The 70,657-nt window shown below is 48.4% G+C and overlaps 2 protein-coding genes across 2 annotated transcripts; both read right to left on the reverse strand.

The window, feature by feature from the left end:
* Positions 1–1,340: 1,340 nt before the first annotated feature.
* NSFL1C (NSFL1 cofactor) lies at positions 1,341–24,201 on the reverse strand. The gene is made up of 9 exons (XM_019458945.2): positions 24,066–24,201; positions 21,466–21,563; positions 15,341–15,415; positions 12,706–12,871; positions 11,993–12,085; positions 10,540–10,649; positions 9,547–9,684; positions 2,767–2,931; positions 1,341–1,741 (listed from the first exon to the last, which is right to left on the reverse strand). The coding sequence occupies exons 1-9, from the start codon at positions 24,168–24,170 to the stop codon at positions 1,579–1,581; spliced, it is 1,113 nt and encodes a 370-aa protein (XP_019314490.1). The 5' UTR covers positions 24,171–24,201; the 3' UTR covers positions 1,341–1,578.
* Positions 24,202–30,234: 6,033 nt separating this feature from the next.
* SIRPB2 (signal regulatory protein beta 2) lies at positions 30,235–42,152 on the reverse strand. Its single transcript, XM_019458946.2, has 5 exons — positions 41,868–42,152; positions 34,321–34,686; positions 32,761–33,102; positions 32,165–32,233; positions 30,235–30,889 (listed from the first exon to the last, which is right to left on the reverse strand). Exons 1-5 carry the CDS (start codon positions 42,061–42,063, stop codon positions 30,759–30,761), a joined length of 1,104 nt encoding a protein of 367 aa, XP_019314491.2. The 5' UTR covers positions 42,064–42,152; the 3' UTR covers positions 30,235–30,758.
* Positions 42,153–70,657: the final 28,505 nt, after the last annotated feature.

A 70,657-nucleotide genomic window follows, 5' to 3' on the forward strand; every position in this document is an offset into this window, starting at 1 on the left:
CAGAGCGACCCATTAGAAGCTACCAAACTCCACTATCCTCATTCTGGTCTTTAATGGGCAGGGGGACGACAATTTAGTTTTTCCAGACTCGCCCTTAGTTTCCACGGTCACCTCCGTCTGCCGGACACGCTATGGATGTTGCTGTCCCGGCAGGCCCCCCTCCGCCAGTGTGGGATGGGGAACACCAAGCCACGTCCCTTTCCCGGGATGGGCACGGCGTGGAACGCCAAGCCCTTCGCTAGCCCCGGCTGGGTGTCGTGTTCTTTGCTCGCCGCAGGCGTAAAGCAGGAAGAGAAAAGTGTGTGGTGATGAGTGCCTGGGAAGAGGGCTGAGGCACATTAGGTTTCAAGACCGGGGGACTTTGAGACAGTGGCGATCCTGTCTGTGGTTCCTCTGATAGGGAGGTGGAAGGACTTCCATCTAAAGACCCCGGCGACCTCCTCTCCCAGCTTCACACAGGAAGCACGCTTACGGGAGGGGGTCTTCACGGGGGAACTACTCCCTGAGTTGCTGCCCGTCGGAAGCCAGCAGGGCAGAGAACTGTGGACGGGACCTGCACACCAAGGCCACGGACACTGCTCTCCCCCTCAAAACGGACTCAGCGGGAGCCTCCTACAAAGGCTAACACCGTAAAAGGGGCTTGTAGCACGGGCAACTCGCCCTTTCTTCACCATCTGATTTGCCCCTTCACCACTAGTGGATAGATGGCTCGGTGACATTTTGATTGTTCCTCTTCTGTGCCAAGATGCCCTAACCCTGCACTCGTGTGGGCCAGTGTGAGCCGTTTCCCAGTGAGAGAACACCCGATCTCCCAGGTACAGATCTCTGCACGTGGAGCGACCAAGGCAATGGCAGTGCAGCCGAGAACATCAGGGCGACAGTCCAGACGAGGGAGAAGGGCTGGGACAGAGAGGCATCGCTAGAATCTCAACCAGCCAAGGCCCGGGGAGCTGGAATCTCCCAGCGTCTGAGTGAAAGGAGTGCAGGGAAGTATTTTCACCTGAAGGGCTCTGTGCATCCAGACCTGACCTCACACTCAGGCACCCCTGCTGCTGCCCAGTTGTATCTGGGCAAGAGGCCTGTTCTTGTGGGAGCAAGAGGCTGCAGAGCCTCTCTCTACAAGCGCTCGGCCCCCTTCCCAGTAACGGGGGAAGCCCACCGGTCCTCTCAGGGCTGGCGGGTGGATGCCAGCGGATGGGTGTCGTGTGCCACAAGCAATGTTTAAGCAGAGACGGTGGAAGGCAGGCTCCTCCCCGCACGCCCTGGAGAGTAGTGTGATTTTAAAGCAATGAAAGCTGGCTTCTGTGGGAGACGTTCCATACAACGTGCTGGTGATATCCTTCCTTTTTTTGGTCATTTTTATTTTTTTCTTTAAAGTCCATTGATCGTCACAAAAACCCAGGAAATGCAACTAAGGAGAAAACAAATGTCCAACCGAGATCTAAGAACCCAGAGCTACGGAGGAGACGTGGCACTGGCCTGCTGGGTGTGCGGGAGGGGGCGGGAGGGGCGGTCCCCGTGGGGCGGCCGGCCAAGGGGGACGCAGGAGGGAGAGGAGGCTGCCGGCCAGGCGGGCGGTTATGTTAACCGCTGCACGATGACGGCGTTGAGCAGGTTGGCTTCCTTCAGGGTCTGGCTCTCGTCAGCCAGCTCTTTGTTCGGGAAGGTAGTCATGAGGACAAAGCTGGTGGCAGCCATGGCCGGTCGGGCGTCCACGATGAAGAGTCGGATGTCGCTGATCCTGGTAGAGCAGGGGGGGTGAGTGGGGAGGGGGGTGAGCAGGGCCGGCCTCTGCCGTCCATAGCCCCCGGGCTTCCTTCTCCACAGGGCAGCCAAAGCACTCACTTGGAAGCACATCAGATCACGGCACTCCCTCGCCTAAAACCCTTCACGACTGCTCCCAGTTTCCGTGGGATAAACACCACCTCCTTACTGTGATCCCAAGCCCTACCTAATTTGACCCCCATGCTCCTTCCCCTTGCTATGTCCCGCCTTCTAGATTTTCCTCATGCTGTGCTTCCTGCCAACGTTGGGGTCCCTCGGGGCTCCTCTGCCTGATTCCTGTCCTGTAATCCTAATCAAACCTTTTCAGAACTTAGCCCACGTGACCCCCTTGTCAGCACTCAAGGATTGTCAAGCCGTTCCCTGGGCCCCACACGTGCTTCTGGTTTAGTTGGCCTATGCCTAATGAAATATGGATACTGCTATCCTAGAAAAAGGCGTTTGCCAAATACCTAGAATACTGGTTTAACAGTCCTCCCCTGCTAATCTCTGCATGCCTCAGTTTCCCCATCTTTCAAATGGGGTTGGCAGTTTGCTTTGATCCAGCCCAGATGATCTGAAATAGTAGAGCAGGTATTCTAGAATTTTCGAAGGGCAGATCTAGAAGAGACTTACACAGCCCAGTGGTTTTCAGAGATCCCCTGTGGGGAGGGACACCCAACTGGAGGAGAGGCTGGTGCTGTGTCCCCTCCTCCTCTCCATTAACCACAGCAGTTCAGATTTTATTGTTCTGCACTCAGGCTCTGCCATGAAATTTCCTGTGAACACACACTGTGGGGGCTAAAAAGACCCTGAGAAGTCCAGTCCCCTAACTTTATAGGCAGGAAGTGAGCAGTTGCTGGCCGCACTTAACAGAAGAGTGGGGACTAGAACCACAGGCTTCAGACCTTCCCGTCCCACTGACCCCTTCGGGGACCGCACGGAGCGCCCGCTGGCGTTTAGGGGGCCCTCCCCAAGCAAGCGAGGCCAGACGGCGCAAGGCACCTGTGGCTGTGGTTAAACTTCTGCACCAGCCTCCCGCCATCAGCGAGCCGTATCTGGATGTTTGTGGTGGGCTGGGACTCGTCGATTGAGACGGAAGAGCTGGCTTTGGCTTCATTCTCTGCCTGTTGGGCTGGAGAGCTGGTATTCAGCACCTGGGGGGCCGTGCTGAGGAGAGAGAAGCCTGTCAGGCCGCACATAGCAACAAGGCCCCTGCAGGAGGACAATCCCGCCTTGGAGTCAGCCTGAGCACGCGCTGTGTCCGGGACTCTGCTCGCTGCTGTGGCTACAAGGAGTGACTCAGACAAGCCCTGCCTTCGCGGAACCTACAGGCCCGGCAGAAGGCACTCAGGCCCCAAGCTGCGGCTAGCTTCCAAACTCCTGAGTAACCCGGGGCAAGTGACTCACCCCTTCTGCTTCGGTGCCCTCACCCGGACAAAGGCCCGAAGGGACGAAAGCAGTATGCATGACAGCCTGTGGCGGGACCAGATCAGGATGGGTTTTAGCCTCAACGAGAGAGGCCAAGGGTACTCCAGGTCTGTAGCGGAGGCAGGCCTGACAGCCGGGCAGGTGACTGCCGGGATGCAGGGACCAGTCCAGACTCCTTCCCGGTCACGGAATTGTCAGGCCTGTACCCCCCAGTGCAGCCTTATTCGTGTGCACATTCATCCTCCTGTGTCAACTACCAGAAGGGGACAGAGATTTCCCACAGGTCAACTCAAGCACCCCGCACCACAGGGATTATTTGCACAGTATCAACAGGACACGGCGTCTGCTACCGATCTTCGATCAAGCGGACCGGCGTCTGAATGCTCCCACTAGTCAGGTGGCGCTGGGCAAGTTACTCGAGCTCCCTTAGTTTCAACAAGGGTAGTAATGAAGCTCTTTAACAAAGGTTAAGGCTACCTGACCTGCCTTGCTCAGCTTTTGTGAGGGATGAAGGAGAGAAATACACACAGCGCTGACACACAAAATGTACACAGAACTCCCGATTCTCGACAACTTCTGGAGGCTTTGCCCCTCTCCTGTAAACACCTGTGAGTCCCCCTCCCAGCCTTTCCCTGAGCAGCCGCCCTCACCTAGACCCCTGCAGAGAAGAGAGGCCAGGAGGTGGCAGCTTGCCTGTCTCCCCCAAGCTTCGGATTACATCAGTTCCTACACCTCTCCCTCTCCCCTGGATCTTTACAAGCTAAAAATGGTACTCCTAATAAAGCCATCGGAAAGTGCTTTCCCAAGTGTGTTTCCTGAGACCCTAATCCCCTGAGAGATCCCCAGGAAGGCTGTGGAAATGCCACACATCAAACCGGCAGCACCAGAGGCCACTTGCATATCACAGGTCTTGAGAGGCTGTGCGGTTAAGGCAAACTCATTTGACCACCTTGTCCTTTTTTCAAGCTACACTTGTTAAACCTCCTGCATATAGAGTATGTCCTGGAACTCAGTTTGTGAAACACTGCCCTAGAGCATATAACTAGCAAAGAAGAACGGAAAAGTGAACTGTTTTCTGTGACTGTTAAAAAATGAGGGCTCAGAGAATCACAAAGCAGAGCTCAGGGGAGAACCCAGCTATGAGAGGAGTTTCTTTCTACGCATCAGCCTCTCAGTAGGTGGGACCCAAATGTGGGCCAACGCATGCAGACATCACACCATCACAGACTTCAAGAGATGTTCAGAGACAGTGGAGGGCTCAATACTACACCCGTAAATGCCTAAGACTGACTCTGTTCATTAGTTTTATGGGCATGAGGTCAACTCTCTAATTAGACTATAGACAGCCTGTCTCTCAACTGTTCAAGTAACAATTCCAAGGACGGAACAGGTACTCCGTGAAGCTACTGCCTGCCAGAAAGGGAACTCTCACATCGTCAGTCAGGCTTGCAATGAGAAAGAAGCGAGATGGCCCAGAGAACCAGTTTCACCTAGGGTGGGGGCGGAAGGGAACCAGGAATGACGTTGACTGCTCACACGATGTCTAGGGGAGGGGAGGGGGAAGGGGAATTGATGTCCACAGCCCCCTGGACTCGTCACAACTGTCCTTTGAGATGGGTGCTGTTTCCATCCTATAGACAGGAAAACAGAAGCACATGCTGTAGAGCAGTTTTTCAATTGTTAAAAATTCATGTAATGAACGAGCTTTTTCCCTGTACGTTCTGTGTGTTCCTCCAGCCAGGACTTTGTCAAGTGTCAAACTCTAGGGTTTATTTTAGGAAACTAATATATTAAAACTGCCTTCTCAAACTCCTCCCCGGCTCCCAGAGAGTCTGATACCCCCCTCTCCTACAAGTTGCCTGATGCTCAGCAAGTTAGTGAACATCTGGGCTTCTCAATTTCCTTTTCTGTAACAGGCAATACTATCCCTACACCTCCGCACCTTTTAGGGCAGGCAGTCCACTAAATGGCAGCCAGCACTACTAAGGAGAGTCACTGTGCTCCTGGAGCCATCGGGTCCCAGCTCTAGCACTGAACTAAACAACAGAGGCGGCTGTGGCCAAGTTACTCAACTTCCCAGGGCTTCACTGTGTGCACGTGCTACACGAGGAACTGTTCTGCCGTGGGGGTTAGCTGACATACCGTGTGCAGGCTGGACACAGACCAGACACTCAGCAAGTCCCCCACACAAGGAGGCAACTGAGGTTTTGGCTCTTTTCCCAGCACAGCCTCTCACACGGAGCTGGTGCTCATCACCTGAGGGTCAAGGAAAGCCCGATGTGCACACTTGGCCGTGTTGCTTCTGTTTCTCTTGCACACCCTGTGAATCCGGTGAGCTGGGGAAGTGTGAGGGACACGCTGTATGTTTATGATGCACTCATCACCGAGCTGGGCCCTGTGCTGAGTATTTCACATGTAGTAGTTCATTTAATTCTCACAATGGCGGGTGAGGAAGGGATTCATCATCCCCGCTTTATGGATGAGGGAACTGAGGCATAATGGAATTAAGCTACGTGCCCAAGATCCCGGTGTTGATTTGACGCGAAGCCAGGATACAATCCAAGCTGCCTGGCTCTTGTCATACTTTCCCTCCAGGCCTTGGAGTCAGGTAGACCTAGACCTGGATTTCAGGAACACTGTCCCAAGACACAGTTTGCACGTCAATAAAAAGGGAGTTAAATGAAATTTCCCTTGGTTGGGATAACAGCTAAAAATAATGCACCGTACCCAGCAGGTACTAGAGGCACAAATGCCTACGTGGCTATGTAAGAACATCCAGGATGCAATGCAGCGCGGTAGGGAAGAGCAGAGACTGGAGGGAACCATCTCTGCACTGACCAGTAGTGTGACCTGGATGTGATCTGACCTCTTCAAGGCTCAGAGTCCTTATTTCCTCCCCTTATTTGGGGGTGAAAACAGGATTAAAGGTGATAACACACATGAAATGCTTACTACAGTGCTTAGCTAACAGCAGAAAAAACACTCTGTAACTACTGTTTCCTATCATTTTTCAAGGTCCTGCCCTACTTCTATTTGTCTAAATTCTGGACCCGATGCTAGTGCCTGTCCAAGGGCTGTAACTGGAAATCCCCTACAGGCCCCTCCCAACCTACGCTGCCCTCAAGGACTGGAGCAGGAGGAACCGCAACACCGGATCTTACGGCTCTCACACTCGGACAGCAGTAGGTCCAAATTGCTCTCGTCACGTAGGACAGCCACGTGCAGTTGCCCAAAGGAGCTCAGCCCTGGGTCTGGCGCTTCCTGAGCACTGCTCACACTCGAACCACTCCTTTCCAGGGGCGGCCACGCCATCGGCAGCAGTGAAGGCACCTCCCCCGGGGAAGGAACGGTCCGATCAGACATCTACAGGAAGTTTCTTTACTGTCTCCCTGCAGACACCATACAACTCACAGGGAAACAGCCTCCCCCAGATGGAGAGCCTGGATCACCGACTGCTCATTTCCTTTGTGGCTGGGAATTAACTGGGCACGAAGGTACTTTGTTGTCACCATTACGTGCTGACACTTTGTCATCTCTTTACAAAAATGACCACTGCAGAAAGCACGGTGAGTAGCCGAGACTCAACATGGGTAGCAGCAACCGCACACCCCCGGGGCACTCTGGGCGTCTGCTACTCATAACTGAATAAACGCAGCCTTTCTGGACCTTCAAGATTAGGTCCCATCCAGACAAACAACTGTAAAACCTAAAACAACAAAGTTTAATACAACTGTAAGAGTTTTCTCAAATTTTTGAACTGAGAACAATTTATACATTCAGCTAATTAGAGGAAAAAAACCCAGGACTGACTAATTCTTGAGGCAAACCTGAGAACATTTTCTTAAACTTCTGGCTCTTGATCGTTTTAGTTGACAAGATGACAGTGGAAAACGTTGCAAAATTTATGGGAAAAACTAAAAAAGCTATCCATCTGGTTTAGATTGAAAAGCTAAAACCTCATCTCACTTAGCTATATGAAACTTGTCTTTTGCTCACTTTTCATAGAAAGCCAGCACTGAAATAAAATGAAAATGGAACTGGCAAAGAATATTTATTTAGCTGACAAAACCAAACTGTGTCAACCCTGATTATCAAGATCTGTTTCAACTTGTTGGGTGCATCCTCCACACTAATAAAGTTATTTATTTCCCATCCTGCTAAAATAGACCTCCTTAAATATATTTTAATTTTTTGAGATGTGGAGTCTTGCACAAATCCTATAGACTTCCCAGGAGTAGCATTTCCCATTAGTATCATGAAACCAACCAAGCCCAAGCTACACGGTATTCTGAGTTCTGAGCCAGGAGAGCAATTTGACACCATCTTAAAAATATGAAGACCTTTCAAGACAGCAATATTACTTCTAGCCCCAAATTAAGGGGTATACAAAGATTTAATTAGAGACACTCACTGCAGTGTTGTTCTTAAAACTGGCAGCTGTCTAAATGGTTAAAGCAGGGACTAATTAAACTATAGCACATAGGGGCGCCTGGGTGGCTCAGTCGGTTAAGCGTCTGACTTCGGCTCAGGTCATGATCTCACAGTCCGTGAGTTCGAGCCCCGCATTGGGCTCTGTGCTGACAGCTCAGAGCCTGGAGCCTGCTTCAGATTCTGTGTCTCCCTCTCTCTCTGACCCTCCCCCGTTCATGCTCTGTCTCTGTCTCAAAAATAAACAAACATTAAAAAAAAAAAACAAAACTATAGCACATACATAAGGTAGGAAATTATGTGAGTATGACAAATAATATTGCAGAAATACAATTACTGACATAGAATGACAGCCATGCTACTTTCATTAGGCAAAACAGCAAATGATAAAACAGCATGTTTATAAGACTAGAAGGATACTAACCGGATATGTCTGGGTATTAGGTTTAGGTTTTTTCTTAATCTGTACTTTCTATTATTTAAAAAAAAAAACAAACAAACACATTTTGTTTTAATAACAAAAAAAAAAAGAAAGAAAGAAAAAAGAAAAAAGAAATTACCTATTGCTCTACAAAGTTGAGCACAGATGGCAGGGAAGCCAGACAGGGCCAATCTGAGAACAGCTGTCCTGCACTAACCGACTGGCCCAATGTGGGGGATGAAATGAGAACAGGGTGAACTTACTATCCTGGTTATGGTAAATCAGTCTACTAGAGACCACTCTAATGTCCTGAGGCATTATCTTTGCTCTTGATAAGGCACGAATGGCCGACGGGGAGTCTCCTAGAGTCCCCACCCAAAGCTCAAAGGGCAGAGCTACCGGCAGACCACACTCTGATCTCTGCCGACAGGGATGAGGGGAGACGGGCAGTGCCTAGCTCAAGAGCTGCCAGATGGGGCTCAGAGAGGGTGCTTGCTGTGCAGGTGTGGGAAGGAATGCCAATCACAAGGCCTCGGTTCCAGTCCTGGCTCCACCACATACCAGCTATATACCCAAGGATAACCCTTAGGGTCCAAGAACCTCAGCTTTCCTTCTGTAAAGTAACGAATGTACTTGCAGGGAGGGTCACTATTCCCTGCATGCGTCTTCTGCACACAGTTCTCTCTGGAGAATACTGACCAAGTGACCCATCACACAGAGACGAGTGGGCTTCTGAGAGAAGGAAGCCTGCTTCTGCGTGGGCCAAGGTCTGGTGGGAGAACTCTGCCTATTAGAGGCAACAGTGACTTCAACCGATCAGATCCCATCAGGAGTCTAAATGGAAGATGGAGACAGTGGCAGAGGACACAGGGCAGAAAAAGGCACAGGAGGTGACAGTGAGTGTCATGCAGGGCCAAAGTAGTAGAGATAAGAGCTGCAGTAATGGTGGAGAGCAGCCGGCACAGGGCAACGATGTCCCTGAGCTTCTCTGGATCCTGAACAATGCTGCCGCAAGGCTCCAAGACTGGCTGGGCAGAAGAGTCAGAGATTTCTTGTCCCTCCGCATCCCCATTTCAGGTGACTCCTGAGAACACATGTGTCTGTCCTGGCCTTAAGCTACGAAGGAGATCACTGCTGCCATGAACGTGCTAGATTACGGAGTCAAAACAGCAATGTGTTACCCTTTGTGCTCACACTGACTGTGCACTGTGGGGCAGTGCTCTGCGCTCCTCACAATGATTAAGGAGTAAGAACCCTCAGTTCCATTTTACGCTTGAGCAAACTGAGGCTATGTAGTCCAAGGTCATATGGCTAGAAAATGAAGAGATTTTAAACTCAGGTCGTTTAACGCCAAAATCCACGTTCTCCACACTTTTCCGCCCCTAAAGATAAAATCCGCAGTGCTCGGAAACGGCAAAGAGCTACGTGCACGGTGATGGTACCCAGGGTCTGGGGGGCCTGGCGCAGTGACCGGCACGTGCCACTTCCACCTGTGCTGCTCTTACCTGCCCAGTTTCTGACCCTCGCCAGTGAAGGCTTTGAAGGCTCCCTTGGGCTTCACAAAGTCCTCATCCCGATGGTCCTCCATGTCCAAATTCACCTGCCCGCCATGAGCTAACCTCCGCAGCTCTGCTGGCACCTCCCTGCAAGAGAAAAGGCAACGCTGGGTCCACACGGAGCGGCACGGGAACAGCAGTGATGGGTGCGAGGGGAGGAGAAATGTTGTAGTTCCAAATGTGAAAATCACTGGGTCTCCCCAGGGCGCGGCTACTTTAGTGGCGATGGTCTGCCTCCTGCTGGTTTCTCACCTGCTCAAAGTCATGGCTGAGACCTCTATCTTATCTGGTCACTTGGTCCTGCCCCAGGCCCAAAAGGGAATAACAGACACACAAGGTTTTAGATCTGTGAATCTGTTAAATTCACTTAAAATTTTTACTTTTTAAAAATTTTTTAAATTTCTTAAATGTCTGTGTATTTTTGAGAGAGAGAGAGAGAGAGAGAGCGAGAGCGAGCGAGCGAGAGCATGAGCAGAGGAGGGGCAGAGAGAGAGGAGGAAAGAGGATCCAAAGTAGGCTCTGTGCTGACAGAAGCGAGCCTGATGTGGGACTCAAACTTACGAACCATAAGATCATGACCTGAGCCAAAGATGGATGCTTAACTGACTGATCCAACCAGTCACCCCCAAATTTACTTCTTTATAAAAAAAATTTTTTTTTAGGTTTTTATTTTTGATAGAGACAGAGCACAAGTGGCAGAGGGGCAGAGAGAGAGGGAGACGCAGAATCCAAAGCAGGCTCCAGGTTCTGAGCCGTCAATGCAGAGCCGGATGCAGGGCTCGAACTCACGAACTGTGATATCATGACCTGAACCGAAGTCAGATGCCCAACCAACTGAACCACCCAGGTGTCCCCCAAATTTACTTCTTAAATCAGCCTCTTCATTCTTATCTGCCATTCTACTCACTAACATGGAACCCAGAGGAGGGCTCTTCTGCTCACCCTCTGCGGATAGACTCCAGAAACTGGGCATTGGACGGGTCTTGGTAGCTTCTGAGTTCACCATTGTCCAGGCTGAACCCACTCTTCCAGAGCTTCAACACTACGTGAACCTGTGACAATAGGAGGTAAGCAGTCCATACATTATCAGGAAGCTGGCAAGCACATCAGTGTGTGCAGTAGTAACACCGATCTGTGTTAGCAGGTTTTTACCATTTTACTGTGTCATTATCCAAACACAGAAAGACAACATCACACACACACACACACGCACATACACACACACGCGTGCGCGCATGCACAAGGAAATCAATCAACAACCAAGTATTAACTTAAAGTAAGAAGGTGATATGGCAACAGGTTAAGAGCATGGGTTCTGATTTAAGCAGACCTGGGTGTGTATCTTGATTTTGCACTCACTACCTAAGTGGCTCTGAGCAAGTGACTAAATCAAATCTGTGGCTTATCTGTAGGGTTGCCAGTGTGCCTGGCATGTAGCTCGTGCTCAACTAAACTGCCATGGCAAATTTACTCATGGGATTACTTTGCAGTCATTAAAATGATTATCTACAATTTGCGTTAACTCCCTAGACATTTTCACAGAAAACGGTCTAGGTTACAAACCAAAATATTAGCAGCTGCCTCAGGTGGATACAATTTTAATTTTCTTGACTTCATTTTGGAATAAACCCAAAATGATTAAAAACAAATATATTATAAAAACTAATGGTCCCAAGGCCAAACATCTATTTATGGCATAATATTAAATTTAAAAACCTCACAATTATCTATATAGTCTGAGACACTGATTGGAGAGGGACCCTATGCACAGGAAAAAAAGGGTTGGACAATAGTAAATTTTTTCAAAGTTGTGCTTTGGGTGGACTGAAGCTCTTTTTTTTTTTGTTTATTAAGAACATTTTTTTTTTAATGTTCATTTATTTTTGGGAGAGAGAGAGAGACAGAGCATGAGCAGGGGAGAGGCAGAGAAAAAGGGAGACACAGAATCCGAAGCAGGCTCCAGGCTCTGAGCTGTCAGCACAGAGCCCGACGTGGGGCTCGAACTCACAAACAACGAGATCATGACCTGAGCCGAAGTCAGACGCTCAACCGACAGAGCCACCCAGGCGCCCCTGAAGACTAAGTTCTTTAGCCATGTCCGCACCACCAGAAAACCTCAGAATCATGATCCCTCCGCCCAACATTCATGGAATGCTCAGAAAACTCCTTCGTTTGCCCATCCCCTCTGCTCACTCCTTCTCTCGGGTGCCCCTGCACAGCCAGATGAGAGCTGACTTTTGTTGTCAAGTAAGCCTCTCCACTCCTGGCCCACAGTGATGGCACTGCCTCTTCCTTTCCAGAGGCTGCTGGTTCACACATAACATGTGACCAATCCCTTCTGAAAACTGGCAGAACAGGCTTTGAGCTCCCCTAAGGAAGGTAGATGCGCACTCACATCCTGGCCGGAATGCCGCCTCCTTTCTCCCGCCACATAGGCAGACTCTTCCTCTGGTGCTGCCCCAAGGCGGTAGCCACCCCCTGCAAAAGGCTGTAAAAGACACGTTCATAAACACTTGAGGTGTGGGGCCCTCAGATACAATGATCTTACCTACTAGGTGCACCTTCTCTGGTACTGAACTCACAGCTACAGGGCCAAGCAGTATGGTAGATGAATTAAGTGGCCAGGAATGGTGAGAACTGGAAGGGAGGGGGGAGGGGCTGCTTGGCTAAAGGCAACAGCTGCTACTAAGCTCTACTTAATCATGGCCAGGTAGGAATCTGGGTGCAAGATAATAGCAAAGACCTTCTGATGTTCCCAAAGACAGAAATCTAGAATTTATGTAACACATCAATTCAATTCAATACTAATTCAATTAAAACAAAATAAAGCAAAATACTAAATAAGTCAAGTTGGTTTAGGCCAAATAAAACATGTCTGCAGGACCTGTTCCAGCCCACAGGCCACAGGCTTGAAAGTTGCCCCAAATCTTGATCTCATGTTACAAGATGAGAGAAAGTGCACCGCTCTTCTGGACACCAGAGCAAATGAGCAATAAAAAAAAAAGACGAAACAAAAACAAATTCAGTCACTACTGGGGTGAGGAAGGGCTCCTCCCAGTCTCCAGAACCAGAGTCCTGTGGACACAGACAATGATCCCCTGTGCTCACTCTCGGTTTACTGGTTTCTCCGGGACTCTTGGTCACTCGTTCCACAGCCACAGCTCCATGCTCCTTGGCACCTTTAAAGAGATCATCCACCAGCTCGTTGGGACTTTTCTTCCTGGGAGGGCCAACAATCTGCTGTCCACTTCTTTCTGAGCCCCCAGCATAAAACCTGTGCAGAAAATATATGTCTAACACTAAACGCACTTGGAAAACATGAATAGAGCACATGCCAGGCTCCGGGCTGGGTGCTAGGCACACTGAGGCAATAATGGGTGCAACGCCCATCTTCAAGGAATTTACCGTCTAGTTGGGGAAACATGTAAGCAGGCAGGCAGGCATAATGCAGTGTGAACAGCAATGGAGGTCAGTAAGGGATGCTCTGGAGCACTGAGCTATGGAGGACAATCAAGGCTTCCTAGAAGAATGTCTTCTGGGCTGAATCTTGAGGATGAGGACGAGGACAAGTTTATCAGGTGAAGAAACCAGGGAAGGGCATTCCAGGCATGCACGACAGCATGCCAGCTCCAGAAAGAGCCCCAGCTGGGAATTATTCGTCCAGGGGCCGGCACCTTTCTAGGAGATAGCAACTGTGGTCACAGTCAGAAGCAGCTACCACTAACAGCTCTGGGTTAATAGTGGCAGTGGCGTCGTTAGTACAAGCAGCCAGGCTCCAGTGTCGGCCCTGCTGCTGAGTGACCCAGGGCAAGCCAGTGCATGGCCCTGCATGTCATTTTCCGTATCTTTGAAATAGGAGGGAAGGACCACATGCCCTACCTACCTGCTCCTTAAGTCAGGGCCATGAGGTTCAAATCAGCGGATGTATGCAAAAGAATAAGCAGAATAATGCACACATGTAAGGTGGTGTGATACAGCACCGAGAGCTCACCCGAGCCTCGCCTCACCTCGCTATTCTTGTGACGTACACCGGGGGCAATGAGAAGAGGGCACTGAAGAAGGTCAGGGAAAGCTAAATGCCAGCCCCAAGATACCCACACCAGGCTCTGCAATGGGCCAAGCACAGCTTGAGAAGGAGTTAGCAGTTTTTACGCCGGTTCTGAAAACCAGTACTCACGTAGCCTGGCTCATCACTCCTATTCACTGCCAGGTCAACAGCATGTCGCTAAGTGGGGACATTGAGAACCTACAAAATTAGTCTCAGCCTTCTATTTCCTGACATTCCCCACTGAATGCAAGGCAAGCCACAGGCCTTGACAAGGATGACATCACCAATGTCATCAGGTCTGAAATGCTGAGGGGCCGAGGAGGTAATCAGGATGTGAAATAAAGGAAGGTCATCACCTGGAGGATGTGACAGGACAGGAAAAGGAGGCAGCGGCCATTTAGGAGTTGGGCATTCACATACTTGATGGCATTGCCTTTCACTCAAGGAGTGTAAAACTCTGAACCTTGAATGTATCTAAAAAGAAGGCTGTGAGGCAGTGTAAAGGTCACTATATGGATGAAACAGAGAATAGAACACATGTAATTTCTCAGCCCACTTCCCAAAGAGTGACCATGATGAGATAATTACATTTCTATAATGGTTACTGTAATGTTCCTTAGGAATGTCTGACAGACCGAGGCAGGGCCCATGGGGAACTAAAACCTGTGAAATGAGGCTGCAGATGAAGTTCTGCTCGGTGGTCTTTATCATAGAATCTCAAAGCCTTGGCTTGTGAACTGAGAGCGTGTAATCAAGTGCTTAAAAATATTCACTCCCTTGTCCCTTTCATGTCTAGAAACTCCACTAAGAAAAATAATCTGAAATGCAGTCAAAGATTAATACACAGAGATGTTCAAAGCACTGATGTTTAGTGGTAAAAAAAACTGTAAACAACTTAAATATTGGACAACCCATTTGATGAGCTACTATAGTTGCTGAAAACACTAACGAAGAATCTTAATGGCACAGAGAAGTACTGAATATATAGCCTTAATCCAATAAAACCAAGACACAAAATTACCTGACTGACACCATGTAAAATACAAAACAAAGCACAGTTATATACAGAACACTGAACAGACCTATGCCAAAATGTTAACTCCAATTACCAAAAGGTGGATGAGTGTTATATTTTTTTCAGTACACTATTCTGTTTCTTCTACAATGGGCACTATTTTTACTATAACATTCATAATGGTTAAAAACAGACAGTGAGTGTGTGTGTGTGTGTGTGTGTGTGTGTGTGTGTGTGTGTGTGTTGGAGAAAAAACACATTGATAAGCTTTTACTCTGCTCATTATGCGATATACTGCCTTTTTAATCAAGAAAAAGCTAGAAAAATATACACCCAAAATGCTGATACCTGGTTAGCACTAGGTTGCAGTACAAAGAACAACTTTTTTCCTCTTTATCAGTTTGTTTCCCTTCCCTTAATACTCAACAAATATGTATTAATAATTAAAAATAGAAAAACAAACCCAAACATCCCAAAAGAAAAAAAATAGTGACAGGGGAAAGGGATCACTTCTAAGCTACAGGGAGTGGGAGACTGTTTCTAGGATATAACCCACCTAGACTAGCCCACAGTAGTAATGGCTAATGAGAACTGAGCACATTATCCTTTTGGGTCCTTCTAGATGATTTACACATTATCATGAACTTTCCTGTGGACTGTGCCCCCTAACAAAGACTCACCTCTGGCCCTCCTCTTCCTCCTCCTCTTCGTCTTGGTCATGAATGAGGTCTCTGAAGGATGTCACCCTATTATCGCTGGAGACACAGAAAGGAGCAAAATGACCTCAGGGAGAACTAAAAGTAACTCCCATTATCAGCTGCTAAGGAGTTGAAAACATAGGGATTAGATATTTTTGGTGGGGCAGAAGAGGATCTATGTGAAAGAGGGTTAGCCTTTCTAAGTCTAAATGCAAAATAACGTGGCGTTTACTTCTTCAAAGTCCACAGGACTACTAATAAATTAAAAAGGGCTATCATGAAATAAAATGGAGTCCCAATTTAAGCTCTCCTAGGGGGAGGAGAGGGCAACAGTTTGGGGTGTGTCCTAATTTAAAAACTTACTATTTTCATCATTTAATTTTTATTTATTTATTTTACAGATTTTTATTTTATTTTTTTCAATTTATTTTTTTAACGTTTATTTGAGACAGAAAGAGAGCATGAACAGGGGAGGGGCAGAGAGAGAGGGAGACACAGAATCCGAAACAGGCTCCAGGCTCTGAGCTGTCAGCACAGAGCCCGATGCGGGGCTTGAACCCACGGAGCATGAGATCATGACCTGAGCCGAAGTCGGACACTTAACTGACCAAGCCACCCAGGCGCCCCAGATTTTTATTTTTTTAAAAGTAATCTCATACCCAATGAGGGTCTTGAACCTACAATCCTGAGATCAAGAGTCACAGGCTCCACCAACTGAGCCAGCCAGGCAGCCCTCATCGTTTAATTTTTAAATACTGAGGGATGCTTATGTGTTAGGCACTGAACTGGATACTAGGTCTATAAAGATGATCAGACCTAGTTCTTTTTTTTTTTTTTTTTAACTTTATTTCTTTATTTTGAGAGAGAGTGTATATACACCCCAGGGAGGGACAGAGAGGGGGAGAGAGGCTTGGGAGAGAGCCTCCCAAGCAGGCTCTGTGCTGTCAGTGCACAGCCTGATGTGGGTCTCAAACTCCTGAACCGTGAGGTCATGACCTGAGCCGAAATGAACAAACGCTCAACCACTGAGCCACCCAGGCGCCCCAAAAGTTCTTATTTTTGAGTTGCTTATAGGCTCATTGTGGCCCCTGGGCCAGGAAACCCTCTGCTAAATGGGGGCTGAGGCACATGGGATGCGTGGGTACAGAACATCCTATCCCTCATGGGGTGGGGATGGGGGAACATCAAGACAAGTTTCCCAGCAAAATGGACATTTGGACTGAGTGCTGAAGAATGAGGACTGTCAGGTGGATAAAAGGCAGGGGCTGGTGGGAGAAGGGGGGCAGCAGCGCACTGCAAGAAAGAGGTATATGCACACACACAGAGTAACACATTCGAGGAAGGGTGAGCTATCAACAAATGAAAAGGAAATGAATATGTGGGTGGAGGCCTCTGCTTCTGCTGTAGGCTAGTCAAGAAAGAGTCTTTATTGGTGTTTAGGAAAAAAGCAGGGCTGTGTGTGGGGCTGGAGAGGGTACACTAAAAACGGGCGTGAGAAGGGTCACCTTCCTCTTCTGACATTGTTTTACACTGCCACTTTTTTCCTAGCTTAGACTGTCCTCAAGGAACTTAGTTTTTCAAGGAGGAGGCATTTGATAAAAACACTTCTGGTATTTCTTAGAGTAAGAAGGTAACGTCTCTATAAGAAGAAGGGGAATACAGGTCTAGTGAGGCTAGACCGAGAAGCCTCGAGGAGTTATTTTCTAGAGAAAAGCTGCAGATCAGTCTTGCAGATTTATACCAAAGAGATAATCAGAGGACAGAACAAGGCTTTGAAGTTGCATCGACTAGAAATGAGAGAACAAAGACCAATTAATGTAGCAAATACACTCCCTGCTTGAGTTAGCTGAGGCAATCTCCTGGGCATTCCTGGATGCTCTCTACGACATGGTTCAAAAGGATCCAAGTGACAGATGTGCGCCAGTGCCCCAAAAGGCTAATTCCACTCATTAACCTTCCCAGGGGGAGTCTTCCACAGATGCTCGGCCTAGTATCCGTGGGAAAAAAGCCCCCCCCCCCATTGTTAACACCTTCAAATACACACACGCACACATGCTTGAGCAAACCACTTGCTCTGCCTACAGGTTTTTCTCCAAAAGTTCTTACATCCGGACTCTGACACAGACTCTGGTGTCCACATACCTGGTTTTGATCCCAACTGAGCCTCCCACCCTGGGATCCTGGGCATGCTAGCGAAGCGCTCTAAGTTTTCATTCCCAAGTGAAAATGGGGACAATCACAGCACCGACCCCACGGTGCAGCACATTTCAAGTGCTGTGCTCGAGCAGTGGTTCTCCCAGTGCCGGTCCTTAGACCGAGCGCACGAGCATTACTGGAGAGACTGTTAGAAATGCCAATCCCCAGGCCTGCCTTAGAGCTCCTGAGTCAGAAACTCGGGGAAGAGTGTCTGGCACCCTGCGTCTGAAGCGCTCTCCAATTCTGCCGCACATGCTCAGATCTGAGAGCCGCTCTGGAGTAGCGCTCGGAGAATTGCCTTATAGCATGAACGTCAAGGGGACACCAGCAATTTTAGAACACTTTGTTCTGTGTCCTCCACAAAGTGGCAAAATGTCTCAGAAATTTCAGCACCCAGACTCTATCTCCCAGGTACCCTGGCACCCTGAAGTGCCACAAAAGTCCTTTGTCAGATCCGTTTTCCACAGTGATGGAAATGCTGTACCTGTGCTGTCTAGTATGGAAGTCACAGTCACATGTGACCTATGGAATATTTGAAATGTGATTAGCATAAATAACTGAATGTTCGTTTTATTTAATTTTAAATAATCTAAAAAGCCACATGAGGCTATTGGCTTCCACACTGGATAGTAGTTTTAGAGAATCAGAAAATGGCAGCCCCAGACATCCTCAGAAAGCATAGTTTAGTTGGAGAAAAGAAGAAGAAAAGGAAGAAGCTCACCGCTACCTCTTGCTGCGCTAGGTACAGGGGTGGGAGGAGCTGGACAGGGAGTAGCGTGTGGCAGAAGCAGCTCCGGATTTACACAGACTTGGCCTTGGATCTGCCATACCAGCAGCTGGGAGTTACTCAATCTTTGTAAGACCCAGCACCCTGACCTGTGAACTGACAAGCACCTACCTACTTCTAAAGTTGTTGAGGCATGACAACGTAGGTAAGAGTATCTGGCAGAGCCAGGCGGATGGTGGGTGCTCCTGAAATCCCAGTTCTCCCACTTCCAGGAACTTATAATTTACTGAGGAACAAAAAGTTAAATATCAGGAGAAGAGTTCAAGACAGCCCACGAGTGATGTCACCGAGTAGTATGTGGATATGGGTCAAAGTGAACAAATCATAGGTGGCCTGGATTCCTGAGGAACGGGACGGGACTATGGCACGTTGCCCACGGGCTGGAGATGATGCTCTCGACAGAGAAGGCGGGCACAGAGCTAAGCCTAGAAAGACCCACGGGGTTTGGACAGGTAGAATGCAAGACAGCAGGTACATCCAGTCAGGTGAGAGGCTCAAACAGAAGCAGGAGAACCAAAAAGGAGGTCAAATTAAGACACCAAAGAGATCGGTTTGGTTGGAATAAGGATGTGAGAAACGAGGGTAAGTCTAGGAAGGTAGGCTCAGGGCTCGCTCGGGAGGACGCTGCATGTCCACGAAGGGAATGCTGGAAACAGAAACAGACCTTCATTTAAATCCTTGTTTTACTCGCTGTGCATCTTGGGAAGATGCCCAGCTTTAGTATTTTCATCTGTAAAATGGCTACAGGGACAATACCCACACACAGGGTTGTAGTGAGGACTAAAGAGATGTACATGTAAAGGCTTAACCCAGGGCACGGCACCTGGCAAGTGCTCAATAAATGACAGCTGTTACTATCGAGGAGTTTAGATTATCCTGCAGCAGTGTTAACCTCTTATGTCCCATAGACCTTGGAAAATCTGTTAAAAGCTATGGATATCCTTGCCAGAAAAGACACACACACAATTTAGCCGGTGGTTTCAGGTAATTTATAAACCTTCTCACATCCATTGCAGACTTATCCTGGGGGTTCAGGGCCTCCACATTAAGAACCCCCTTCTAGAATCAGAGCAGGACCTAATTGAGTGTGGCTCCAAGGAATGGTGAGGACACGAAAGAGTACTTGAGGAGGACAGTGGGGGGTGGGGTGGAGTGGGGTGAGCCGGGGGCAGGCTAAGTGTCCTGCAACAGGTCAGTTGGGGTGGGGGCGGAGGCAGGTCCACACAGAACTCCTCTGAGGCGCTATTGTAAAGCATGGCTTCTCCTGAGAGTGCACTCAGTGCTTTCCTTCCAGACAAGGACAATGACATCAAACCATGCCCTTCCTCTCTCTTTTTCTTGGCTTCCCCGAAGCAACAAAGCAAGGCATCCAGGCCCGCACGTGCCTCGGTCTTAACATTAAACTCTATTTCCTCGATTGTTTTACTAGTAGGTCTACTTTTCAGTCTACGAATTTGTTGTGGAAAGAGCCAGGGAACACACAAAAAAGAATGAGGAAGACAAAAATGGATGCTGATAATAAAAACATGACAACAGCAGCAGCTAATATGTATTATGTTCGAAGTGCTTCGTAAGTTATGAATTCATTTAATCTCCCACGTGGTAGACACTGCTATTGTTCCCATTTGATAGGTGAGGAAAACCGAGGGATTGAGATGCTCAGTAAACCGTTCAAGGTCTCAAAGCTCCCAGGTAGCAGAGCTGGGACTGGAATGCAGGCAGTCAGGCTCACAGGCCTATGCTCTGATGAACCACGGTCTTGACAGGACTTTGGGGCTACTAGAGGAGAGAGATGTGAACATCTCACCAGAGGCCCCCCTCTGTATGTCTGACACGCTGATGTCCCACCAGTAACCTGGGGGGCCTGTAAAAGACTCATACCCAGGAAATCAGCCATCTTCCTAAAACCACGTTCCAGGCAGTAACGTCCAGATGAGCCATCACCCATACCTTACAGGTCAGCCCCTGTGAATAATTAAAAGATCAACTGCCTACTACTACCTCTTTTCTCTGGACGTGGGAGGGAGGAAACAAGTTAAGGAAGCACAAAATCTGGTCTGGGATTAGAGTTCCTTCTTCAGAGGGAAGAAATGTAGTTTAAAGCTTGGATGCCTTTAGAGAGAAACAAAATTTACCATTTCACTGTCAAAGAAACACTCCATCTGTATTCTGGGGCTGATTTAAAAAAAAAAAACACACAAATTTTCCTGGTGAAAACATATACCAGAGAGTAAAGACAAATCAGGCTAGAGCAGAGAGGGGAGCTGTGGTTCAGACACCTTTGTAGTAAGAGGCCCTGCCTGTCTCCTGGAGGATCAGCACTGTCTTACTCTGCAGATCATAGCAGTGGTCCGCCATGGGAACCCTGCAGCCAGGTGTCTGGGATAGGGGATGCAAACGGGATCATGAAGGTCAACTCTGGTTCACCGAATAAGGTCTCCCTCATCAATCTGGGGAAGAGTGGGCAACACAGGTTTATTTTCTCTAAGACTTCTTAATAGGGTAATGAAAATTACCTACCAAAAATATCAAAAGAGCCCTTCTAAAGTTATCTAATCTTTTCCATCTACAGCACCCCAGAGAGGAAGTCCTTTGCTTTCTACTTAAAAACTTTCAGAGGGGGTGCCTGGGTGGCTCAGTCGGTTAAGTGTCCGACTTTGGCTCAGGTCACGATCTCCCCACTTGTGGGTTCGAGCCTCACGTTGGGCTCTGTGCTGACAGCTCAGGCAGCCTGCCTTAGATTGTGTGTCTCCCTCTCTTTCTGTCCCCTCCCCCACTCACTCTCCCTCGCTCTCTCAAAAAGAAATAAGCATTTAAAAAAACTTCCAGAGATGGAGAGTCACTCCTCACATTCATAAATACAAGACTCTCAAACATCTTCAGAGTAGGTTCCATGGATTCCCCCAGGCCTGGACCATAAACCACACTCCACCTAAGTGTGTTGTCCACCTCTCTACAGGAAAGGAGCAAATCTTATGAGGTACTAATTCCCACCAGTTAGTCTAACTTTCTCACTGCAATCTATTGGCTCATATCTCCAGGCCTGAACCTTCCATCAAGCCAGGAAATTGCTCCTCACTGTTGGAAGCACACCCGTGTAGCAGTAATTGAAGTTGGCCCTTACCTGGGGGCTGTGCCTCTGGACACTGAACTGGGGGTTGCCTGCGAAATGGTCACAATGTCTTCGTCCCCTCCATCCTCATAAAAGCTTGCTAGGGCGATCTGAAACAGAGAGGTAGTAACCTGGGTTCTTAAACAGGCCTTCGTCTGACATATTTCCTTTGAGTGCAAAAAAGCAAAGTCACGAAGGTATGGCCCACACTTACGAGATGGTCTGTATCTGGGGACCATGGAAAATGAGATCAAAAGGTAGCAGCCCGGGGCACCTGGGCGGCTCACTTCAGCTCAGGTCGTGATCTTGCTGTCGTGAATTCAAACTCCACATAGGGCTCACTGCTGTCAGTGCAGAGCCAGCTTCAGATCCTCTGTCCCCTCTCTCTCTCTGCCCCTCCCCAGCTTGTGCCCTCTCAAAAATAAATGAACATTAAAAAAAAAAAAAAGTAGCAGCCCAACTATTTCTCCTCATATCACCTGAAACAAATTCCATATCCTAAGGGGAATAGAAGGCAAGAAGGAAGGCCGGGATGGAGACACTCCTCATTCTCACATTACCAGGAAAGGTGGTCCAGTGAAAGCAGCGTACATTTATTGAGCATTTATTTATGTGCCACATCGTTCTGAGCATTAACTCTACATGTGTTAACTTATTTAATCCTCAAAGAACTCTATGTAATTATTATCATTGTCTCATTTTATAGTGGATACGGAGACACTGAGAAAAATATTGCCCAAAGTTAAACAGTGTGTAAGGAGTGGAGCCAGGTTCCAAGCCAGGCAGTCTGCTCAGGCCCCTACTCTCAGCTTTTACGGGACAACCAGGAGTCAGGAACGGTGAGGTCAGTCCAGATGGCTATTATTGCTTTCCCACTGAGGCCCAGTTTCCTCATCTATCCAACAGGGACACCTGGCCCACCAACCCTGCACGATGAATGAGAGGACCCATTAGCGTTTATGCACAGGCACGTCTTAGCTCTATACATACAGAAGGTCTACGGGAGTCTTTTGGCCATTTGCGAGTGTTTCTCTCGCTGACTCAATGGTGAAGTATTTAATCACTCTGTACAAAAATACGAGCACCTAGGTCTATGCAGATGAAAGAGGCGTGGTTCCTGTCCTCAAGATCACCAGCCTTATAGGAGGCAGTATGCTGTCATAGGACACGCACTGAACTGGTATGGGGGGGGGGGTAGAGGGGGGCCTACATTCAAGTCCTGGCCCTGCCAGGCAAGTCATGTCGCACGTGGGAGCCTCATATTCCCTACCTGTAGTGTGAGGAGACACACTGAATGACCCGACAAGTGTGTGACGTTAGTCTAGGCTTTCCACGCTGCCCTGCACAGGAACTTCACACTGTGTGTGTGTGTGTGCGCACGCGCGTCCACATGCGCGCATACAGGCGCGATGCTGTACCTAACTCTTTTACTTTGGGGAAGCAATTTAAATGGGTGAAGTCAGCCCCAATTCAGATCCCAACCTCACTACTTACTGGCTGTGGACCTCGGGCATGTCACTTGCCCTCTGAGCCTCCCATTCCTCATCTATACAACGGAGCTGGTTAGTCTTCTTTACCTCAATGTTGCTAGGATTAAACACACCATCACATGTAAAGTGCCTGGCCCTTGGTGGTTCAGAGCTTGGGCTCTGGAATCGGACTGAACTGAGTTCTAATGCTATTGTTCCCACCTGGTAACTAGCGAGGCCTCACGCAAGTCACTTAACCTCCCTAATCCTCAGCTGCAAAATGCAAAGATTAAATAACTTCCGGCACGGAAAGTAGTTAGAAAAGCACCTGGCTCCACCGTAAGGATTCAAGAAATCACTAATCATCATCACCTACCTAAGACGCAGGCTGGCCAATGCCATTTACGCCATTCTTTCTGTAATTAATTGCCGAGCGTCTACGATGAGCGAGGACCTGTGCTCGGCCCTGGGGATTCAACAGTTTACAAAAAACCCTCCCTCGTGTAGCTCATCTTCATGACTTAGCTAACAAACATTTAATGAATACTTAATACGTGCCAGCGAACTAGACGATAAACTCCTCGAGACTCCCACTGTACAGATGAGCTAAGACAGACACTGACACAGGCCCCAAGCTGGCGCCACCACCTCGGAGGCAGTTTCTCCCAGCAATTAGGTAGGAGGGGGCGTGGGCCAACCGCGGGGCTGCGCTTCTCCCTCCACCGGCTGCCGGGGCGGCGGAAATGGAGATGAACGACCCCCTCGGCCTCACCGCAGCTCCCCCCAGGACCCGGTCCTTCCCACCGGCCAGGCCCTCAGCCGAGCCTCGGCGCGGCCGCCACGCCCCCAGCTCCCTTCTCCACGCGGGTCGCGGCAGCGCCCCAAGTCTCGCTGACCCCGCCAGCGGGCGAGGCAGAGGAGGGTGCCGAGGGCCCGCAGAGCAGGGCCGGGGCTGGCCCGCCTTTTCCCACGCCCAGGCCGAGCCGGCGACGCGTGGCAAGCGGCCCCCGGACCCCGAGGCCTGGGTCGGGCCGCAGCCCGGCGGGATGACTGTGCGCTTCGGCCACCGCCGGCTTGGTGTGCCAGACGCCCGCGTCCCGCAGCCCCCCCGCCGGCCCAACGCACCCGGCCCCGCGCCGCTACCTGCAGGTCCCAGCCGGCCGATTCGAGGAAGAAGCGGGCCCGGTCCTCCTCGGCCCCAGTCACCGCCACGAACTCCCTCAGCGCGTCCTGCCGCTCCGCCGCCATCTTCGCTCTGTGCGCCGCCCGAAGCGCTCCGCCCGCCGCCGCACAGCCTCAGCCCCGCAGCCGCGTTCCGCCTACCGGTCGACCCGGCCCAGCCTTGCGGCGCCCGCCCGCAGGCCCCGCCCCATGCGGTGCCTCACGCAAAGTCCTCCGTGCGGGAAACTCCCCGGCTCCGCGCCCTCTGGCGGCCGCGGCGCGGACTTGCAGCCCAAGGACGGGGTTGGAAGCCCGGCGGAGGATGAGCCGCGGGGCGGGTCTCCATGCCTTCGTGGAACATGAGATCTCCCAAGGACTCCGATTCACAATTATTCATTGGCTCATCCCTTCATTTTATTCACTTATAGATTCGTTCATTCACTTACTTGTTTCCGTATTTACCGAGTACCCTGGTGCTCTTCCAGGGTTGGGGATAGGCAGGAGCAAAACAAAGTCCCTGCCCTCTGGTCCACATTCTAGGGAAATAGATCTGGAGCAACAGGTTATCCCCTGCTCCCAACGCTTCGTGCCACCCCATCTCACTCCGCCTACCAGACACAATCTCATGGCCTGCAAGACTCATGTGAAACGTGCCAGCCTCTCCGTCTCATCGCCCAGGCTTTCCACTAAATTCCTCTGTTTCAGGCACACTCCCTTCTTGCTGCTTTCTCGGTGTGCCAGGTGTGCATTTTCATCAGAGCCTTGCCATCCGCGACTCCCTTTTCCTGGAACGCTTTTCCTTTGCTGGTGTGCAAGGTGCTCTCCCACTTTCTTCAGGCTTCTGCGCTGAGGACACCTTCTGAGACACAATCTCGTGTTTTGGGCCCGCAGCTCCTTTGCCCTCTTGCCTCTTGGCCCCGGGCCTGGGATTCTCTTCTCTTTTCCTTCCCTTTTGTCAGCCTCTGCACACCCCCTCCTCTTAGTTTAGGTATTCCCTCTTCAAGGAGGCCTTTCGACAGCCCTGGGCTCCATCAGACATCCTTGTGCATGCCCTGTGAGGCCATGTCAAGTGTCAGCCTTCCCCAAAGGTCACCATCCCTGTGACAGCAGAGGCTCTGGCTGTCTCCAGCATGATATGGCTTATCAGCATGCACTCTGGACTGAGCCTGGGGTTGAAGCCCAGATATTCCTGCTTGCATGATCTTGGGTATATTACGTTTCCAAGCTTCCGTGTCTTGATAAATGAAGCTCCTTGCAGTAAGTGAAGCTCCTTACCGTCCTTCAGAGGGATGTGTGAGGATCCAGGGTGCACTGCTCAGAGTAATGCTTGACACTTTCTAAGCCCTCTGCTTAGCTGTCATTTTATCTCCTGGGACCTGCAGTTGCTGGCACTAAATAGCCACTTAATGATCCTTTGCTGAATTAATGAAGGAGTGCATGGTCAAGGTCAAGGAGTGCAAATTCAAGGTCAAGGAGGCAGGCAGGTACCTGGACCCCCGATGAGTGTTGAGCTGACTGTGGTATGTGATCCAATTCCAGTAAATAAAACTCTTCCTTTTCCATAACGCAGATGCTTTCACGGTGGGGAGAAACGGCCTGAGCCCTCGGACCCATAAATGTGCCTTCCCCAAGGTAGCGGCCGCAAAGACATTGTCGTCAGTATTCATCATGATTGCGACTAGGCTCTCCCAGACAAGCCGGGTGGCCAGGCCAGGCCTCTGCCCTCTCTGGGCTTCAGGGCCGACTTTTAAAGAGGGGGTATGGGAGCTGGGCCGGCCTGGCATTCAAAGCCTTCTCTGGCCCACCTCGCCCCCTTTTAAAAATTTTATTTGTTTATTTATTTTGAGAGAGGGAGAGAGAGACAGACAGAGCATAAGTGGGGGAGGGCCAGAGAGAGACAGAGAGATACAGAATCCGAAGCAGGCTCCAGGCTCTGAGCTGTCAGCACAGAGCCCGCTGTGGGGCTCGAACTCATGGACCACGAAATCGTGACCTGAGCTGAAGTCGGATGCTCGACTGACCGAGCCACCCAGGCGCCCTACCCCTTTTTCATAAAAAATATTTCCTATCGCCCCTTTATACCTTCAGTGGAATTCATAGATCATAAAACTGACCTATACATATTGAAAAAATCAACATCATGCCCTAACTGGTGAGATAAAGAGGAAGTAATTTGGAATAAAATGATCTGTATTTCAATTCTCAGGTATAAATGAATCAGTTAGGTGCTTGACTCCACGTACAGGGCTGTTTTATGTGTACTTAAAATATTGTAAGTGTGTTGCTTACAAAGTAAGTGGGCGAAAATGAAGTTATTTTTGAAAAGTGTTTATTTATTTATTTTGAGAGAGACAGAGCCTGAGCAGGGGAAGAGAGGGAGAGAATCCCAAGCAGGGTGCATACTGTCGGCACAGAGCCTGACGCAGGGCTCGAACTCACAGACCGAGAGATCATGACCTGAGCCGAAGTCAGATGCTTAACCGACTGAGCCACCCAGGTGCCCCAAGTTCATGTTATTAAAAGCAGGTTTTCAGGGGCGCCTGGGTGGCTCAGTTGGTTGGGCATCCGGCTCTTGATTTCAGCTCAGATCTCATGGTGCAGGGGATCGATGAGGCTGCTTGGAATTTTCTCTCCCTCTCTCTCTGCCCTTCCCCCCCCCCCCCCCATGTGTGCACGAATGCGTGCCTTCTCTCTCTCTCAAAATAAATAAATAAATGAAAACGTTAATAATAATAATTTTTAAAAAAAGCATAGCTTTTCAGCTGCTCGAGGTCCCGGAAGGACATGTGGGAAGAGGGACCTTTCCTTGTGGCGCAGACTCCCCTTTCTCCTGCAGGGACACCAGGCACCAGCCCTGGTCGTGGACCCTCCCCTTCCATTGTTGTGTCCACCTGAAATGCCCTGCAATTTCCCAGGAAGCCCAGGGGCCTGGAGACTCGCGGGCGTCATGCTTGCACTCGGCTGCCGGCATGAGAGATCTGTGGGTGACCAGCTCCCCAAGCTCCAGTTCTCTGGCTGGTGGACGAGTCCTCGAACCCAGGTGTCACCCCTTCTTCGCTTTTATCCATGATTTGTTTCACCTGCCAGCACCCCCTGCACTTCTTTTGGGGACTGTTCCCCCCTCCCCACATCCGCTGGGCCTGGCACAGTTAATGCCCAACATGCACCCATGCGTTTTATTCTCAAAACCGCCTAAGAAGGGAGACGCTAATGTCATTACCGGCAGATGGATAAGGAAGCCGGGACACTCTAAGAGAAACCAACTTACCCAAGAGATGAGTAGGAGAACTGGAATTTGAATCTGAGCAGCTTCCCAAGGCTGTGAACTTTACCTCTACTCTCTATTCCCCCCTCAGATGGGGGGATTGCAGGGGTCTAACACGTGCCAAGAATCTGCTTGGGGCTTATGCTTCCGGTGCCATGTCAAGCACACTCCTGCCTCAGGGCCTTTGCACTTGCTCCTCTCCTCAGACATCTACGAGTCTCTGTACTCACTCCTTCCAGGTCTCTGCTCAAACGTCACTTTATCTGTGAGGACTCTTCTGAGCACCCTAAATAAAATACATCTCCTCTCCCTCGCTCTGGCACCTCCCCCCGCCCTCCTGCCTTCTTATTCCTTTGGCATTCACCACCATGTGACACGTTACTTATTACATTTACTTGCTCGTTGTCCGTCTTCCCCCAGTAGCAGGTGCGCCCTGAGAGAGCAGACTTTACTCTTTAATCCTCAGCACACTGATTAGTGCCTTGGCCTTCACCCACTTTTTATGACTGGATGGAAGGGGCGACATAGGGTGAAAAGTTAGGTTCCCGTCCTCGGCACGCTCGAGTTCCAGAGGAGACAACTGGCGGTCATGAAGGAAATGCACACGCGTTTATTTCAGGCCACGGTAGCGCTGCAAAGAACAGGGAGGGGCGTGAGGGCCACCAGAGGGATGGAGACATCGCGGTGGATGGAGCAGTCCGGGAGCCCTTGCGAAGGGGAGCCTTGGATGAGTTAGGGAATGTGTGGCCAAGGCCCCGGGTGGGTGCCAGGGCGGAGTCAGTTTAAGGGGTGGTGGTGGGAGATGATTGGGGAGGGGGGTGGTTTGCAGGGACCAGATCCTGCAGGGCCCCGGGGGGCGAGGAGGTTTGGGAGGCCGAGTGGTTCTTTCAGATGCTCTGTGCCTGCAGACCACAAATGACCACAAACCTGGTGCTTTATTTATCTATTTATTAATTTATTTATATTAGATTTTTAAATATTTATTTATTTTGAGAGAGAGAGTGTGTGCAAGGGGGGGAAGAGGCAGAGACAGAGAGAGAGACAGAGACAGAGACAGAGAATCCCAAGCAGGCTCTGTGCTGTCAGCACCATCGATCCCCCAAACTGTGAGATCACGACCCGAGCCGAAACCAAGAGTTAGACGGACGCTTAACAGACGGAGTCACCCAGGCGTCCCACAAACCTGGGGTTTTACAATAATGGAAGTTTACCCTCTCATCGTTCTGGAGGCCAGAAGTCTGAGATCAGTAACATGGGGCAGGAATCAAGGTGTCAGTGGGCCCGCTCCCTCTGGAGACTCTGGGGAGAAGTGATTCTGGCTTCTTCCAGCTTCTGGTGGCTGCCGGTCTTCTTGCGGCCACATCACTCCCATCTATGCCTCTGTGGTCACGTTGCTGTCTCCTTCTCTGTGTCAAATCTCCCCCTGTCTCTCCCTCATCAGGGCACTTGTGATTGCCTTTAGAGCCCCCCTGGGTAATCCAGAATAAACCCCCACCTCAAGATCTTTAACTCCAGAGGCAAAGTCCTTTTTTGCCATGTGAGGTCCAGAGCTTAGGTTCCGGGTTCCAGAGATTAGGACGTGGTTATCTTTTGGTAGGGGGTTATTATTCTGATGACTGGTGATTCAGTGATTTATTCCGTCCTCAGACTAAACTAATGTCCCCTTTGGCTTAGGTTTTTCAAGCTCTTTTTCTGTGGTTATAAGGAAAAACGGCCAGACGAATCCACCGCCCCACAGAGTAGGTGCTAGGAGATATTCGCGTGGAAAGCAAAAATGGGGTTCACAGATACTGAACGGACACAGTGCACACAGCACATGTGAAGCCCTTAGTGAATGAACCGAATTAGTTTTCGTACAATGCAGAGAAGTCCACGTTGCCATCCTTGTTCACGTTCTTATCCACGAGGGTCCAAGGGGTGAAGCGACTGCTTGATTAGTCACTAAGGGCACACAGGGAGGGAGTGGAGGTTCGGGCTGGGAAGCCAGGCGTGTCGCACTTTCCCCCACATCGGGCTTCTCAGCCCCAGCACTCCCGATGCTTTGGGCCACACAACTCTATGTTGTGGGGGATGCCGTGGGCATTCAGCAGCATTCCTGACCTCTACTCACTAGAGGGTGATAGCCAGTTGTGACACCCCTCAAGTTGTGACAACCCCCGAGTTGTGACAACCAAAAGTGTCTCTACACATTGCCAAATGTACCCTGGTGGTGGGGGGGAACCCTCCTCTTCTCGAGGACCACTGCCCTCCATTATACTATCCTAGTGGTGGTGGTGTTACAGAGGGGTGCTGTTTCAGCTGGGAGTTGAACTCACGTGTTACGCAGAGCAAGGAAGAGGCTGCCTCTATGCCCCTGAGGCTGCCTCTATGCCCCTGGTTATCTATTGGCATTTAGCCTCTGGTTCCTTTAGTGAGAAATTGATGGCTGGGCACCTTGCTGCCAGAATGAAGACTACATTTCCCAGCCTTCCTTGCGGCTAGGTGTGACCATGTGACCACATTCCAGCCAATTGGAGGTGATGTGGGCAAATTTCTAGCTGTGCCTTTGAAGGGGAGGGTCATACGCCCCTTTGCTGCCTTCCTCCGTAGTCTTGCTGCCTGAGATATGGACCTGGTAGCAAAGAGATCGAGGAATCCTGGGTCTCACTACAAGGGAGTCCCCCTATTGCCTGGCCTGCTTGTGCTCAGTTATTACTAGCGAAACCGATTCTCTTCTGGCTTAAGCCACTGTTATTTAAGAGTTTTGTTACAGTTGCTGAGCCTGCATTTAACTATTGCAGCCACCCAAGCAGCCATAGTAGGGAAGGAAAGAAGGCAAGGAAAGAAAGGAAAAGAAAAGAAAAGAAAAGAAAAGAAAAGAAGGGAAGGAAGGAAAGGAAGGAAGGAAAGGAAGGAAAGGAAGGGAGGAAGGAAGGAAGGAAGGAAGGGAAAAAAGGCAGGAAATGAGGAGAGAAGGGTGTAAATGGAGAGGCCTGAGCAGTCTGGCTCTGTGAGCTTAGAGATGCTTAGGAAAATCTTCCGGAAAGGACTCTGAGTTGGATCTTGAAGGATAAGAAAACGAGGAGAGGGGGTGGAAGGGGGCGGGCACTACCGCAGGAACAAGGGCCTTGAGAAGAGAGCCCGGCAAAGCCTTGAAGGACAAGGAGGGCTTGAGCTGGCTGTCAAGAGAGAGGACAGCACATCAGAAGGGAGCCCAGTCAGTGCCAAGTGGGGTACTTCGCCAGGTGAACGGAAGCCAGGTGTAGGGATCCTGGAGTTTGGCACAAAGCCTGGGGAGCATCTGGAGGTTGGGGTTGGAGGCGATGAAGTGGTTGGGGAGCCTTGACCTCTCTTCGACTCAGAGGACCTACTTTGAGGTCGACCCCCCCCCCCCCAACGCCCCATGCCCCGTGCTGCATGCCCCGTACAGATTACAGTTCTGCTGAGTCTGGGGTCTTGGTGTCTTCTTGCCTTCTCCGGCAGGCAGCCCAGGCCAGCAGGAGCGCAGCCAAGGTCATGGCCTTCAGCCCCAGGACCACAAGTGTGAGCACAGACAGGAGGCCTGGAGGACACAGAGGAGAGCTCAGGAAGGACCCTGGGCGATCCCCCAACAGTCCAGACCTCAGTGTCCCCACGGGGAGGCCTGGCCCAGCTGCTGTAAACCTGTGGGGCCACATTCTTTCTACTCGAAGACCTCCCCTCCCTTTGTCCGGGGCCCAAAGAGGCTTTGCCCAATATCCTACCCCTGTGTTTAGTCATCCTCACAGCATCCCTGACCTCCCATCATAATAGAAAACTGTTCATTTACTGGCTGCTCAGCTCCTCTGCCCCAGACCTTGGGCTAAGCACTTCCTAACTGCCTAATTTAATCCTTAAACGTATGCCGCAAGGCAGGATAATAATGCCATTGGTACCGATGAAAAGGCAGAGCCAGAGTCGGGAAATGATTTGCTCAGGGGCACATACGTTAGAGAAGTGACGGGACCAGGTGGTCTGGCTCCTACGAATGGCAGGAACAGGGCTCAGTGACAGGGAGCATCTGGTGGCGCTACCCCAAGTCTCACCCTCAACCCCACCCTGTTGCCAAGTGCCCCTGAGCGTTAACAGGTGGTATGATATGCACAGTTCTGGGCGCTTGGCACGTGTGATCTCATGGGGTCTACGCACCAGCCTCATGGGGTACGCTCTCCGACTCTTATCCCCTCTCCGCCCCTAGTCCCCAGTGCAGGATGACAGAAATTCGGGGAGTGAGGCAAGCTTCCTGCAGTCACACAGGTAGAAAGGGACTCAATCCAGGAGGCCTGGCTACAAAGCCATGATCTTCAGCACTGTTATGTACAGTTTCACAGGGTCTCCTTGCACTGAATCATGGGGAGCTTACTACCTGCCAAGCAAGGCTGACCACTGAACAGTCAGCTGTTCTTTCTTTGGTCGAGCTTTTTTTTTTTTTTTTTTTTTTTTAATTTTTTTAACGTTTATTTATCATTGAGAGACAGAGCACGAGCAGGGGAGGGGCAGAGAGAGGAGGAGACACCGAATCCGAAGCAGGCTCTGGGGTCTGAGCTGTCAGCACAGAGCCCGACGGGGGGCTCGAACTCACAAACCGTGAGATCATGGCCTGAGCCGAAGTCAGACGCTCAACCGACTGAGCCAACCCAGGCGCCCATCTTTGGTTGAGCTTTAACGTGGTTCTCTGAGTTCCTGGTTCTGATGTTGAGATGAAGTCCTGGGGACTTTCTGGGTGGCGCATAGCCCTAGAAGGCAAGGACTGCTCCCTTCCCATGGCCAAGCCTTGCCTGTGGGGACTGGTTACCTTCCCAAGACTAGGTACACTCACCTGAGGGATATGTCCTGCCTATATGTTCATTGGTGAGTTCTTTCTCTTGGGGAGAGGTGATGGGCTTTGCTGTAAGAAAGAGAGACAGTCTCACATTCCCCTTTTCTTTCTGTCTTGCCCCTTCCTGAGCCCCTGTGCTAGGACTTAGGGTCATCGAGAGGAGTGTGTCTGGAATGGGGGCTAGAAGTCAAACCCTGTGACTATGAGGGACTAGTTAGACCTGTCTGAACATCCCTGGGGTGGGGACAATGTCTGATTCACTGCAGTATCTACAGCACCCAGTAGAGTGCAGAGCAGTAAACAGGCACTCAACAGATACTGTTAAACCATTAATGGTCTATCCAAAGTTTTGAGGAGCCCAGAATGGGGAGAAATGAACTCTGCCCGGGAGAAGCAGAAGGTTTCACAGAGGAGGGGCTATTTGTGCTGGGCCTTGAAGGATGAGTAGGAATTCGCCAGGGAGAAGGAGAAAGCATTCCAGGCAGAGGGAACGGCTTATGTAACAGCTGGAGGCTGAGAAGAGCTGGCCTATTTGGGAATTTCCTTGTGGACCCCCTGCCCCTCTCCCCCAGTGCCTTCTAGACCACCTGTCTCACCTTTTACTCGCAGCCTGGTGCCCTGTCCGGACAGGTATTGTCTGTTGGGTTTCCTGTAAAACTTAACACAGTAGTAGGTGCCTGTGTACTCAGGGGACACGCCTTGCAGGAGGATGCTGAAATCGCTGTTGGAGGCCCGGACGGCTGTCACGTTGGGGTGGGAGAGGCCTTCAAAGTTGTAAATGGCCTCGCGGCTCAGACCAGCCCCCCGAAACCACCTGATGGGTCCCGGGGGACCCTGTCCAAGCACTGTGCAGTTCAGGAACACAGTGTCTCCGGGGGTTGCCAACACCACCTCCTGGGGCTGCAGGATCCAGAGGTTTGGCTCTGGGGCCCCGGCTCCTGAAGCCAAAGAGAGGGTCCTTGTTGCATTTTGTGTCTTCCTCCATTGTCCACTTATTTCCTCCCTGATATCTTCCCTCCCTCCCCACTGCCCTGATTTCCCTACTCAGCTACTCCCTCTGGATCCCCACATTATGCTCAAGTCGGTTCACTCAGTAAAGAAGTTCTCAGGACCTGCTATGTGCTGAGGTTACGACTGGGGGAAATGGAGCTCAGCGAGACATGCAAATGTCCGGCTGGGAAGAAGTTTTCAGTCCGGTGGTGGAGATGGTCCAGAAAATCCCCTTGAGGTTGGAAAGCCAGAGGACTGTAGGGCCAAGAGGGGGCGCCTGTCACGGTGTGGGAGGAATCGGAGAAACCTTCCCGAAATGCTTGCATCAAGTTAAAATGAACCCTTCCCCTCACCTCCAACTGCCACACACAGATATTCTCTCTGTTAACAGTTTGCAGGGCGGGGCGCCTGGGTGGCTCAGCAGGTTAAGCGTCGGACTTCAGCCCAGGTCATGGTCCCGAGGTTTGTGAGTTCAAGCCCCACGTCGGGGGCTGTGCTGACAGCTCAGAGCCTGGAGCCTGCTTAGGATTCTGTGTCCCTCTCTCTCTCTCTCTCTCTCTGCCCCATCCCTGCTCGTTTTCTCTTTCTCTCTCTCGAAAATAAATAATACATTGAAAAAAAAAAAAAAAGAACACACTCCTATTGAATGACAGACCCAGGATGTGAGTGCCCAGGTCGCCACTGCTGGGCTTACAGATAGCATGACTGATTACGTGGGGAGTGTGGTAGATTAAATTATCAGCCCTAGTTCTGGACTCCCCTAGGGTGGTGCATCCCTACTCTTGCCTCGTGGTGGGTGGGTACGCATCCCGGTCTCTTGACTTTGCGTTGAGCCGCATGACTTGCTTTAGCCAATGGGCTGTTAGCAGATGTTACGTGATTAGAAACTTGAAAAGCGCTTGGGGGCACTGGGGCTTGTCCTCTTTGCTTCTGCCATCTCCACGACCCAGCTGTACTCTTCGCAGCTGCAAGAAGACGCGGCCCTGGAACAAGACACGTGGAGCAGAACCACTCCAGATGCCCGTGCATGTGTGGGTGAGACACCCTCGCGTTGTGCGCCAACTGGGATTTTCTGTGGACGGTATGGGTGTGGATGGATGAAGGCAGCTGACGCAGGGAGACCGGTCCGAGCTGAGCGCCTAAGACCCACAGAGCCTGATACTCACCCTTCACAAACACTGAGGTGCCCTCCTGCAGCTTCTTTTCTGGGTTCTCACTCAAGTCATCAAGCCCCACACAGTGGTAGGTTCCAGCATGCTTGCTGGTGACATTGTGGATATAGATGGAAAAGTCACAATGAAGGGGCTCCAGGGTCCGCTGGATCACCGGCGTCACCCCCGGGAAGAAGCCGTGTTTGAAGTTATAAATCTCCTGCTGGTCCCGATCGCTCACCTTGACCCATTTAATCCTGTCGTCAGTGCAGGAACCTGCCACGGTACACCGCAGCAGCAGCGTGTTTCCTTCCGCCACCAGCAGGGGGCCCTCGGGCTGCAACACCTGCCGCTCACTCCCATCGCTCTGCCCAGAGGCTCCTGCAACAGAGGAAGACTGGCTTTGTGCTGAGCTGGAAGGACCTGGAGCCCTCAGAGGTGAGCTTACCACAACCTAGTCATTAGCTGGCCAGCAACAATTGCTCAGGACGCCGGACGGATGTTGTTGGGGAGGGAAGCGTGAGAGATGAGGAGGTTGTCTGGAAAGGGAGAGCAGAACTTACAAATAATGGAGAACTTGCAAATAATAGGTGACCGCATTCTTCCCGTCTTCACAGAAGTGCTGAGAGCCCCGATGACCAGGTAAGTTTCCCCGGATCACAGTTTATGGGCTGACTGGTGTCTTCCTGGCTACATTCATATGTCAGAGTCCTAACCCCCAGTACCTCTGAATGTGGCTGCATCCGGAGACAAGGTCTCTAAAGAGGCAATTAAGTGAACATGAGGGGCGCCTGGGTGGCCCAGGCTCAGTTGGTTGGGCATCAGACTTCGGCTCAGGTCACCACCTCGCAGCTTGTGAGTTTGAGCCCCGCGTCGGGCTCTGTGCTGACAGCTCAGAGCCTGGAGCCTGCTTCGGATTCTGTGTCTCCTTCTCTCACTACCCCTCTCCCACTCTCTCTCTCTCTTTCAAAAGTAAATAAATATTAAAAAATTTTTTTTTAATTTTTTAAAAAGTTAACATGCGGTCATGAGGGTGGACCCTAATTCAATATGACTGGCATCCTTATAAGAAGAAATTAAAGGCACGGAGAGAAGACAGCCAAGGAGAGAGGTCTCAGGAGACGTCATCAACCTGGCTGACACCTTTGCCTAGGCTTCTAGCCTCCAGAAGCGTGAGATAATGCATTTCTGTTGTTTAAACTACCAGTCTGTGGCACTTTGTCATGGCCCCCGAAACTAATATGCCATCCAATACGAATGTGACAACCTGTTTCTGGAGCCCCCGCTCTCAGCCCTCAAATGTATCGCACAAAGTAAACATCATCTGGCATCCTGTGAATTCTTTTTTTTTTTTTTTTAATGTCTTATATTTTAGAGAGAGAGAGAGGTGGGGGGAGAGAGCAGGGGAAGGGCAGATAAATGGAGACAGAATCCGAAGCAGGCTCCAGGTTCCCAGCTGTCAGCACAGAGCCCGATGTGGGCCTCGAACTCACGAGCAGTGACATCATGACCTGAGCTGAAGTCAGACGCTTAACGGACTGAGCCACCCAGGCACCCCCTGAATTCTTTTTGACTTTTAGTTATTTTTTAAAGTAATCTCTATACCCAATGTGGGGCTCAAACTTACAACCCTGAGACCAAGAGTCACATGCTTTACGGACTGAGCCAGCCAGGTGCCCCCCTGCGAATTCTTTTTTTAAAAAACTACTTTATTGAGATATTATTTACACACAGTAAATACCAGCAATTTTATGTCCTATATGCAGTTCTATCGCTTTGAAAACATTTTTAAACTTCAAGTGGAGTTGGTATATAATATTATATTAGTTTCAGGTGTCTCTTGTGAATTCTTTACCAGGCTGCAATGCTTGTTTGGTGCTTTGGGAAGTGGATCTATTTCGGGGGTCTAGCTGCTGAGTTTGGCCTCGGAGTGGGCACGGAGAGAGAGGGCCGAGACCTCCCATGCAAGTTCTTTTGCACCTGGGTTATGAACAGGTGCTCCCCTGAAGAACTCCCTGAGGTAGGTGTTATTATCATCTCCATTTTTGAGAAATCTGATGGTCAGAGAGGGGAAGAAACAGTCAGTGTCATGGCCAGGATTTGGACTCAGATCAGGTGACTTAAGGTTCTGCTCCAGACGGGTCATCAGTTTTGTGTCCCAAGTTTCCCTGGGTGTGTGTGACCGTCAGGCCTGGTGAATGACTCAGTCTTGCTCCAAGATGTAAGTTTGCAGGATAGCATGGTGTTTCTCAGTGGTCAGTGAGGCGAGGGAGTAGGGAGGTGAGGCAGACGTTTCCTTCTAAGAGGATCTGGGGAGGGGGTGTGGAATTCTAAATTCCTTTCCTGTGTGTCCTCAGCTAGGCATGTGCTAATAATAGCCTCTATAAGAACTCCTTCACAGTTGATCACCAAGGGATACCTCATGTTCAATCCTAGGGATTGCTTTTGCCCTCGGTGTCCTTAGCTCCAAAATGTTGAGCAACACCCACCTTCAAACACCATGAGGGGAGGCAGTCAGATCTGTTCTCTCTAATCCTTTCTGGTGGTTCGTTCCCTGGCCTCTCAGGTGGTTTCCTCGTGCGCAGGCACTGAACGGTGCCCATCCGCTCAGCACAGGGCTGAAATATTGCCTTTCCCCACCCGCCAAACCGGAAAACCTCATGTTTGACAGAGCAATGGGTAGAACAGACAGGAGAGAGGACGGTACTCAGAGAGAAGTGTTGTGGTCCCACCTAGCGATTCCGAAAAGCCAGGCCCGGAAATGATAAAAACAAGTAACATTCAAGTAACTTTGACACATGTCTGAGTGAAGTTCTGACAGCAACACAACAAAGGCTGGGAGGAGGGAAACCCTAGTATACTTTGTAAGTCTCTTATACGGTCTGGGAAATGGTATGCTGTCACTGAAAGGTGGATGGTGCAAATTGCACACTTAAGAAAGGGGGAAGGTCCAGTGGACTCTTCAATATTCACAGGAAACTATAGAGCTTGTAAACTGATACCCATTTCTTTCTCAAAATAAAAATATACTCCCAGTGGGATCCTAGGAACACAGGGAAATTCTATTATTCTTATGAACCAATGAGGATCAAATAGAAGAGAGAAAGTATTGGGGTGGGAGAGCCCATGGCCCCCCTTTTTTTCATCTTGGAAAATTTGAAACTTCTAAACCTTAAAGCAACCACTAAATGACAAAATAAAGAGTAATAGCTAATAAGCCAATAAAGGAGATAAGATAGCGTTATAAAAATATTCAACAACTGAAACGAGACAGAAAAAGAGAAAAAAGGGAACAAAGAACCGACAGGACAAATAGGAAGGTGATAAGACCTACACCTAATCCTCTAAAAAGTCACCTTGAAGGTAAAAGGTCTAAATACCCGATGTAAAAATTAGAGATTGTCGGCTTGGATAAAAAGTAAGATCTTGTAGGCTATCTGTTGCCTACAAGAAATGCACTTTAAATATTAAAGCTGTGCATATGTTAAAAGGAAAAATGATAGAAAAAGGTAGAGCATATAACACTAATCAAACGGAAGCTGGAGTGGCTATGTTAATATCAGATAAAGTAGATTTCAGAGCAAAGAATATGTCCAAGAATAAAGAATGCCACTTCATAATGGTAAAGGAGCAAATTAATCAAAAAGATAGGGGCACCTAGGTGGATCAGTTGGTTAAGCATCCAATCTCGGCTCAAGTCATGGTTCAGTTTGATTCATGGGATTGGGCCCTGGACTGGGCTCTGCTCTGACAGTAGGGGTGGAGGGGGGCTGCCTGCTCGGGGTCCTCTGTCTCCCTCTCTCTCTGTCCCTCCCCTGCTCGTGTGTGCTCGCGCTCTCTCTCTCTCTCTCTCTCTCTCAAAATGAATAAGCTTCATGGGGCGCCTGGGTGGCGCAGTCGGTTAAGCGTCCGACTTCAGCCAGGTCACGATCTCACGGTCCGTGAGTTCGAGCCCCGCGTCAGGCTCTGGGCTGATGGCTCAGAGCCTGGAGCCTGTTTCCGATTCTGTGTCTCCCTCTCTCTCTGTCCCTCCCCCGTTCATGCTCTGTCTCTCTCTGTCCCACAAACAAATAAAAAAACGTTGAAAAAAAAATTAAAAAAAAAAAATGAATAAGCTTCAAAAAAATCAAGACATACAAAGCCCAAATATGTGCACCAGATAACAGAACTTAAAAGTGTATGAAGCAAAACCCAATAGAATGGCAAGGAGAAACAGACAAATCCACAGTTATGCTCTGAGATTTCAATATCCTCCTTTTCATGATTAATAGAACACGTAGGCAGAAAATCAAAAAGAATACAGCACTAACAACTAACAGCCTAATTGATATTTATAGAACATTCTGCCCCCCAAATAGGAGGATATATAGTTCTTTTCCAGTGCACGGAGAACTGTTACCAAGAGAGAGCATATTCTGAGTCATAAAATAGTCTCAACAAGTTTAAAAGAATTCAAGCATCTTCTTTGACAGAATGGAATTAAATTAGAATCAATAACAGACAGAGGCCTAGGAAACTCCCAGATATTCACAAGCCGAATAACACACTTTGCGATAACACACGAGTTAAAAGACAAAACAAAAGGGAAATTAGAAAGCAATTTGATCTGAATGAAAATAAAAACACAATATTAAAATCTGTAGGATTCTGCTAAAGCAGAGGGGAATATTTATTGAATTAGGTGACTAGATTAGGAAAGAAGGAAGGACATAAATGAATGACCTTAGTTTCTACCTTAAGAAACAAGGGGAAAAAAAGAGCAAATTAAGCCCAAAGGAAGTAGGAGAGAGGAAACCACAAAGACCTGAGTGAAATCAATAAAGTAAAAAACAAAAACCAGGAGAGAAAAATCAGTATGAGTGAAATCTTTGAGAAGATCATTATAATTGATAAACCTGTAGCCATACGGAAGAGTAAGAGAGAAAGAGAGAGAGACTCAAATTACTAAAATCAAAAACTAGGGAGGTGACACAAGTACAGAGTTTACAGATATTAAAGGACAATAAGGGGATGCTATGGAAAGGTCATGGCTGCATGTATTTGACAAAGGGACAAATTCCTTAAAAACCACCAACTACCAAGACTACCTCAAGAGGAAATAAATTACCTAAATAGCCCTACTATCTATTGCAAACGTTTGATTTGTATTAAAGACTTTCCCGCAAAGAAAACTCCAAGCCCAGATGGTTTTGTTAGTGAATTGTGCCACACATGTAGATACAACACCAAAATCATGATCCATAAGAGAACAAATTAATAAATTAGACTTTATGAAAACTAAGAACTCTTGCTGTTCAAAAGGCACTTGCGAAAGAATGAAAAAGCCACAGAGTAGGAGGAAATCTTTGTGAAGTATCTATCTGGTAAAAAGTTTGCAACCAGAATATATAAAGAGCTCTCAAAACTCAATAATAAGAAAACCAATCGAAAAATGGGAGTTGAACAGACACTTTACCAGACAGGATACAGGATGCACGTGAAAAATGTTTAGCACCATTACACATTAGGGACGTGAACATTAAAACCACAATGACATGTTCCTACGCACCTGTGAGAATGACTAAAATGAGACAGGTTGATCATACCAAGTGTTGGCGAGGATGTAAAGGGCAATGTCATCTTCGTACACTGGTGATGAAAATGCAAAATGGTACAACCTCCTTGGAAAACAGTATGGCAGTGTCTTAAAAGTTAAACACACACCTATCATATGATACGGTCATATTATTCTCAAGTATTTTCCCAAGAGCAATGAAAGCGTAAGTCCACACAAAGACTTGCACACGAACGTCTATAGATGCTCTATCTGTGACAGCCGCAAATTGCAAAGCAGAAAATGTCTGCCAACAAGTGAATGGAGAAACAAACTGTACTTTATCCACACAGGGGACAGAAATAAAAAGACATATGTGAGCTATTGATATGTGCAACCACATGAATGAAGCTCAAAATAATTATGCTGAGGAAAAGAAGCCGGAATAAAAGGGGTACCTACTGCATGATCTTGTATAAAGTTTCAGAAAATGCAAATGAATCTATAGCGATGGAAAGCGGATAAGGCGTTGCCACGGGAGGAGGAGGAATGGAAAGGATGAATCACAAGAAAACTTTTCAAAGTGTTGGATATGTTCATTATATTGATTTTGGTGATGAATTCACAAGAGTGAAGCATATCCAATGCCCCCAAAACTTACCGAAGTGTACATGTTAGATATGTACAATTTGTTGTACGTCCATCAAACCTCAATGAATGAAAGCCCTGTGCCCCTCACCCCTTCCCCCTCTCTGGAAAATGTCCTGGGTACCTTGTCTGCGGAGCTGGGCACCCCTTGGCCACAGCTCTGGGATCCCTTCCCCCCTGTCTTCCACCTGCAGGCCCTACCTTTCACGATCCCTGATGGTGGGTTCTCCTTTGGAGGCCTGGTACAAAACCCCCATTTTTCAAAACCTATCTGATCCTGAGTAGTTTAGACATATGACCTCCTAGCCTAGTGCCTAACACGTAGTGGGCACTCAGAATTATTTGTGGAGTGAGCAACTAGGAGCTAGAGTTCACATTTTACGATCAGGGAAACCAGCTCAGAGAAGGGAAGTGGTGCCCCAAATCACAGCTGGGGAGCAAAGGAGCAGCCGAGTCTGGTCTCAGATCTGGTTCCCACCAGGGCCTCTCCAGGAGTGACCATCTTGGAGGACCCAAGCAGGGGCTGGGTCTTAGCAGGGGCTGGGGCAGGGGTCCAGATGGACAGGAGGTGAAAGCCGAGTCTCTTGCCTGCTGGGTCAGAGGGTTCTGGGCTCAGAGGCTAAGCTGGACCCAGGAGCCCCAAGACTCAGGAGTTAAATCGGCCTGATCCTGACTTACAATAGACATGGGTAAGAAAATCTTTATGTAAATCTTTACACCGTGCTAGGCACCAACAGGTGTTGTCTTGTCGAATCTTCCAAACAAAAGTCATGAGGTGGGTCCCCACGATTAGCCCCATTTTACCGAGGGGGAAATGGAAGCTCAGAGAGAAGTCAGTGGTGAGGTTTGAGCCCAGTTTTCTCAGGCTGAGCCGGCGCCGGCTCGTGGGTGGTTGATTTGTATGGTCACACAGGGCCCTGTGCTTAGAAGGGCCCCGTGCTTGCGATAATGGTCTGCTGTTGCTGTCTTAAAGTTCTTATCACTTTCTGAAACCGCGTTTACGTTTTGCACGACATAGGCCCCACAGATTATGCCCCTGATCCTGGGCTGTGAGCCTCACCATTTTTTGTATTTAATACGCACAGCACCCCGTTAGCAGCCCTGTTCGCTCAAGAGGAGAGTGAAGTGGCCTGTGACACGAGCACGCGGGTATCTGAGCAGAGCCCAGCTTGCAAGATTCCAGAGCCTGGGGGCTTAACTTCACTGTGCTGCCTCCTGAAAAAGTTCTGCTTCTTGGGACACTGGGATCAAGAACGTTCTCGGCTACCCGCTCCCATTCCCTCTTGGTGGGCTTGAGCCCCTCCAGGCCTGCCAGAGCACCTGGGGCTCCTCTCTGGGACCAGCCAGGGGTGGGTCCTATCATGTCTGGGGTCCCACTCACCCAAGAGGACAAGGGACAGCATCAGCAGCCAGGAGCAAGGAGGCGAGTAGGCCGGCTGGGTCGGGGTGGTCATCGCGAGGGGCGCATGTGCCTCCTGTGGCTCCCAAGACTGGCTGTCGTTCTGCAATCCGGTGGGTGTCTGAGCCTGAAACGGGGCGTTCCTTGGGGCCAAGGCTACTTGGGGAAGTGTTTTCATATGGCAAGACGAGGCTGCTGGTGCAAGAGGAAGGAGCTGTTTGGAGGGGTTTCCGGGTTCCGTGTCTGGGCAGCGAGTGTTCCTGTAATCACTCTGTCAAAACCTTCATGACCCCTTTTGCCACAGGCCCTGTCCTGGGCACCCTGGCAGGAAGATGAGCATGCCTAGTGTGTCCCGAGTCAGCCAGACGTGGGGTCAAGTCCTGGGTCTGCCTCTTCCTGGCTGCGTGACCTTTCACGCACACCTGCCACCTCGGAGCCTTTGTTTCTTCATCTGCAAAATGGGGACGGTAGCAGTGCCCTCCTCAGAAAGGTATTGCAGGGATTACAAGATACGTGGGCGAAGGCTCAGCACAATGTAAATGCTGAACGTACCAACCATCATTGTTCACGATGTGCAGGAAACAGAGGAGGTGGCGTTCGCTTAGGAAGAAGGATTTGTTATAAAGCAAGCCCCATGGAGGCCTCCTTTTGGCAGTGAGGGGTGGGCACAGATCCCGTTCCTAAACGCATAACTGGGGGCAACTCTTGAAACCTCCATTTCCTGGGGTCCAACGGTAACACACCTGGATCATATAAAAATTTGCTTTTGTGGCATCATAATTTTCTGTAACTTCTTCAGGAGTCCCTATCATATGATCTGTAAAACAGTAATAGGAATAGGGTCGCGGGGCACCTGGGTGGCCCGCTTGGTTGAGCGTCTGACTCTTGATTTCAGCTCAGGTCATGGTCTCACAGTTCGTGAGTTCGAGCCCCGCATTGGGCTCCACACTGAAAGTGCGGGGCCTGCTTGGGACTCTCCTTCTCCCCCACCGCCCCCCCGTCCCTCCCCTGCTCACACTCTCTCTCTTTGTCTCAAAATAAATAAATGAACTGAAAAAAAACTATGAGGTGAAGTGAATATTGTACATGTTGCCATCGTACTCTTTTAGGTTAACTCAGTTTTGTTTTGTTTTTTCTAGAAAAAAAAATAGCTCAAGCTTTCTACCCTTCCCTCCCTCCTGAGTGGTCCTGGGTGCAGAGGAGGCTGAAGTTTCTTTCTGGGCAGGATGGCGGGCCTTGGGTCTGAGTCTTGTCTCGGGGCCTGGTATCTGCCATGGGGAGGTTGGTCTGGCCTAGTCCCTGAGCACTTTGCTCTGGGTCTGCTGAGGTGTGGCTGGTCCTGTCTTCTCAATCCCATTGCTTCTTCCACTTGTTCTCCTGTTGAGGGGACCCATATATTGGAGTCTCTTTGAACTGACCACAGGCCTAGAAAATTCCACCAGACCCTCAGCGCCTCCATATCATCCTCCCAGCAGAGCTTCTAAATCACCTTCTCATCTGCCTGGGCTCCTTTGCAGCTATTCCTTTCCTTTTCAAGAGTTTCTTAGAATTCATTTTATTTGTGTGACTAGGTAAGGTGCTGTAACAGTTAGCTATTGCTGCATAACAAACCACCCCCCCAAAATGCAGTGGCTTAAAACAATACCCATTTATTTGATTTGTGATTCTGTGGATTGACAATTTTATCTGGGCTCAGCTCCATGGTTCTTCTCATCTCAGCTGATTTTGACTCAGCATTTGAGGTCAGCAGCAGGCTGGCTAGGAACTCTTTTCTGCTGGCGTTGGCTGACTGTCTCCTGGACCACCTCAGCTGTCCTCCATGTGGTCTCTCATTCTCCAGGAGGCTAGTCTGGCTTGTTCACACGAGAGGGGTGGCGTTGAGAGGCCGCAGGAGTTGCAAGGTGTAGTGTCGCTTCTGTGGTCCGGCTTTTGGCCGGAGCAAGTCATAGACTGGACCAGATTCAAGGGATGGAAAATAGAGTCCACCTCTTGATAGGAGGAGCTGTAAAGTTATATTGCCGAGGGTGTGGATGTGGGGAGGGGGTGAAGAATTGTGGACCTACTGGTAATTTATGTACCACGGCATCCACAGGGTGCAGAATTCACAGGATTCAAAGTCTCCTCTGTAGGGCTCCCAGATACCACTTTCCTGAGGGTTGACCATAGTCACCACTTTTGGACACATTCAATTCCGGCACTGTTGCCTATCTGCTTCTCGGAAGCCAGGTTGGAGACGGCCCCTGTGGCCCCCTGGACACCGTGGGAGCCGGGCCATGGTCCTTTCTGCTCTAGGAATCTCTAAACATACCTGGGGGTTCTATATTCCCTTCCCGCCCCAGCCCAGAGTTCTGACCCCAGGGACTGGCGGTGCCGGGCCCCTAGCACCTCAACTCCTGCCCTTTTCCCTCTTTCTCTTGTCACCCTGCACTGAAGTCATGAGGGGAGGCAGTCCCCTGTTTTCTTCTGTAGGGACTTTCCTAACTTCGGCCCTCTTCTGAACTCGTGATCTTTGTTCTAGCTGGATTCACTCCCGCCCCTTCCCTGAGACAACAAGTCTCAAGGTCCAGTTTTGATAAGGGACAGAGCTGCTTGGAAGGGATGAGACTATAGGGACAGAGAAAAATGCACAAGCAAGTTCTTCAATAATATTAGTCCTGTCCAACTCGCCAACTGCGAGGTCATGACCCGAGCCGAAGTCGGATGCTCAACCGACTGGGCCACCCAGGCACCCCAGCAATACTGGTGTTTTTGCAATCAGTCTTCATCTCCATTCCTTTCTCTGTTCTCCTCCTTACCAGAGGACTGGAAGCCTGGGAACCGCATTTTCTAGAACTCCTTGTTTTGGATTGGGTTCTGCCGAGGAGAGGTGCGTGCATTAGAATTGGAAGGTGGAAGAGGAGAGGCCTGGCTGGCTTCCTTCTCTAGAAATGGAGAGAGGCAGAGCGGGGGCAGGAGCAGATGCGAACGTGAAGTTTGCAGAGGTCCTCAGACTCTCCTCCATAAACCACCTGTAAACCACAAGCAGCTGTCATCACTGGTGGCAGTTCCTGTGTGTTTTGCAGATTCCTGATTCTCTAGGAGCTAGCAGTGAACTCGGGCGCTAAGGCAGTGAGGATTTCCAGTAGTCTCTAAGTAAGCACCAAATCCCACAATTACCTGGGGAAGACATCAGGAATGCATGGCTTTTTATGGCCTAACCTTGGAAGTCACCTCGCATCATTTTTGCCATTCTCTTCATTTAGGAGGAAGGATTTGATGTCTCTTTAATAATGAAGCCTCGGGGCGCCTGGGTGGCTCCGTCGGTTAAGCGGCCAACTTCGGCTCAGGTCACGATCTCGCGGTCCGTGAGTTTGAGCCCCGCATCGGGCTCTGTGCTGACAGCTCAGAGCCTGGAGCCTGATTCAGATTCTGTGTCTCCCTCTCTCTGACCCTCCCCTGTCCATGCTCTGTCTCTCCCTGTCTCAAAAATAAATAAAATGTTAAAAAAAAAATTAAAAAAAAAATAATGAAGCCTCTGGGGTCCCTGAACCTGACTTTCTGCTATTTGCAACTTGTCCTGTTCTACAGCGTCGTTTGCCTTTCTTGTTTCCTTTTCCTGTTTCACGTCAGATCCCATGACATGCTTGTTGGTGTTGTTTGAAGGTTTTATTGACGTACGACATACGTTGTGCTGTATGCAACTGCACAAATATTACACGCAGCTCACTGAATTTTTAGATTTTTATGTCTATGTGCACCCGTGTAGTCACCACCATGAGACATACAAGGTTCCTTCTTTATCCTTCCCATTCAATCTCTGTGTAAAGCCCTGACAGTTTTGTAGGGGGAGCAAACTGTCTCCTGTCTCTTCTCACAGTGGCACTAATTCCATTCTTGAGGACTCCCTCATTCAGCACCTAGTCACTGTTATGCCCAGAATTCGTGATCCCCAAATACCGCCAGGGAGCCGAGTCCGATGTAAAAGCAAAAGAGCCTTTATTCGAGCTAGCTCGAGCTCAATCCCCTACCTGCACCGACGCAGCGGTGAGATACCAGGGAGAGAGAGCGAGTTTCAAAAGGACAAAGGTTTTATTGGGGCCCAGGGGCAGTTGGTGAGGTAACGGCTGTGGCCTCAGCCGATTGGCTGGGGAAGGGTCCGAGTCCTGTTAGACAGGTGAGGGGGGGGTTACTCAAGGGGAGGAGGTGTGGTCAAGGTGAAGGACACAGAACAAGATGGAGTCGGCCGGCATAGGCCCGCCCTTTCATTCCTCCCTTGTCATGTAGCTTAGGGACCCAATCATGGGACCGGCTGCATTTATGGTGACAAGGGGAACAGAGTTTAGAGGTTTACGCAAAGTTCTGGGAAGCAAGTGTCCCTGGGGTGGCTCTGGGAGGTCTGATTAAGTATTGTCCCCGAGCTGGTGTCTATGATCTGCCAGGTGATGTTTTGGGGGGCGTGGGGACTCCCGGCAGCATGAGCAATGACAAGCAGAGTTAACAGAGTTACCAACATTAGGTGGGTCGAATGCGCTGTAGCTTGAGCTTGAGCAGGTTGTGTTGGTCTCAACTGATGGCCCATTGTGTGACGAAGTCCTTCCGGATCAAGGAGGGGTCCGCTGGCCGAACGTGGGTGTGATGGACCCAGGTCGCGATGCCGTCTACTTCGAGAGCGGTGGGGGTTGTCAACACCATGATGTAGGGTCCCTTCCAGCACGGCTCGAGGGTCTCTCGGTGGTGCCTCTTGACATAGATCCAGTCTCCCGGCCTGTACTGATGAGGTGTTGGGGTCGGGCCAGCCTCATAGATAGCACGGAGGCACAGCCAAATGTCGTTGTGCGCCCTCTGGAGCCTGCTCAAGGAAAGAAAAAGTTCTTGATCTTTAAACTCAGCAATAAGTTCAGCTCGAAGGCTGGGAATAACAGGGGGTGGCCTGCCAAACATGATCTCGTAGGGAGTAAAACCCAGAGTGTAAGGAGTGTTTCTAACCCGGTAAAGGGCGTACGGTAGGAGAGTCACCCAGTCCCCGCCAGTCTCCATGGTTAATTTGGTAAGGGTCTCTTTTAGGGTTCTATTCATTCTTTCTACCTGTCCTGAGCTCTGGGGCCTATAAGCACAATGTAATTTCCAGTTTGCCCCCACCGCCTTGGCTACTGCCTGTGTTACCTGCGAGATAAAAGCTGGTTCATTGTCTGATCCTACCATGGCAGGAAAACCATACCTGGGTAAGATGTCTTCTCGTAGCTTCTTAGCCACCGTCTGAGCCGTTTCATGCTTGGTTGGGTATGCCTCCACCCAGCCAGAGAAGGTGTCTGTAAATACCAGGTCCTCGTGTAGTGCCTCGTCGAAGATGGTGGGTGAATTTTTGAATCCCTGAGGTAGCCGTGTCCAGGTGAGTTGCCCACTGTAGCCCTCCTCCGGATCATGCCACTCGAAGGCGAACAAGGGTTGGCTCTGGGGTGCCAGCGGCAGACTGAAGAAGGCATCCTTTAAATCTAGTACAGTATACCAGACCCTGGAGGGCGCCAAGGAACTCAAGAGAGTATATGGGTTGGGAACAGTTGGGTGTATATCCGTGACCCTCTTATTTACTTCCCGGAGGTCTTGTACCGGTCGGTAGTCATTTGTGTGAGGCTTTTTGACCGGCAGTAAGGGGGTGTTCCAGGCAGACTGGCAAGGAACTAGTACCCCTAGGCTTCGTAGTCTCCGGATGTGTGGCTGGATCCCCTTCCAGGCCTCCTGAGACATGGGGTATTGTTTGATCCTTATCGGACTCTTTCCTGGCTTGAGCTCTACCAGGACTGGGGTCCTATGAGCGGCGAGTCCCATCCCCCCCCCCCCCCCCCGTCTCTGCCCAAACCGAGGGGAATTCTTGTAGCCATCTGTCTATATTATCCTCTCTCAGGAGCGCCTCCTGGTGGAGGACGTATTCATCCTCCAGTTTCATGGTCAGGACCTGGATGGGGTGGCCCTTGCCATCGGTGACCTGAGGCTCCCCTTGTCTGAAAGTTATCTGAGCTCCAATCTTGGTCAGTAAGTCCTGTCCTAACAGCGGGTAGGGGCATTCTGGTATTACCATAAAGGAGTGGGATACCCGGCCCGTTCCCAAATCTACTGTTCTTCGGGTAGTCCATGAATACTGGCTCATACCAGTTGCCCCTTGTACCCAGGACTTCTTGCTGGCTAGTTTTCCTTGTGGGGTGCAGAGGACCAAATGTTGTGGTCCGGTGTCGACAAGGAAGTCAACAGGGGTCCCCTCCACTTTAAGAGTTACCCTGGGTTCGGGGAGAGGGTCCGAACCCCGACTCCCCTAATCACTTAGTTCATCTAGCTCTAGGACTTTTACTCGATCAGTCTTGCTTCCCTTCCCGCCGGCCCTTTTCGGACAATCTCGGGCCCAATGCCCTGTCTCCTTGCAGTATGCGCACTGATCCTTCTGCAGCCTCTGCTTCCCTCCCTTGGTGGTTCCTTTACCTTTTCTTGCGTCGTCTGCCAGCTGCCGGAGACGGCGGTCTCGTTCCTCGGGGGAGTCAGCAGTGGTAGCTAGTAGTATTCTGGCCAGGTCTCGAGTCTGCTTACTGCTGGCAGCCGCCATGGCACTAGCCTGCTTGTCCTCAGGAGGCTCCCGGTTATTATATACCTTTTCGGCTACCACCAGTAAGTCCTGCAGACTTTTTTCTCCTAGTCTATCTATTTTCTGTAATTTTATGCTAATGTCTTTGACCGATTGGTTTACAAAGGCCATGATAACAGCTCCCTTGCTTTCTGGAGCCTCTGGATCCATGGGGGTGTAGGTACAGAATGCCTCCATGATCTGTTCTAAAAAGGCAGCCGGAGATTCATCTTTTCCCTGTTGTACATTTCCTACCTTGGCCAAATTGGTTGGCTTTCTAGCAGCCATTCGGAGACCCCCCATTAGAGTCTGGCGGTAGACCCGGAGCCTCTCCTTACCTTCTGCCATGTTGAAATCCCACTGGGGCTGAGTTAAGGGGAAGGAGGCATCTATCTGAGCCTGGTTGGTGGTGGGATTCCCGTCTGCGCCCGGAACTAGTTTTCGGGCCCCATTGAGGATTCTTTCTCTTTCTTCAGTCATGAACAGGACCTGCAAAAGCTGCTGGCAATCGTCCCACGTGGGCTGATGGGTAAAAAGAACAGAGTCTAATAAATCAATAAGCCCTGCCGGTTTCTCGGAAAACTTAGGATTCTGAGCTTTCCAATTGTACAGGTCACTAGTGGCGAAAGGCCAATAGTGATGGGGCTGATTCCCCTCCGCGTCTGGGGGTCCGGTGGCTCGCAGGGGCGGAATAGTGGAGTCGGCGGCGGAGGCGGAGGCGGATTGCTCCCTCTGAGCCCTTTGTCTGGTAAAGGGCGGGCTTCCCACTGGAGCATTTCCGCCTCCCGCTCTCGGAACAGCGTCTGCCTCCCCCGGAGGGGGAGGATGGTGTTCTTCCGGCATCCTAGAGGGGTTATACGGGGGAGGAAAAATTAATTCTTCTTCAGTCCCCCCTTGTAGGACAGGGTAGAGGGGTGCTGAAGGCTGGGTGAGACTTTTCTTCTTCTTTGTCCCCTGCAAAGCAAGAATGGGTTTTGGCTCCGGGGGGAGTGGGGCTAGGAAGGGCTTAAGCCAAGAGGGTGGGTCTTCTACAAGGTCCTGCCAAGTGATAATGTAAGGGAGCTGATCAAGATGGCCCATCTTAGGCTGAGAGATGACACTCCTGACTCGGTGGATGGTAGGGAGGTCGAAGTCCCCTCTGGTGGCCATCCGACATTGAAAGTTGGCCACTCGCTAGAACAAAAAAACTGCCACCGACCCTTTCGGACTTCCACACTGAGGTTGTTAGCTCTTCCCCTCACATCCTTAAAGTGATCAGTCATAATACTTAGAGGAGTAGTCTGAGTCTGTCCCATAACGTCCGTCCAGTAAGTCCACAGAACAAAACAGAGAAACACAAAAACAGACAAACAGAGGGCCCCTAGAAAGTCTTCCAACTCCATGGAAGCAAAACTGAAAGCTAGCTTAGACCTTTGAGGGGATTCCACGTCCCTCCAAAGACGACAGCCTCACGCCGACCAGCGGGAGCGACCCGCCTCGTCTCAGACCTTTGAGGGGATTCCACGTCCCTCCAAAACCGATGAGGGGATTCCACGTCCCTCCAAAGACGACAGCCTCACGCCAACCAGCGGGAGCGACCCGCCTCGTCTCAGACCTTTGAGGGGATTCCACGCCCCTCCAGAAGGGAGGATCGGAATGTCTTCCGAAACTCCTGGCCCGTGGTCCTCCAGTGCGTCCACTTAGACCGCATCGGGCACTACCAGAATTCCAGAAATGAGCTCACACAGAAAAGACAGAACAAACAGACACTAACCGTGGCCAGTCAGGCTCTCCGGGTCGGGGGTCCCTCGGGGGTCTTGGGGATCCCGGACAAGCCCCCAAATGTTATGCCCAGAATTCGTGATCCCCAAATACCACCAGGGAGCCGAGTCCAATGTAAAAGCAAAAGAGCCTTTATTCGAGCTAGCTCGAGCTCAATCCCCTACCTGCACCGAGGCAGCGGTGAGATACCAGGGAGAGAGAGCGAATTTCAAAAGGACAAAGGTTTTATTGGGGCCTAGGGGCAGTTGGTGAGGTAATGGCTATGGCCTCAACCGACTGGCTGGGGAAGGGTCCGAGTCCTGTTAAGGGTTACTCAAGGGGAGGAGGTGTGGTCAAGGTGAAGGACACAGAACAAGATGGAGTCGGCCGGCGTAGGCCCGCCCTTTCAGTCACCCCCCAAAGACCCCACCTCCTACCACCATCACACTGGGGAGTAGACTTCAGCATAAGAATCTGGGGGGCGGGGTACACATTCTGTCCGCGGCAACTGGCAAGTGCAGTGGGAGTGTGAGCCACCCAAGCCAACAGCAGGTGTGTGTTTTCAGGAAGTCGGGGAAGGTCATCGGAAGGATGTGACCACCCATTGACCCCTGAGCTGGACCTGGGCACTGGGAAACTCCATACCTCCTCCTGTCCTTGGAATATGGGTTCCACTTGCCTTTCCCTGCTCCCAGAGGCTGCTCCAAGCGATGAGATAGTGACGAGATCGCTATAGAAACTTTTAAGTGTTGGCAGTGGAATGCGGGGAATCTCTTTGTCCTGCTGCTGCCCAAGACAAGCCTGGTAAGTAAGTCCCTTTTGCTCATTAAACCGGCCAGGCTGGGGTGGCCTGCCAGTCTCTTCAGCCTCTCCGAGCCCTCGGTGCATTTGGGGGCCAGTTTCAGATTACACCCAGGGCGTTCCCCAGAGGGTTGTGAACTGACAATTGTTGCTTTTTTTTCTCTTTTGTAATGCAACTGCCCGATTTAGGCTTTGATTGCGAAGGCATCCGTTTCAAAGAGGCATCCACATCTCAAATAAACACAATGCCAGCCCCAGGGCTGGGTAAAGAGCCAGGCCACCTCCCTCCACGGCCTCCTTTGTTTTAGAGACTTTGGTCAATTTCCGTAACTGACCCTCAGGTCCTCTTGCCTATTCACTTTCCCCCTTGAAATTCCTGTTTCAATGTTTATTTGTTTTTGAGACAGAGACAGAGCATGAGCAGGGGAGGGGCAGAGAGAGAGGGAGACACAGAATCTGAAACAGGCTCCAGGCTCTGAGCTGTCAGCACAGAGCTCGAAGTGGGGCTCGAACTCATGGACCGTGAGATCATGACCTGAGCCAAAGTCAGATGCTTAACCGACCAAGCCACCCAGGCGCCCCGAAATTCCTGTTTTAAATTCACCAAAAAAGAGTGAGCCCTCCAAGCCTAGCCCCCCCTACCCCTGTCCCCAAGAAAAACAGAACTCCCGGCCCCTGCGCAGCACTCGCTTTCTTCCTGTGACCTTGCTGTGTGGCCCCAGGTGTCCTAAGTAATAAACCTTTGTATGTTTTCAAAGTGTCCCGATGGTTGTCGCTAAAGTGCATCTTGCAATCGTAAGAAGAGCCACAAGGGTGAGTCCTACCACAACATTTGGTTATTAATAGGCCGGGACGGGCACACAGCACTGTGGCCTCATAGGCAACCAGCAATCTGATTTCTATGGCCGTAGATTGGTTTTGTTGGTTCTTGAATTCTGTATATATAATCATTCAGTGCCTGGCGATGTGTGGCTGCTTTGACTCCTCTCAAAGCTTAGTGTGTGTAGATGTCTTCTTTTTTCTTTGTTAGGGTAAGAGAGGGAAATAAAAATATGATAAAAACCGGGAGGGGGACAAAACAGAAGAGACTCATAAATCTGGAGAACAAACTGAGGGTTATGGGAGGGGTAGTGGGAGGAGGGGGATGGGCTAAATGGGTAAGGGGCACTGGGGAATCTACTCCTGAAATCACTGTGGCACTCTATGATGACTAATTTGGATGTAAATTTTAAAAAATAAAAAATAAAATAAAAAAAAAGTTTAAAAAAAACGGACGCAAGTAAGTTACAAAGAAATAATTGGACTAAAATAGACCATGCAACACTTAGCATAAAAAAAAGCAATGTCCATATTTTTATGAAATTAGACTTCAGGATAATGAATGTTTCATACACAAATAAAGGGCCAATTCGTCAAGAGGACATCATAATCCTAACTCTGTTTTCACCTAATCAATATGTTCGAGCATAGATAAAGTGAAAATTGATAGAACCAAAGAGAGAAATACAAAAATTGACAATTTACATTTGAGATTTCAATACTCGTCCGTCACTAATCAAGGGAACAGAGAAAAAAAAAGCAGGAATGGAAAGATTTGACCATCACCGCCCAACTTGACCAAAGTGTCATTTCTACAGCACTTCACCCCACGCCAGCAAATCCAAGTTTTGTTCAAGTCCATATGGACCATTCATGGAGATAGACCATGTTTGGTCCATACAACAAGATGAATTAATTGAACAGGAGAGAAATTACAGAATCTGTCTTTTGACCACAAGAGACTGAATTAGAAATCAGTAACAGCTCTCTGCAAAGGTCCCAAATATTAGGCATATTTTTGTCTCAAGGCTGTACCCGTGGGACAGCTTCTGGGAGTGGAGAAGGCAGGTGGAACACACATTTCCACGACTGGGGAGGGAGTGAGGAGCCTCCAATTGCCTGGGTCTAGCTCGCGGGTCAGCCAGTGGTCACGTCGTTTTGATGACCTCTTCCAACACCTCAAATCCATAGAGTGGCTCTTAGGGGATAGAGAATATAACAGATGTAAGTCAAGGTCCTGCTCACAAAAGGCAATAAATACTCTGTACGCCAAAGGAGTATATTTTTCCTTCTACAACTTGAAGCTTTATTTGGGATATCATATTCATGGCCCATGCATGAGTGAGAGCTGCCATGATTTTGTGAAATGGCTATCAATCAGGAAGTGTAGATAAGCTCAGATATAAGAGACCAGACCCTGCTATCATTTAACCCATCTGACCAGACGCCAGGATTCACACACGTGGACAGGGGCTGCCTGAGGACCCGAGGTCTGATTTCCAAAGCCATGGTGATGAGTATTCTCTATGCCACACAGGCAGAGGGCAAGTTTTGGTGGCTCTAGAGTCAAGCCTGATTCACATCAAACTCTGTCATCTCCTGCCTGGGGGGACACTCAAAGTTCTGAATGCCCTTGATGCTTCATCTGTGAGATGGGAAAACATGTCCTGCCTGCAGGGTTGATGGAAGCATCAGATGATGGAGTGGAGGGTTGACATTCCTTCTGACTGCCCAGCATCTGAGACCCCTCCCAGCACAGAGACTGACAGCAGCAGACCCACCCACCCAGGCTCCTTTGAACCCAGACAAGGGCCTGTGATTGAGTCTCTGGTGCATGCCCTACACAGAGCTAAGTGTTTAAACGCAATAACATTGAATCCACACAACAAGTCCTCAAGTGGTTACCCTCATTTTTAAAAGCAGGGTTGAGAGGTTCAGTGACCTGCCTGTGCTCACACAGCTGGTGGAAGAGTTAGGACTGGGACCAGGATTGACTGGATCTCCCATGATTTCAATTACTTTTCCAACACATTTATTGAGTACATGCTACTCATCACCACACACTACATTCCTCAGTGCTCTACCTTCCAGAAAAAGCTCAAAGCTGATAATACAGGCTCTTACATTACAAACAGGTTTCTTGGAATCATTAAAACACCACGTATGTCATAAAATTTTTTTTTAACATAATCTCTCTGCCCAACATGGGGCTTGAACTCACAACCTGAGATCAAGAGTTGCATGCTCCACTGACTGAGTCAGTCAGGCACCCTGATGCACAGAAGTTTCCAGGTTCGATGTAGTTCCGTTGGCCAGTTTTGCTTCTGTTGTCTTGGCTTTGGTGTCACCCAAAAGATCATTGTCAAACCTCATGAAGCTTTCCCCCATGTTTTTCTCTAGAAGTTTATAGTTTTAAGTCCTATAGTTAGGTCTTAAATCTCTCTTTTTTTTTTTTTTTGGTTAATTTTTGTTCACAGTGTAAGATAAGCATCCAGGTTCATTCTTTTGCATGTGGGAATCCACTTTCCCCACCATCATTTGTTGAAGAACCTATCCTTCCCCCATTGAGTGGTCTTGGCAACCTCGTCAAAAATCACTTGGCTGTATATGGGAGGGTTTATTTCTGGGGTCTCTATTCTATTGTGTTTGGTCAATATATCTGTCTTTACACCACTACCGCACTGTTGTGAATACTGTTGCTTTGTGGTATGTTTCGAAATCAGGAAGTGTGAGGTCATCACCTTTGTCCTTCATTTTCAACATAGTTTTCGTTATTCAGGGCCCTCGAGATTCCATATGAATGTTTAAAATGTTTTTTTCTGGGCGCCTGGGTGGCTCAGTCGGTTGAGCGGCCGACTTCGGCTCAGGCCATGATCTCGCGGTCTGTGAGTTTGAGCCCCATGTTGGGCTCTGTGCTGACAGCTCAGAGCCTGGAGCTTGTTTCGGATTCTGTGTCTCCCTCTCTCTGACCCTCCCCTGTTCATGCTCTGTCTCTCCCTGTCTCAAAAAAAAAAAAAAAAAAAAAAAAAAAAAAGTTAAAAAAAATTTAAAAAAAAATGTTTTTTTCTATTTCTGAAAAAAAATGCCATTGGGATTTTAATAGGAATTTCACTGAATCTGTAAAGTGCTTTGGTGAGTATGGCCATTTTAACAATATTAAGTCTTTTAATCCAGGAGCATGGAATGTCTTTCCATTTAATTGTATCTTTGATTTCTTTTAGCACATTTTGAAGTTTTCACTGTTTTGGACTTTCTTTCACCTCCTTGGTTAAGCTTATTCATAAGTATTTTATCTTTTTTGATGCAATAGTACAAGTAATTGTTTTCTAAAATTCCTTTTTTAACTTTTGATTGGTCATTATTAGTTTATAGAAATGCAGCTGGTCACTGTATGTTGATTTTGTACCTTGTAACTTTGTTGAACTCATTTCTTAGTTGTAAGTAAGGGGTGTGTGTGTGTGTGTGTGTGTGTGTAATCTTTATGGCTTTTTGTAAGTAAAATCATGTCATTTGAGAATAGAAATAATTTTCCTTTCTCTTTTTTTTCCAATTTAGATGCCTTTTATTATTTCTTTTTCTTATCTAATTGATCTTCCAGTTAGAAGGGCATCCTTGTTCTTGACCTTAGGGGAAAATCTTTCACTCTTTTACCACTGAATGTGATGTTAGGCTTTTATTATGTTGAGGGTTTCCTTCTGTTCTTAGTTTGTTGAGTGTTTTTATCATGAAATGGTGTTGATTTTGTTAAGTGTTCTTTCTGCCTTGATGGAGAAGATCATGTGGTATTTGTCCTTCCTTTTGTTAATGTAACATTTATAACATTTCATATGTTGAACCATCTTTGTATTCCAGGTACAAATCTCACTTGGTCATAGTGTATAATGCTTTCAATATACTGTTCGGTTTGCTTTGCTAGTATTTTGTTGAGGATTTTCGTACCAATATTCATCAGAGATATTGCTTTGTAGTTTTTTGTTGTATCTTCATCTGGTTTTGGTATCAGTAATGCTGACCTCATATCATGAATTTGGAAGTGTTCTTTCCTCTTCAATTTTTTCTTTAAAGAGTTTGAGAAGGATTCATGTTGTTTAAATGTTTGAAAGGATTCTCCAGTGATGTCATCTGGTTCTGGGCTTTTTCTTTGTTGGGAGGTTTTTGATTATTGCTTCATTCTCATTGTTTCATTCTTTTTACAGAGTTATTACTCTGTTCAGATTTTTAGTTCAGTGTAATTCAGGATTGGTAGGTTTTATGTTTGTAAAAAACTTACCCATTTCTTCCAGTTTATCCAATTTGTTGGCATATAATTGTTCATAGTAGTCTCTTATAATCTTTTTGATTCAGTGACATCAGTTGTAACGTCCTCTCTTTATTTTCTAATTTTAGTTGAGACTTTTATTTTTCTTTGTCCATCGAAAGGTATGTCGATTTTGTTGATCTTTTCAAAAAATTAATTCTTGGTCTCATTGATTTCTTTTCCTGTTGTTTTTTTTTTCTTTTTCTATTGCATTTATCTCTGCTGCACACTTTATTATTTTCTTCCTTTTATTAATTTTGGATTGATTTTGTTCTCTTCTAATTCTGTGAGATATAAAGTTAGGTGGTTGATTTGAGATCTTTCTTCTTTTCTAATGTAAGTACATCTACCACTATAAACTTAATTTTTAGTACTGTTTTCACTGTATCCCATGAATTTTGGTATGTTGTGGTTTTGTTTTCATTTGTCTCCAGACATTTTCACATCCTTTGTGGTTTCTTCTTTGATTCTTGGTTGTTTAAGGATGAGGTGTTTAATTTCTGCAGATTGGTGGATTTTCCGGTTTTCTCTCTGCTGTCGATTTCTAATTTCATTTTGTCGTGGTCAGCAAAGATACTTTGCATGATTTAATCATAAGTTTGTTAAGACTGGGTTTGTGGCTTAGTATGTGGTCTAACCTGGAGAATGTTCCACACGTGCTTGAGAAGATTGTGTGTTCTGTTGTCATTGGGTACGGTGTTCTGTGTACGTCTGTAAGGTCCATTTGGTCTATAGTGTTGTTCAAGTCCTCTGATATTCTGTCTTGGTGTTCTATCCATAAATGAAAGTGGGATAGTGAGGTTCCTCAATGTGTCATATATTTAAGACCTCAAATGTTAGGTGCATGTGTATTTTTAATTGTCATATCTTCCTGATGGATTGGTTCTTTTCTCATCATATAATGACTTTCTTTGTCTCTTGTAACTTTTTTTTTTTCTGAAAGTCTATTTTATCTGATATAAGTATGGCTACCCTACGCTCTTTAGGTTCCCATTTGCATGGAATAACTTTTTCCATTCTTTTCTTTTCTTTTTATTTTTATTATTTTTTAATGTTTATGTATTTTGAGAGCGAGCAAGTGAGCAGGGGAGGCACAGAGAGAGGAAGAGAGAATCCCATGAACCGTGAGATCATGACCTGATCAGAAACCAAGAGTTGGAGGCTTAACCGACTGAGCCACCCAGGCAACCCTCCACCCTTTCACTTTTAACCTACATATGTCCTTAGAATTCAAATGAGGCTCTTGTAGACAGCATATAGTTCAAGGGTATGCGTGTGGGGAGACAGGCAATATGCAATAAATTGTGCAGTATGTCAGAAAGTGATCAGTCTTAGGGGAAAAAATATGGAATGACAAAAGGGGGATGAGGTGAGTGGATGGTGAGAAGCCACGGGGACCAAGGGAAGGACCTTGGTGTTGATTCTCAGTGACAAGAGCAGCTATTGCAAGGTTTTGGGCAGAGGAAGGACAAGATCTAACTATTGTTTTAAAAGGATCCTCTGCCCCTATGCATCAGCACTCCTGTATCCCCTGGGTAAATTCCTAGCAGTGCTATTGCTGGGTCATAGGGAAGATCTATTTTTAATTTTTTGGTACTTGTACCCCAATGTGTATAGCAGCACTTTCAACAATAGCCAAATTATGGAAAGAGCCTAAATGTCCATCAACTGATGAATGGATAAAGAAATTGTGGTTCATATACACAATGGAATACTGCTTGGCAATGAGAAAGAATGAAATATGGCCTTTTGTAGCAACGTGGATAGAACTGGAGAGTGTTATGCTAAATGGAATAAGTCATACAGAGAAAACCAGATACCATATGTTTTCACTCTTATGTAGATCCTGAGAAACTTAACAGAAGACCATGGGGGAGGGGAAGGAAAAAAAGTTAGAGAGGGAGAGAGCCAAAGCATAAGAGACTCTTAAAAACTGAGAATAAACTGAGGGTTGATGGGGGGGGTGGGAGGGGGGTGGGTGATGGGCACTAAGGAGGGCACCTGTTGGGATGAGCACTGGTTGTTGTATGGAAACCAATTTGACAATAAATTTCATGTTAAAAAAAAATAAAAGGATCTTCTGCTGGGTGCCTGGGGGGCTCGGTTGGTTAAGCCGCTGACTCTTGATTTCTCCTTGGGTGGTGATTTCACAGTTCATGGGTTCAAGCCCACTGCTCTCTCTCTCTCTCAAAATATTTTTTTTTTTCCTTTTCAGAAACCAGAAATGTTTAACCCTTTTTCCATAAATTCGAACATTATCCTCAGAGCACCGTGGTACATGCGTGCGAATGTACTCAACGATTTGTTCCACAAACTCGTCATGAAACCGCTACTGCAACACAGGAGGACGTGGGAGGAAACGTTCGCAGAAGAAAAGGACGCTGAGAAAGCCACACCCCTAAACAGAAGGGCATTTGGAGATTTTTGCCAGGATTATCCCCGCCCCCGACCCTAGTTCCCGCCCCCACCCTAGTTCCCGCCCCCATCCTAGTTCCCGCCCCCACCCTAGTTCCCGCCCCCTTATTCCTACACCTGTAAAGACCCCTTCCAGCCCTTCGGTTGAGAACACGTGACCCTGGGGCACTTCTGAGTGCGCCCTGCGGCAGTCCTCCTACCAAACGCAGAGACCAACCGCAGGGACCAAACGCAGGGACCAAACGCAGCATCCGGTGGCGGCGAGGTAAGCAGCATTTCGGGTTTACACGGGGGAAAGTGAGACAGACAGGAAGGGGCTCCCATGAGGACACAGTGGGATCTTTGTAAGAACTTGCAGCCTGACCTCCGGAGCCTCTCTCTCTCTCTCAAAATAAATAAGATAAAAAAGAAAGGCTCCGCTGCTGACTGTATCGAGCATGGATGAGCGAGGCAAGGGCAGAAGCAGGGAGGCCAGTGAGGAGCTAATTGCAGCCATTCAGGAAAGAGGATGGTGGGCGAACTTAGGTAGTAGAGACGGAGAGACAGGCTCGGTTTCTGGATTCATTTTTAGGTAGCGTTAACACAGTTTCCTGATAGAAACGTTGTGAGATGAGCGAAGAGAGGAGTCAGGGATGCCTCCCAGATTTTTGGCTCAAACCCCTGGAGGAATGAAGTTGCCATGAACTGAAATGGGGAAGGCTGTGGCTGGAGCAGGTTTGGGGTGGGGGTGGGGGGCAAGTAGGTAAGTTTTTGAAATGCTGAGTTTGAGATATTATTATGCGCCCAAGTGAAGCTACTGAGTAAGAAGTTAGATACAATATCTAAGGGAGAGTTCCCAGTTGGAGAAAAATATTTAGGAGTTGTTGGGCTGACAGTGTTAATTAAGGTTACTGGACTGAAAAAGAGCATCGAGGAGACTATATGGTGGTTAAAAGCAAGGGAGCTTGAACTGGAATGACTGGGTTCAAATCTCAGCCAGCCGCTTACCAGCTGTGTGACCTTGGGCAAGTTACCTAACCTTTCTGTGCCCAGATTTCCTCATTTGTGAAAGAGAATAATTGCAACCTATATCTCACATGGTTGTTGTGAGTTCATACATGTAAAGTGCTCAAAACAGAGTCTGGCACATAGTAAACTCTCAGTACTTGTTACTGGTTATTTTTTTTTTTTTAATTTTTAATGCCTTTATTTATTTTTGAGAGAGAGAGAAAGCAAGCGGGAGAGGGGCAGAGAGAGAGAGGGAAACACTGAATCCGAAGCAGGCTCCAGGCTCTGCATTGTCAGCACAGAGCTGGACGCGGGGCTGGAACCCACAAACTGCGAGATCACAACCTGAGCCGAAGTTGGATGCTTAACTGACTGAGCCAGCCAGGTGCCCCATGTTTTTGCAACAGATATGAATTTCTTCCTGACGCCAGAGTGTCACCAGTTTTTTTTAAACTTTGAAAATGATTTTAATTTTAAAGAAAATCTGCAAATATGGGGCAAAGAATTTTTTTTCCCGAAACCTCTGTGAATAAATTGCTGACATGTCGATTTATCACGCCCAAATATTTGTATTTCCTACAAATAAGGACATGCTTCTGCATGGCCACAATACCATTCGAATCAGGAAGTTCACACTGACACGTTCCTATTATCTTCAGGCCCCCAACAAGTTTTGCCAATTGCCCAAGAAAATTTGTCTTTTATAGAAAAAAGATCCAGTTTCAGTCACTTGCCATGCCTCTCTAGTTTCCTTTAATATAGAACAATTCCGCTTTCCTTTATGACCCTGGTACTTTTGAAAGGCATAGAAAGTAAAATGCCCCTCATTTTGGATGTTTCTGGTACTTTCCATTATTAGAGTCAGGTTTTGCATCTTTGGCAGAAATATCCAAAAACGATGCTGAGTTCTCGTTGCATCCATCAGGAAGCACATTCTTTCAATTTGTCTCATTGCTGGTGATGTTTGCTTTGATTCTTTGGTTTAGATGATGTTGGCCATGCATTTTTACCGTAAAGCGCCCCCCACCCCACTCCCGTCATTAGTAAGTATGTTGTAAGCCAGTCTAAGTCCTTGCCCCCAGCAAGGGTGGAGAGAGTTAACAGTAGCTATTTTCCTGCATAAAGGCTTTGGTTCTTGGAACCAGATCTTATCCGGTGCGCACCTGGTTCCCTGCCCCCAGGTCTGGACACCTCCAGGGCATTGTCTCCTAGCGGGGTGCATTTTTCCACAGCTCACTGGATTCACCACCTACTCATTGGAAGAGCCCCTTGTTTGGGCCTCTCCACAGCCACATCCCCCTTCTGCCTCGCTAAGAGAACCCAGTCTGTCCAGCATTGGGTTTCGCGGTACCTAGCTAGGCCCTGCCCCAGCCTCAGGATCTGGATCTTCATTGGGCCGCATCAGTTATGGAGCTCCACCTCCTGGCTAGTGATTGGTTGAGTAATTGGTCGAAGCTGGGACAGACATCAAGATTTTGACCGATCGGTTGTGAAGGGAAATCCATGGGAGGCTTCTGGGAGGGCGGGGAGGGGGAGTGGAATTCGCTAGCTGCCTCTGCACAGCAGGTTTAGTAAGAAACCTACACGGACAAGTCTAATACTAATTATTATTTAAGCATCCTAGGGACTGTCAGCAGGAGATAAAGAGTTTTAGGTTCTGAGAACCGGTTAATATATCCCCCTGTTGGAATTTGCCCTCTACATGACTTTTTTGCTTCTTTCTGCCAAGTCTGGAAATCAATTCCACCCGGGAATCTGGGAAAAAAAATGAGGTTTCCAAATCGTTTTTATGAAACTCATTATTTTCTCTCTTCCCACATTTGGAGGAAGTGTTGGAAACTTGTAGGCATAAAGCACATAGAGAGTTGGTGCTTGTGGGGTTGAGAGAATTGGTGTTTCATGTGGTCGGATGCATTAGATGTTTTTCCCTCAAAGTAAAATTGATGTTGAAAAAGGAAAAGGAAAGAGTAACTTTGTACAATATCCCCACATTGTTGTAACCTTTTCACCTTTTTAAAATAGATTTATTGAGATATAACTCACCTAGCATAAAATTCACCCGTTTAAAGTGTAAAATTCAATGGTTTTGAGTATACTCAGAGTTGAGATGCATTGAATTTTACAAAGTGTAGACTTTTGACATGTAGTTATAAAACATGGCTGTTGGTGTCACTGCAGAGCTCTGCAGTCCAGTTTTTCTGGGGGCTTTTTTGTGGCCAAGTTAGGCAGCAGATAAATGTAACACATCTGTCTCAAGAGAGATTGTCATTGCAGAAATAGAGTATAAATGCACCTTCGAGTTTCAAAAGCTGAGATCCAGATGAAAGATGCGAAAGTGTGGAAAAACAGTCTCCTGTAGAGGCAGTCCCTCCCACCCTATCCCTTCCCATCCCCTCCCATCCCCTTCCATCCCCTTCCATCCCCTTCCGCACACCTCTGAAACTAAGCAGCATTGCCCCATCTGTGGCAGAGAGGAGGGAAACTGGAGGGAACCGACGCTGGGGGTCCCCAAGAAGGTGTTGCGGACTGTAAGTCTGGAGTTCTCGCTTGTCCAGCAAGAGAGCAGATGGAGAATTGATTACGAGAGAGGCTAATGTCTGGGAGGAGACAAGAGCCCTGAACAGGGGCTTCCTCTCTGTATTTATTGAGCGCTCAAGATCTTACGCAGGTGGTAAACTCGAAGAAAACAATCAGATAGTAATCATTAACTTGGGTGTGTAAGAAGCAAAGGGTCTGGGGGTCAAGTGGTGTTTGAAGTTGTGATCAGAGCACGAGAGTATATTGGTGCCAGATGGAAAGTAGTTTCCTGCAGGTGATACAACAAGTTACTCGTGATCCCATTATAATTTCTGGCTTATAATATCTTTCTCCCTGTGGTGGCAGCTTTCCACCCTAAGCTTTTTAAACCATTTATGTAAGTATAAGGAATTCTTGAGCCTGTTTCCCTACAAGAAGGGTCCTGCAACTTGTTCCTCTTTGCAAACCTCGGGTCCAATTTGGAGGGATTGAGAGTCAGGACTCACGTCTTCCTTCTTGGTGACATGACCTGTGGCGTTCCTGCCCCCAGTCCGGCCTGGCAATAGAACAGAACTGGGTGTGTGCTCTGCCTGGGTGGAGAGGACCCGAGACCACCCTGCAGAGCTTCCTGGGGTTCCAGAGTAGCCAGATTTTCCAGTGTGCACAGAGCTGAAAGCAAGGGGGTGTAGGGAAGCCCCGAGATCAGGAAGAAGTTAATTCTAGGGCCACTTGTGGGGATCTGTAGTTAAAGGCAGCACGGGGTTTTGGACATGTCAGCAGATGCTTACGTAGACTGATGTCACAGAGTCAACTTAGACACTACTGGGGATGGAGAGATTGGGAGAGCCCTGAGTTGACTGAGGAAAACTTGAATGTCACGGTTAAGTCCCTGGAAACTTAAAATAGAAATTATGGTAAATCATGGAAAAGTTCAAAGATGTGGTACTTTTTGCACACTTGGAATGGTAGCTTGAGAATTGCATCAAAGTTTGGTTGCGTTAGGTTAGTCATGTCAGCTAATGTCCCCAAGACACAGCTTCCCTATTTGTCAACAGGGGTTGGAGAAGAAGGGTCGGACTAGGCATATCAAGAGCCTTTTCAGCTCAGCTTGACCAGGATGCGAAAGTTTCAGTGCCTCTCAGGGGTTTCACTGCCCACTTGTGAATATTTTTCTTATATGTCACTCTCTTTGCAATCCTTTGCCCCCGTGTCCAGTAAGACAATGAGAATCACCGATATAGCACAGGGTGGCCGGGGAGAAGGGAGACATTCTTAGCCCCTGTAGAGATCACATGAACATGCAAAAGAAAAAATAGGTACAATCGTGCCATCATGATAAATGGAAACATTCTGTCCCGCTTCCCTTTCCAATCCATGCCTCCAGAAGTACCCCTTTCGTACCAGAGCCTGGAGTCTGCATTGCATCCTAGGGCTTCTGGGAGGCAAGAAAGATGGAAAAGGAAAAGCTGTCCTAGCAACCAGTTTTACAGACCCGATGACTTTAAAAATTTCTCTCCAGCTCTGACCCTGAACTCCAGACGCATATGTTCATCTGCCTATTCAACATCGGCACGAGGATGATGAATAAATGTTACATTGAACGTGTTCAAAGCTCAACCCTTAATTCTCACCACCAAGCCTAGTCTACCTGTCTGCCCCATCTCATCCGTTGCTCAGCCTTGCCAGGAAGCCATCACCAATGACTTCCTCTCCATCACATTCCACATTCAGTCTTCAAACGTGTCACATCATTTCTGTCTTCAAGTACCCCTCACATTAGTCGCATTCTCTTCATCTCCGCTGGCACCGCCATAGCTCCAGCCACCCTCGCTGTCCCTGGTTTGCTGCAGTAACCTCACATCTGAATTTTCTGGCTACCGGCTTTCCTCTACTTACCCCCCAGGCAGGAGTCATGGTGATTTCTTCAAAACGTGTATCTGATCTTGTCATTTGCTCTGTGTATTAAAGCTCTTTAATGTCTTTCCATTCTTCTTTGAGTGAAATCCAAACTCCCCACCATGGCCAAGAGCCCTGTGTGATTGTCTCCTGCCCATTTCGTCAGCATTGTTCCCTGTCCCACTACTCTCTAGTTCCAGCCCTACGGCACCCCCTTCCTCTTCCTTGAAGGTTCCAAATTCCTTCATACCTTAGGTCTTGACACAGTGGGTTCCTGTAACGGGGGTGTATCTCCCCAGGCTCTTGCAACTTTCAGATATCAGCTCAAATATTCCCTTTTCAGAAAGGCTTTCTCTGCTATGCTTTCTAGATAGCTGCCACTTAATTCCTGATTCCTGTGGAGCTCTCTGTCATTGCCATCGGAAGTACCTTGTGCACATCTTGCGTGCTCTTTATTTTCTCCAGAACACATATCACATTCTTCTTTCTTTTCTTCCTATCTTCCCCCTCCCTCCCTGCTATCTTCCCTCCTTTCTTTAGTATCTGTCCTCATCAGACGGTAAACCCCACAAGAAAAGGGACCATCCCTGCCAACGTTCACCAGTGTTTAGACACCAGTCCTCTGTGTCTAAACAGTGCCTGTTACATAGTACAAACTCGGTAATATTTGTGGAATAAATGAAGACCTTACCTTCTTCGCCATGAGCAATTATTTGGGTGGAAGCTATGGGCTTGCTCAGGACGTGAGCTGTCTCCTGAAGGGATGAGGAACCTTCAGGTCTGAGTTAGGACTCTTCTGACTGCTTCATTTTCCCTCTGGTGTCAAGATACAGGACACCTGGGATAATCACTGTCGCCTTCTTGAGGTATGACTTAGGGAGTGAGGAACTACCTAAAGTTTTTTTTATGTGTATTTTTTAATTGAAGTATAGTTGATGCCTAAAATTCTTGAGCAAGTGTTTAAAAAAGGCCACTGTCATGTCTGTGTAGTGTATGGATTGGCGACTCCAGAGTGAGGGTCGTGAGGAGGCAATTGGCGTGCTGGAGGTACATGCCGATCAGGGTCTGAGCAACCAGGAAGACGAATGGGAGGGAGCAGAAGTCGTGACACTTGGACACCTGTGGCGTCTAGGACACAAAATACGAGGTGGCAAGTCTCTGCTGTCCTCGCTCAACCCAGAGAAAGTGTCTCCCTAAATTTTGTTCCCTAGGCCCTTTGCTGGCCTCATCCTTGTCCTGGCCCCATTTCTGGAGGGGGAGGTGAGGGAGAAAGGCCAGAACATCCCAAGGCTCCCAGTGTCGGAGGCTGGGGATGGGGAAGCTGAAGCGGAAGCCACTCTACTGTGAGTAGAAAATGTTGAAGAGCAGATTCATGCCTGAGGGGTAATGGGGGTTGGGCTCAGCCCTCCGTCCCTGTGACTACAAAGGTTCAAGGCCACAGTTGAACAAACTCACTGTAGGATACCTGTTTCCTCTGGGCATATTTGTCCTACAGAGAGCCTTTCTCCAGAACTTGGCTTACCCTACCTCCCCCAGATCTTCACCAGGGCCATTTTGGGGCTCAGGTACACAGGTGGGCTGATTATTGGAAGGAAAGGAGGGAGGGAGAGAAGATGGATGGATGAATGGATGGATGGATCGATCTACTGACCCTAGATCTACTCCAGGGCTGGAAAAGTGCATGTGTTCTCCCCTTCTGCTCCCATTGAGGACATGGGGTGGGCTTTAACATAGAACAGCAGGCCTGAGAGATTGGAAGCAATAAAATGAGGGTGAGTCAAGGTCTCCCCATCTGTCCATAGACAGTAGGCGGTGTGGCTCCTTAGAAAGCACTGAGCAGAGCTGTGTCTGAATCCAGGGGTTTTGGTTCCACCACTTCTTTTTTTTTTTTTTTTTTTTTTTAATTTTTTTCAACGTTTTTTATTTATTTTTGGGACAGAGAGAGACAGAGCATGAACGGGGGAGGGGCAGAGAGAGAGGGAGACACAGAATGGGAAACAGGCTCCAGGCTCCGAGCCATCAGCCCGGAGCCTGACGCGGGGCTCGAACTCACGGACCGCGAGATCGTGACCTGGCTGAAGTCGGACGCTTAACCGACTGCGCCACCCAGGCGCCCCGGTTCCACCACTTCTTACCTGAGTAACACTGAGTGGCTTCCTTCAGGTTCCTCACTTGTAAAATGGAGAATGGTGTCTACTTTGTGGGATTGGTATGAGGATGAAATAATATACTGCATGTGAAGTGCTAGACCCATGGTGACACCCATTAGCTGTGCTTTCTTCCTAATGTGGACTTGTAAATGTCATAACAGGAAGGGAGCTTGGGGGCTCTTTAGGCATTGTTCTTCTGTTTTTTTTTCTTTTGAATCTAAAGGAAGTGTGTAGAAGGGCACCTGTCATAATTTTTGCTTTACGACTCCCTCACTGATTCATGCATGACCCTCTTTTATTAATCTACTTACGTACCCATCCATCCATCCATCCATCCATCTGTCCATCCGTCCATCCATCCATCCATCCATCCATCCATCCACCCATCCGTCTGTCCATCCATCTGTCCATCCATCCATCTATCCATCCATCCATCCATCCATCCATCCATCCATCCATCTGCCCATCCATCCATCCATCCATCCATCCATCCATCCATCCATCCACCCATCCGTCTGTCCATCCATCTGTCCATCCATCCATCCATCCATCCATCCATCCATCCATCTATCCATCTTCTCTCCCTCCCTCCTTTCCTTCCAAAAATCAGCCCATCTGTGTACCTATGCATTTAAATATTTATTTATCAACCTTATATTGTTCTTCTATTTTTTGTTTATGATGATATGACTATTCATGAAGCCAACATCCAGCATGGAAGCTAGATTCCTGATATTAACTTCCATCTACCTCTATGTACCCACCTTTCTCATCCTTTTCCCTTCCCCCATTCTAGGCGACTACTACTTAAAATCTTTTCTTAGTTTTGTTTTGTTTTGCTGAGAAATTTAGGGGAAAGATCTTTATTTTAAAATTCCATGAACATCGCAAATTATACCAGTCACATTATCCACAGTAAAAATGACTCCTTTAAATAGGACTTTCCTGTTCTTTCTAATTCAAGAGCAAATTCTTGTTTCAGTGACAATAATTGCAGAATTTCAGGCTACACTCAGACCAAAACAAGTCCCTTATTTTTATTTTATTTTATTTTATTGTATTTTATTTTATTGTATTTTATTTTATTGTATTTTATTGTATTTATTTTATTTTATTTTATTTTATTTTATTTTATTTTATTTTATTTTATTTTATTGTGTTTTATTTTATTGTGTTTTATTTTATTGTATTTTTTTGTTATTGTTCCCCTGAGCTAGGACGCTGTATATAAGGCACAGGCTACATATAGAGGAGTAGAAATTATGATCCATGTTCTCAAGGACTTTTGTTTTGACATAGGTTCAAATATTACATGACACCAGAGTAGTAATGTAAGGTTGTAAATAAACCCTAGCCATAAGTGCTAAAAAGATTCTAGTAAGCTTATGAATCATAGGACCCACCATCCTTTGTCTGAGGGCTGGCCTTCTCCCAGCTTTGTTTTGTTTTGTTTTGTTTTAATTTAATTTAAATTCAGGTTAGTTAACATACAGTATAGTCTTGGCTTCAGGAGTAGAACCCAGTGATTCATGTCTTACAGATGACACCCAGTGCTCATTCCCCCAAAGTGCCCTCTTTATTGGCCCATCACCCATTCAGCCCCTCCCTCCACCCACCTCACCTCCAGCCACCCTCAATTTGTTCTCTGTATTTAAGAGTCTTAGGATTTGCCTCCCTCTCTGTTTTTTTTTTAATTTTTGAAAATATTTTATTTATTTTTGATAGAGAGAGACAGAGCACAAGTGGGGGAGGGGCAGAAGAGAAGGAAACACAGAATCCAGAGCAGGCTCCAGGCTCCGAGCTGTCAGCACAGAGCCCGACGTGGGGCTCGAGCTCACAAACGGCGAGATCATGACCTGAGCTGAAGTCGGATGCTCAACTGACTGAGCCACCCAGGCGCCCCTCTCTGTTTTTATCTTAATTTTCCTTCCCTTCCCCTATGTTCGTCTGTTGTGTTTCTCAAATTCCACATTGGAGTGAAATTATATATTTGTCTTTCTCTGCCTGACTTATTGTGCTTAGCATAATACCCTCTAGTTCCGTGTGACTATTTAAAATCTTGAGCTCATTGTTCTTTTTTGAAAAAACACATGCTTATCATATTTATATGTTTCCCTAAAAAACATTTGGTAGCTGTTTTTAGCTTTTAAAAATAATGTCATGCTGTATGAAATCTTTTGGGGCTGGCTTCTCCTTTTTTTTTTTTTTTTTTGCTAAAATTTATCTATTTATTGTGTGTAGTTGTAGTTCATTCACTTTTATTGCTGTATAATATTCCATTCTGGGATTGTACTAAATTACTTGCTCATCATTCTGTTGATGTGCATTTGGATTGTTCTCAGGTTTTTCTAATAAAAAAAATTTTTTTTTATTCTTATTCATTTTTGAGAGACAGAGGGAGACAGAACACAAGCAGAGGAGGGGCAGAGAGAGAGGGAGACACAGAATCCGAAGCAGGTTTCAGGCTCAGAGCTGTCGGCACAGAGCCCGACGTGGAGCTCGAACTCACGAGCTGTGAGATCATGACCTGAGTCGAAGTTGGACGCCTAACTGAGCCACCCAGGCGTCCCTCAGGTTTTTCTAATTTTAAACCGTGCTACCCTGTATGTATTTGAATATATCTCCTGGAGCACATGTGCAAGGGTTTCTTTGGGTATGTATAACTCAAGGGTGTAAATGGCAGGTTATGGGGTATGTGAATGTTCAAGTTCAAATTTTTCAAGCTGTTTTCCGAAGTAGCTCTGCTGATTTACATACCCATCAGCAACGTGGGAAAGACCCAGTTGCTTCTTTACTTTTTCTATTTGAATAGGGAAAAATGGCATCTCGGTGTGGTTTTGCTTTGGCCTTTCCCGATCACTAATGAGATTGGACATCTCTTCATAAGTGTATTGGCCGTAAATGTTTCCTTTAATACTATTTTAATGATGATGGGGCACCTGGGTGACTCAGTCGGTTAAGCTTCCAACTCTTTTTTTTTTTTTTAATGTTTGTTTTTGAGAGACAGAGATACCGTGTGAGTGGGGGAGGGGCAGAGAGAGAGGGAGACACAGAATCTGAAGCAGGCTCCAGGCTCTTAGTTGTCAGCACGGAGCCTGACGCGGGGCTCGAACTCATGCAGTGCCAGAGCATGACCTGGGCCGGAGTCAGAGGCTTAACTGACTGAGCCACCCAGACGTCCCATGAAGCTTCCAACGCTTGATTTCAGCTCACGATTCATGGGATCGAGTCCTGCGCTGGGCTCTGTGCTGACAGCTCAGAGCCTGCTGGGGATTCTCTCCCTCCCTCTCTCTCCGCCCTTCCCCCACTCGTGCATGCACTCTCTCTCTCTCAAAATAAATAAATAGACTTTATAAAAAATACCGTTTTAATGATGGAGCTGTAAAGGTTTCATGGCAGCTTGGGTGCCCGCAATGGGCTTTCCTGGAGGAGTCAGGGAGGGGCCTTCCGAACTGCAGGTAATGTGTTTCTCCCTGGGTAGGAGCTTGTTTTGCCTCTGCTGGGTTTCTTGCTCAGGGCCATGAACTTCATTCCCAGAATTTCCAGAGAAGCTTCTTTCCTTCATTGGATGTGAGAGTCTACCTCTCACTACTGACTTTCCCGGTCCAGGCTCTCACCTCCACCGGGAACTGTAGGAGACAGGGAGGGACAGCCAGCACCAGACAGGTCTCAGAAGGCTGCTGAGGCAGGAGAAGCTTTGGCAGTGGCTGCAGACGTCATGGCAAGTGCCTCTCCTGGGTCAGCACTCCTAAATAAAACAGGAGGGCACCGAGGATCCTACGTCACTGAGGAGGGCCTTGTGCCCGTGACCTGCGGAGGAAGTGGGGAGCTGGGGCAAAGCCCTTGTTCTCAGACTTCGCCTTGGACACCACCTTGAGAGTGTTGTCTCCAGACTAACTCTCCCTCCTTAAGTGTTCCCCCTGCCCGGACCAGGGGAGCCTGCGTCTTTGTGCATCTTTAGACTGGAGCTGTGAGGGGCAGAGGGGACGGTTGACGGGACTGGGGTGTGACTCTTAGGGATGGTCTGGATTCAACATGCTTTCAAGCTAGATGTGCAGCAGGAGTGCGGCGTGGCTTCTGCTCTCAGTGCCCCCTGTTGCCCTGGAATCTTCCCGCCCCCTGGAAGCCATTTCTCTGTCTGAGGTTCCCTCTTACTTGGAAGGGAATCTCCTCTTGAGGACACAGAAGATGCAAAGTACAGTCAGGGGAAACAACTTCCAGCCAAGCGGAATGAGGGTTCCAAAGAGGGAGCTAAATGTTCTGGCATCTGGTGACGGAAAGATACCAGGATGAACCAGGCTTCCTGCTCCCACCGCTCAACCCCTGGACAGGCTCAGCCTCACCCCAGACTCCGGGACCAAGCCTGTACCTTGGGTTGAGGGAATCGCCTCGCCTCTCTGAGCCTCAGTTTCCCGATCTTTTTTTTTTTTTCAATATATGAAATTTATTGTCAAATTGGTTTCCATACAACACCCAGTGCTCATCCCAAAAGGTGCCCTCCTCAATACCCATCACCCACCCTCCCCTCCCTCCCACCCCCCATCAACCCTCAGTTTGTTCT

The sequence above is a fragment of the Panthera pardus genome, unplaced genomic scaffold (genome assembly GCF_024362965.1).
Source record: "Panthera pardus isolate Hobbes unplaced genomic scaffold, ASM2436296v1 HiC_scaffold_25, whole genome shotgun sequence".
Taxonomy (NCBI): Eukaryota; Metazoa; Chordata; class Mammalia; order Carnivora; family Felidae; genus Panthera; species Panthera pardus.

Excerpts from the sequence above, each read along its gene's own strand:
- NSFL1C (XM_019458945.2), bottom strand. The coding sequence starts at position 24,170 with ATGGCGGCGGAGCGGCAGGACGCGCTGAGGGAGTTCGTGGCGGTGACT. Across the intron at positions 15,416-21,465 it reads TCCAGAGGCACAGCCCCCAG|CGATAATAGGGTGACATCCT; the intron begins GTAAGGGCCAAC and ends CTGTGTCTCCAG. Across the intron at positions 12,872-15,340 it reads GAGGAAGAGGAGGGCCAGAG|GTTTTATGCTGGGGGCTCAG; the intron begins GTGAGTCTTTGT and ends TTTTCTGCACAG.
- SIRPB2 (XM_019458946.2), bottom strand. The coding sequence starts at position 42,063 with ATGAAAACACTTCCCCAAGTAGCCTTGGCCCCAAGGAACGCCCCGTTT. Across the intron at positions 32,234-32,760 it reads CACCAGGCTGCGAGTAAAAG|CAAAGCCCATCACCTCTCCC; the intron begins GTGAGACAGGTG and ends TCTTTCTTACAG. Across the intron at positions 30,890-32,164 it reads AGGCAGGACATATCCCTCAG|GCCTCCTGTCTGTGCTCACA; the intron begins GTGAGTGTACCT and ends TGTGTCCTCCAG.